The sequence below is a fragment of the Panicum virgatum genome, chromosome 3N (genome assembly GCF_016808335.1).
Source record: "Panicum virgatum strain AP13 chromosome 3N, P.virgatum_v5, whole genome shotgun sequence".
Lineage (NCBI taxonomy): Eukaryota > Viridiplantae > Streptophyta > Magnoliopsida > Poales > Poaceae > Panicum > Panicum virgatum.
In genome coordinates this window covers 27,758,832-27,830,264 of record NC_053147.1, presented here as the reverse complement: position 1 = coordinate 27,830,264, position 71,433 = coordinate 27,758,832, and the positions used below count along the sequence as shown (strand labels likewise).

The window sequence follows — 71,433 nt, the reverse complement described above, 5'->3', positions numbered from 1 at the left end:
CTTCGAGGGGATGAAACGGTGGGGCATTGAGCCTGAACTGAAGCATTACTCCTGTATGGCTGACACGCTTGGTAGAGCTGGGCGTGTTATTGAGGCTGTGAAGTTGATAGAGGAAATGCCTTTTGAGCCTGACGAGGCAATGCTTGGAGGTGTATTAGCAGCCTGTCGTGTGCATGGAGAAATGGAGGCTGCTGAACGGGTTTCAAAGAGATTGATGGACATGTCTCCTGGGAAGAGTGGCTACTATATGAGCTTGGCAAACATATATTCAGATGTAGGAAGGTATAGTGATGCAGAGAGAATAAGAGGCTTCATGAAAGAAGTTAAAGTCAACAAGCTTCCTGGATATAGTTCAGTTGAATTGGATGTTGATAGATTTCATATAACGAGCAACGCAGTTAGAACTAGAAGTACTTGAAGCAGATTCTACTCTCTGGTGCCCTGCCCACAAATGAATAGAGGTGCTTAGCAGACACAGAGTGAATGAGATGTATTGGTGTCAGTTACTGTGTTGTGCTATCGAAATGTAAGGCAGCCACTTCTTGAACTGATATGGACAACTTGATAAAAATAAAGGATGATGATAATAAATCGAAATCATGCAATTTTCTCAATCTCTTTAAGAAAGGAAGAAAGAGACAGTCCATTATGTGTGGCTGGGGGTTAAAACATCTTTTGAAACTGACACATGATGATACCCAAGTTTGTTGACACATAAGCAGAAATGTTTGGTTAAGCTTGGTCCGGTATTCACAAGAAGTAGATGGGCAATATGGTCGTGGGTTTATTTGCTAATAATTTCCTCTCCGTTACTAGTGTTCCTCGTTCTATGGAACAGGAGATGGGAAAATGATAGGCTAACGTGGAGCTGTAATGAGGATTTTAGTCTTGATGCAGTGCTAATGGATACTGTGCTGGTTTTCAACTTTGCCGGTGTATAAAGTTGTTGCGTGAGTCTTGAAAACTGCACAGTGCCCTGAGACAATTATTGCTTGAACAGAGAAGTAACTACGACTCAGGCTCATAATGTGTTCAGATCTCTACATGAACTTGTGAGCAAATGGTACGGAACAACCAGACTGTGTACATAATCCGTGCGTTGACATAAATTAGACCCTTTTGTTTGACCACCTAGAAATGGGTTCTTGCCTTCCATTCATATTGGGTGGAAATGGGGGGTGATACTTCAGTTTGAGAAATTTTGATGCTAATTCACACTTTACCTCTTTTTGCACATGCATTCACCCATAATTTTCGTCATTATTTATTTTGGAATGATAATAATTGACATTGTTATTTATGGAAGAAAATAAACAACCCGTGTGTTACCCGGACACGGCTCTCAGGCCACGTATCGCGTGTCCGATACGTGTCGGACACGGATACGGCACGGATACGTATCTGGGAAGTACTACCGGGAAAATATAAAATCGCGAATAAATGGATACGTGGCCGGACACGGGACATTTTTGGGACACGGCCCAGCCCACGAAGCCCTTTAGTCTCATATCCCTATCCCCTGACCTAGCACCCCACGAATTTTTTTTATTTTTAACCTTTTTTAATAATATTTTAATTTCAACCCGTATTGGTTTTTATTTGCATGGAGTAGCCCGTTTGGTCGCGCCACTTGCCCTGGCGCGACAGATAGCCTCTGTCGCTCCAGTGCATGTGGCGCGACAGGGTGGCCACGCTGACGGCACTAGCCAGCGCTGCGCCGCGTCGGCGATGACGTGGCCCTCCCTGTCGCGCCACATGCACTGGCGCGACAAGCCAGTCGCACCATGCGGGCTGTCGCGACAAGGCCAATGTCCTGGGCCCGCGCTGGCCCCTTCTCCCCCACCCTCCCTTTCTTTCCCTCCTCCTCCCCGACCAGTGCTGCAGGCAGGGCGACGGCGCCGGCCGCCGCCCCCCAAGACCCCCCCCCCCCCCAATTCGGATTTTTGAGGGGGGAAAGTGGGGGGAATCGTTCTTCATCCTTGTCCGAAGGTATTGCCCCCTAATATCTCATCGTTTAACCGTGTGCATTAGTAGTTATTGGTGGTTTTTTTATTAGGGTTATGTTCTTGATATGAGAAACGGTGGTGTTGTTGATAGTTTTCTCATGATTAGGGATTTAGATAATACGTAGATGATACTATGCTCTCGATTTGGACGTGAGGTAGTACGTGTATGCATCGATTAATATGATTTCTAGAATTGAGTAGTGGGGATGTTAATATGAGTTACATGATATTTTATTCCATAGTTTTACGAACGTACATATTATATTTTGAACGCTGGTATATTGTGCTTAATTAGTATATACTTTGTTTTCATAAGTATTTTGTTTTTGTTTCCATAAGTATTTTGTTTATTTCACATGGCAATGGAATTTATGTATCTACTGTACACATGGCAATGAGCGATGCCCGGTACAAGCTGCTTGGTGGTGGACAGTACACATCCGAGTGTGATGAGGATGCCCCAGTCCCTCCTGCCCTTCCAGTTCCATTCTGTCGTTGTGAACCGGGCAATCAGCTGGCAGTAGTGAAGCAATCGAGGTATCCCAAGACGGCCGGTAGAGCATTCTACATATGCAAGTGGAATGATTCATTGAATCCTTGCCGCTGCTTTTTCTTTCAGTGGATCGATGGTCCGGATAAGTTCGATCCTAGAATTCGGCTGTTCCCTTATTATCGGTCAGAGTCGTGGGCGTACAATGAGTTTAGACGATGGGTCCCTCCCCCACCAAATCCACCACCTATGACAGAGGAAGAGAGGCAAGAAGCTGCTATATATCGTGTGAACAATCCTCTCAAATGTCATTGCGGTGTTTGTGCCAAACTTCAAAGGCCTAATATTAGTGTCCCTCCAAAGTTCACTCCCTTTTTTAGATGCTCGCTAAAGACTATAGTAAGTGTCATGTAACGTAGCATTGATTCTTTAATTTTACTGTAATTATGTGGCTAATGTTATGTGTCATGCAGGATGGATGGCCGGCATGTGACTTCAATGAGTATATTTATGGTCCTAGATCTCATTGGCCGACAGAAGAGGAAGTGCGAGAATTTGAGAGTGGGAAGAAGCCATGGCCATGTACAACTACTCCTAGTTTTCGATGCAAGTGTGGTATTCTGCCCACAAAAGGCGTAGTTCCTTCTGAGCTTGGCTACGGATATTACGGTGGCAATAGCTACGGAGAGTATTGGGTTCGTATATTAACCACAAAGTTGAAACTCCTTATGATTCTGTCATTGTGCTAGTACTTGGTACATTAACATTTATGAATGTTTGGCTCTCAATAATTTTTCAGGAGGGAAGGACATGTGATTGGGAGTGGTTCGAAGGCCGGTATGAGCTAATGTTGCAATTGGGCAGAACAAAAGAGCCTTGGAAATATGGAGACACTTTAAATAGAAAACTGAAGATAAGGAAGGATTACCAAGTTACTTTGCCCCTTGAGTCATTTCTGTCAGGGCCTGTACTCCAAGACCTACGGCGTGAGTATGGAAAGAAGGCAGCAGAAAAGGCAACTATTGAGGATTGCATTATTTATTGGAGGAGGAACCGAAGCAAGTACCCACGGCCCCTCACAGATAGGGAGCTTTTGGCAAATTATGAGAAGAAGGAGGAGGAGGAGGAGATGGAGAGGCAGAGGTTAAGGGAGGAAAGAGCAAAGAAAGGTTTTTACTGTTGATTCGAAAGCTAAATACCCAAAGGGTTCATGGGAAGAATATTTTCAGAAATTGGAGGCTAACAAGAGGATGGAAGAAATGGAAAAGATGGAGGATTTAGCTCAGGAGGCTCAGATGGAGGAAATGCAGGCCCTAGTTGCCGATCTGCCACACAAGGTGCCCAACGTTGAGAAGGATGTGTCATCCGCGAGCACGGAGGTTTTGGGTGTTGGAGCTACTCAAATGGATGCAATGAAGGCACTTGTAGGAGACTTACCTTCCCAGGATCACCCGTCTGACAGGAAAGGAAAAGCAGTCAACACACCTATAGTCGATAACCAAGGGAATAGTACAGTGCAGGACAAAGGGAAGAGTGGTTCTGAGCATGACCACATTCCTGATGATGGAGATGATGACGAGTGGTGGGCAATGAATGCAGTGGAAGTAGAGGTCACAGTGTCCCAAATTGAGGCAAGAAAGGGGAAAGCTGTAGTCCAAGATGATGGAGATGATGATGATGATGGTTGGGGAGAGCTTTTGATTAAAGACGACTCTGATTAGCTTGTTTATTTATTGTTGTATGGAATCTATATATGATCGGCTTCAGTTATCTGTACCTCTCTTACTCAGCTTAAGAAGATCGAGATACCAAATTCAGATATGCCTGCCTCTGCTATAATAACGTTCCTTGATTGCCTAGAGGAGCTTGTGTACCTGGACATATCAGGTTATGAAACATCCACGATCTCCAGCGTTGTGTTAGTGAAAGAGCTTCACGTCTCAAGGTGTTTCTTTGGAACTCCATGTTTGAGCTCGGTGAGTTTGTAGACTGCTCGAACTGTGGGGAGCACAACATTAACCCTGGAGAGCCCTGTAAGTGCATGATGGAGAACAAGGTGATGGACTGGTTGGCTGGACCGGGATAGGCTTCCTGAACCAAGGGCGTCTGTGGTTTTTTGTTGTTAAATTATGACGTTTCTCTGTTTGTAAAATTTCAACCCTTGTTATATTTGGTGTTTGAGCCATGTAACAGCAAATCCAGCACCTTGGAACTTTAAACTGCACTGCCATTAGTGCCTTATCTGAGGTGAAAAGGGTCGATCGATGTCCATGATTTTCTTCAGTTATGCATTAGAGTAACAGTTCTTTTTTATGTTAACTTGTGCCAATTGTTAATGGATCTGGTATTCTGGTGCACAAATGAATCGAGTTTCTGCCCCTGACAGCAGAGTTACCCGTTTAACCGTGTCGTGCAATGGCTACCAGTTCCTGAACACGGTTTCGTGGCGCGCACGGGTGAGCACCATGGATTTCTCGTTAGACTGCTCCCTCTAGTTATTTTTACATATCACATTAGGTTTGTCTCAAATCAGATTTGTTAAACTTTGATTAAATTTATAGAAACTATAGCAACATTTATACTATCAAATATATATGCATTATTAAAACATATATCATGATGGATTCAATGAAACAAATTTGAAACAGGCAGCAGGTAGCAAGTGCCTTGTCACGCCAGTATGGGTGGCGCGACAGAACAGCCGTGCCGCGCCAACGACTGCCCAAGACCAGAAAGGGCTGCAAATCGCGCACGAACCCACTCCCAACGGCGCGACAGAGTAGGCTTGTCGCGCCAGTGTTGTTGGCGTGACAGAGCCACACTGCCGCGCCATGGAGTGTCAAAGTCCAGAAAGGACTGCATTTTTGACTTGGTGGCATGGCAAATTCCTTTGGTCGCGCCATTCCCATTGGCACGACAGAGAAGGATTGTCGCGCCATCCTTGTTGGCACAGCAGACCCTTTCTGCCGCGCCATGTTTTCCCACAGCCCAGAAAGGGCTGCATTTCGCCTGCGGTGGTGCGAGGGCACAGTTTTGTCGCGCCACCCGGAATGGCGCGACAAGCACAGAATTCAGCCACCTAACTACCTTGGTGCTCTGCCTTGCTGCTCCCTCTCGCTGCTGCTTGCTTCTGCTGCTGCTCGCCGCTGCTTGCTTCTCCTGCTACTGCATGCTTGCTTCTGCTGCTTGCTTCTGCTGCTGCTCAATGCTATTCTTGCTACATGGAATTCATTATGAAAGGGTCGGTGGGGCGCCGTTGCAAGCTACAATGTATTATTACAAGCATCTTGTCCATCACAACCTAAAGTGGTCCATGACAAACACAAAGAGTTCATGACAAGCACAAATAGGTTCTAGGTAGTATTTTTACAATACATCTAGGAACAAAGTGTCGGTGCTCCTTCATCTACGGCGCCGTCCACGCTCGGCAGGGCTGAAAGGGTCTGTGGGGCGCCGTTGCCTTCTAGGAGCTGTTGGGAGCACGTTCGCGCTACCAACGTCGGTGTGGTCACGAGAACGCCTTTGTCGGCGATGCGGAGGAGAGTCTGGGGGTGCATCCTGAGGTGCATGCACAAAAATATATAATATGGAGGCATGTTGAAGACCAAAAATGTGTACAAAATCACATTTTCTTTATAATGATGCAGTATCAGCTCTAAGTTAAAACATTTCAATTACACATGCTTACCTGGCTCGATTCGCCCTGAGTCTGCGTTCCTGGGGGAGCATCAAATAACTGAGACATCCTGAGTACCTGAAAGGTTGGGTCTTCATCTTCTGAGTTGTCGTTGTTTTCTCCTTCGGTCAAAGCAAATGCTAGAGGGACTAGTTGCCTATCAGGGTCCACGGCAACGGCCATCATTAGTGCCCCCTTATATTTACCCGTCAGGAATATGGCGTCCACGAGAATCACAGGTCGGCAATGCTGGAATGCTTCAGCACATTGGGAAAAACACCAGAACACCCTTTGTAAAACATGCTTGTACACTCCGTTATGAGGGAGCATCATGTTTCCCGTGTACGTGAACCATCTTATGCCTGGATTGAAGAGGGACATGCCCGTCAACACCCTGGGCACCCTGGAATATGACTTTAACCAATCTCCCCACAACAGAGCTATAGCATGTTGCTTTGCACACCACGCTTTGGAGTACTTCACCCGGTAAGAACTTAAAGCGAAAATAGACTCCATAAGCGATGGAACTAAGGTGTCACTGTCCTTCCGAACAATACCAAGGATCCGATGAGCAAGGTAACGTGCAGTGCACTATGCATGAACTTGCTTCGGCTTCGACGATGCACATGTGTGAGGCTGTCTTACATTGGTGATCTTCCACTGACCAGTGCCACTAACAATACGTGCCCAAACACCCCAAAGGCATCCCTGCTTGCATAGCACATCGTAGCGTACCCTCTTGTCTGAATGAACCATATAAAATGGTCGGTGGTGACGCACTGCATAATCAGCCAAGAAAAACTGCAACTCTGGAAGGGAATTGAACTTCATGCCCTTTCGAATCTCCGGACAGTCACTATCAATTACACACTCACTTTCAAAAATATTTAGTCACAAATGGCTCTATCGATCCTGCTAAGGTCCTTAGCATTTGATACCGCAGGGACTTCAACGTGGGCTAGCTTCAACATGCGCAACTCCTCGGCGGTATAAATAAATCGTTGATCATCATCAATTGCATTGGCTCCATCGCCGGCATCATTTTCCTGCTCTACTTGGGCCTCTACACCATTACCCTCCCGTTCTTCTACCCCGGTGTCTTCATCATCGTCGTCCTCATCACTACTATCGTATTCACTGTCCTCCGAACCTAAAGAAATATCATCATGATCTGCAGCATCCGTGTCATCTTGTGCCTCGAAGCTATCTGGCCCCAAATGATCGGAAGCGACTGCCATATCGTAATCTGAAGCACAAGTGGGATTTGGGATATCTTCTACAAAGGTTGACTCTTGAGTCATATTCTCAATAGGAAATGGAATTTCATCTACTCTCCCAACTGTTATTCTAATCTTGTTCTATGGGTTATTTCACCAACCACCTCCAAACAAATCACATTTGCACGAGCTACTATATCCTTGTACTTTCTCCAATGCATCTCAGATTCCAATGTCATCAAAACATAATGTGCTATAACTTTACCACAATCAAATCTACCCCTCAGAGATATTTCATCAATTCCACATGAATGTTTTGAAACTACCCGGTCTACCAAATCCTTTAACAATGGAGGACTATCGAACAGTTCGATATCCTCTACCATATTCTCAAACTCTCTATTTTCCTTAATCATGCCACCATGAAAAACCCGAACTAATTCGTCCATCTACAAAAAAAAAGAAATCGGAGTACCTTCATCACTTATACAAAGAAATCAACTACAAAAACAATTCTTCACGGTGCCTAATATCCATGAGTGAAACCCATATTAACATCCCCACTACTCAATCCTAGAAATCATATTAATCGATGCATGCACGTACTACCTCATGTCCAAATCGAGAGCAGAGTCATCCACATACAAGCACAAAATCACTCCTTCAGCCCCACCATAGCGATAGTACACACATTTATCAGTTTCGTTCACAACAAAGCCAGCAGATGTCAAAGTTTTGTCGAACTTTTCATGCCACTACTTAGGCGCTTGCTTGAGACCATATAAAAATTTCAGCAACTTACAAACCATTCCTTCTTGACCCTTTGATACAAACTCATCTGGCTGATCCATATAGATCTCCTCTTCCAACTCTCCATTTAGGAAAGCCGTTTTAACGTCCATCTAATGAACGAGAAGACCATAAGAGGCTGCCAAGGAAAGTAACACTCGAATTGTGATCAATCGGGCAACTGGTGAATAAGTGTCAAAGAAATCTTCTCCTCACTACTACAAAAATGTTGATTTGTCCCGGTTGGGAAACCCCTGTTGTCCCGGTTTCCCAACCGGGAACGCCAGTCCGGGACAAAAGGGGGTGCCCTTTTGTCCCGGGTCTGGCAACCGGGACAAAAGAGGACCTTTTGTCCCGGTTGGTAACACCAACCGGGACAAAAGGGTGCGCCAGCCACGTGGGCGCTGGCAGCACCTTTTGTCCCGGTTGGTGTTACCAACCGGGACAAAAGGTCCCTTCTTTTCATGTTTTCCTTTTCTCAATTCTTTTTCTATTTCAATTATACTTTTGCATTTCAATTAAACTTATGTATTGGAATTCAGTGTGTATGATCTCCACTAATATATACATATATATATAGTTACTTATATAATATTTGTCCTAGATAGTTTTCATATATAAATTAATTCACTTGTATATATATATATGTATACACATATCTATACATGTGAATTCCTTTACATATGAAAATGTCTAGGACCAATATTATATAAATATATATATACACATATATATATTATTGGAGTGCTTATATATATAATACATACATACTCTATCATATTTGCATAGGTATATTCGTTCTTAATTACATAGTAGAATTCGCCTTTTGGAAATTTAATACATACATACATACTCATAAATAGAAATTTAATACATAGACACACATATATATTTACATAGGTATATTCGTTCTTAATTACATATATACGCGTATATTGTCATATTTGCTGTGATTGTCAATATTAGATATTCCATCATAGTAGAATTCGCCTTTTGGATCGAGGACTTGCTCAACAATAAATTCGGAGAATTGTTCTTGAATCGTCATAATCTTTTCCTCTGGTATGAGTTTATCGCGCATCTCCCCGACCTATGGAAAAATGGGATAATTAATTTGGACTAATTAAAATACGAGTTCAAATATTAACAAGTTTTTTACTTACTTCCTCCTCCCAATCTGTCCATCCCTTTGGAGGACCTACCAGACCATGGATGTTCTCGCATACATAGTATGCGCACAATACAGTGCCTGGTTTCTGCCTCATACACTTTAAGAGAGAAGAAATTATCAGGTATTTACATGAATATATAATAAAACTAATGAATCGTGCAACGAATCATCCAAGTGCGTACCGGAAAATCTGCCTTGATCTTCAATTCTTTGTCAAATTTGCCTGGATGATTTTTAGCGAATTCTTTCCAAACCCTGTGCATGATTAGAGCAATTATAGTCAAGTAACAAAGTGATTCAAATTATCGGTCATCGACGGAGTAGTGGTAGAATTACTTTTTCATCATGTTAAGAAGATTTTCGTATTGTTCTGGAGGTCTCCTCAATGAGTCCATAACCACGAGTAGGCTCTTCTCGGGAATTATGACAATTAGGACAAAGTGTTCACTACAAGATTATATGGAGGTAGTTCTTGGTAGTTAAGGTTTAAACAATTCGATTACAGAATAGAAAGAGTTAGACGGAAGGAATCACTCACGCAAAGTTGTAAGGAAACAATATCATTTGCTTGTTGTGATGAACGCTTATGTACTTGAACAAGTTTTGGAATATTTCATCGGAATTGTCACGTAGAAGCCTCCAATTACAAGTAATTGGGTCGATGAAGCCGAGGTGAGAGTATACGTTTCTTCTGCAAGTATGTATCTCCATTCTACATGATACCGAATAAATCAAGAGATCAGTATGTTGAGATCATGCAAAACAATACGTAAGGAGAGTAAAATACTTACAGAACCCACAAGCCGACCATAGAGATGTCGAGGGCCTCCTGATGGAATAGTTGGTAAATTTCTTCCCAGTTTATCCATATAATGGCCTCCCCCCGTAAGAAATCGTCATCTTTAATCTTTGCGCCCTGCATGAAGATGCAATCGGCCATCGCACGCATGTAGTGCTGGTGCAGCTTATACATTTGCGTTGCAAGCACAGACACTACTTCGGGGGATACAAGAGTTTTGCCGATCTCAAACGTCCATTTGACGACCACATCGGCCTTTGGAATATCTTCTCCCCTTGCAATCTGAGCCGCCGTCAGGTTTGATTCTTTCAAAAATGTAACAAAGTCTTGTTCTTGCATCGTCTGTCCCACTACGAGAGGCCCTATTGATTGTTTCTTTTGGGCTCCAAGCTGTGGAACGTCGGACGACGACGACTTTGATTGTCTCTTCTTTTTCTCAGTAGTTTTGATAATTGTGCGTTCGTAGTCTGAAGGGGGGTCTCTCGGAATGAATTTTCTCTTATTTGCTTCGCACATTCCCTTAAAAAATTTCAAATCTATCGGATTTATCACTTTCTCGGGCTCCGGCTTCGGCTTGAAGTGCTCTTTAACTATTTCTTGAGTTATCCGATCGCATTCTTCAAGGCTCATGTCCCAGGGTTTAATAGGAGCCTCCTTGGTTTTCTTCTCCTTTACCTTCTTCTTTGGAGGCTCCTTAGCCAGTGCAGCTACCATCTTTGCCGGCGGCCGTTTCTGCTTCTTTGCCGGCGGCGGAGGGGGTGACCATGGAGGCGACGGTGATGCTTGAGTGTTCATCGGCGCATGAGATGATGGTGATGGAGAATGTGCCGGTGAACCTTGTCGAGACAGTGCTGCCCTTGGGGAGTTTTGTGGAGATGCCGGTCTTGGAGAGGGATGCTGAGATGCCAGTCTTGGTGTTTGATCATCCGACTTTAGGACATTATAGCGCTTATCCCATAGAATGTAGCCATGAATGGCTTCTGCTAGTGTCCTCTCCCCATCGCCTCCAGGAATATCAAGCTCGAGCGTCTCCCAACCCTGGCACACCTGCTCCATGCCAACTTGTGTGTATCCAGGCGGAATTTGCTGCCCGTGGTACACGTCGCCTGGTTGGGTTGGCATGGCGGTACCGTACGCAACAGTGAACATTAAGTTCTTAACAGCAGTCTGCAGGTCACAAGGTGTCCGCTGGGTGATCTCATCCACTGGAAATCGCTGCGGGGCCGACGCTTCAACTGCAGCCTGGATCCCCGTTGGCTCGGTGACGGCGACGTCTGTGGAAGCGCAGCTGCTTTTCCGCTGAGACAGGTGATCGGCTGCGACATTAGGCTCTAGAGGCACCGTTTGAGCTTGCTGTTGCTGGCTCATTGCTACGGCCTCTTGGCGTTGAACCTCTTCCTCCAGTCTTTGATCGTGTGACATGAGCCGTTCCTCTAGCCTTCGCAAGTGCTCCCGCTCATCATTCTTTCTTTTTTGCCGGCTTCTATATGAATCAATGTAATCCCTGAACCCATACTTCCACGGAACCACGCCTTTGCCTCTTGTGCGGCCCGGATGCTCTGGATTCCCAAGGGCGTAAGTCAGCTCGTCCCTCTCTCTATCCGGCTGGAATGTTCCCTCGGCCGCTACTTGTATAGCCTCCTGTAGTCTCTGGGCTGCTCGCTGGATGTTTGGCCCATAGATGCAGTCACTAGTCAATGGGTCCAAGCTTCCCCCATGACCATAAAACCAGGTTCTTGACCTTTTAGGCCAGTTCATGGTCGCAGGTTGGATGCCTCTGTCAAGCAGATCCTGCTCCATCTTCTCCCATTTGGGTACTGCAAGCTTGTAGCCTTCTTGGCCTAGAGTGTGATGGTACACTTTCTTCGAGGCGTTGTCTTTGGCCTTCTGCACCTTCTGAAGCCCAAGCTCTGAAGACTTGTATTCCACAAATGCATCCCAGTGACCCCTGAGCTTTTCGAGCTCGCCGGTAAATACGGGTGTGGTCCCGGTCTTGATATATTTCTTCGTCAAAATTTTCTTGAATGATCGCAGCTGTTCGGCCATCTTACTCAGGGTCCAGCGCTTGTATATCTCTTCGGATTCAGCTGGAACCGTGAAGTTTTTCTTAAGCTCCCGCTAGCACCATTTTTTTTCTCTTTCGGGTACCGCATCCCATTCCTCGCTTGGATTGGAAGCTTTCCAGAGCCTGAAGCTAATCGGGATGTGGTCCCTGACAATACATCCGGATTGTCTTATGAATTTTTTGGCGGCAGCTTCTGGAGCGATCGGTTCGCCATCTGGACCAACTTTCGTTATAATGAACCGCCCTTCCAGTTTTTTTGTTGGGCCTCGCTTCGTCTTTTTCTGCTGCGACGATGATCCAGACGGCTATAAAAAAACATTCATAGTATTCATATAGATTCAGATGAAAATATGATTGTCACTACAAATAAGTATAGTTGTGATATGTACATTAGCACTTTGTTCAGCAGCAGCGTCATCCTGAGTAGATGGTGCCTCAATTCCATCACCGGACATATTCAAATATATGTCGGTATTGCTGCCATCATCAGCTTGTTCAGCGACATCTCCTTGATCTTCGCCAATCATATTCAACAGGAACTATTCGTCTTCCGCGTCTGTGTGTCGCAGGTCCATCGTAACTAAAATATAAATACAAATAAAACCCTTAAAAAATTCTCTAAATAATTCACATCAATATTGACTAAGTAATTCCAAGTATGTCACTAAGAAATTCAATAAAATATTCACTAAGTAATTCCCATATTATGACTATACTGAATAGATCTAGTCACAAGGATTCCAAAAAGTCCTTATTTGCCCCGATCGAGAAGGAGACTATGTTTGGATCGGACTTCGTTTAGCTGGACGTTTCTTTGGATCGTCGTATGTTTAGATAGACGAGTAGGGGATGGGACGACAACATTTACATGGACGAGGATTGGATCGCCCTACGTTTAGATGGACGAGGATCAAATCGGCGTACGTTTAGCTGGACGAGGATTGGATCGGCTTACGTACACACATACACACATATACATACACACATATACATACACATTCATATATTTACAAATTAAATATAATTTCACTATACATTAACTCATTAAACAAATTAACACCTAATTTACATCAAATTGAATACCATAATTTACAATTTAAGAAATTCACACAAAAAAATTAACACATTAAACAAATTAAATTTATTAAAATTCATTATCAACTAATTTCATAATACATCAAATTAAATACCCTAATTTACCATTTACAAATTAACACATTAAACAAATTTCATATCCTCAAATTTGTAAATTAACACATTAAACAAATTAACACCTAATTTACATCAAATTATGGTTTTAATTTGCACAAAATTCACTAAAATTTGGTCATAAATCACTAAAATTTGAGCCTAATTCACAAAAATGTAGGGTTTGCGGGCGGGGTGCCGGCGGCCCACAGCCGGCGTGCTCACATACGGCAGCGAGGTCGTGGCGGCGCACAGGCGCGGCGACGGCTGGGCTCGGCGGCGGCACACAGGCGAGGCAGAGTTCGGGGACGAGGAGGCCGCGCAGCGCGTCGATCCTCTAGGCACAGCACTCGGGGAGGCGATCCTCTGGGCGGGGAAGTCCTCCGGGCGGCGCTCGGGGAGGACGGCGGCGGCGCACTGGGCGGAGGACGGCGCTCGGGGAGGACGACGGCGGCGCACTGGGCAGGGATGTCCTCCGGGCGATGGTCGGGGCCACGACGCGGTGGCGGTCTCGGGGTCGCGGAGCGGCGGCGCGGAGCTCACGGGGCGCGGGGCAGAGCTCTCGGTCGGGGCGGCGCGGAGCTCGGGACGACGGCGGTGAGGAGGATCGACGGGGCAGAAGGCTAAGTGTTGGAAAAGGGGGCGAGGGGAAGAAATATATGGGGGACCTTTTGTCCCGGGTGGAGCCACGACCCGGGACAAAAGGCCCTTTTGTCCCGGGTGGTGGCTTCACCCGGGACAAAAGGGGGAGCCTTTTGTCCCGGGGGAAGCCACCACCCGGGACAAAAGGGCCTTTTGTCCCGGATCGTGGCTCCACCCGGGACAAAAGGTATTTTTGGGCGGGCCGGGAAAATTCCCAGCCCACGGCCCACCTTTAGTCCCGGGTGGATCTACCACCCGGGACAAAAGGTGCCCGTTTTCCCTCATTCCCGCCAAATCTTATGTTTGTTTTTGTTTCTTTTTACTTCTCTTTTAAAATAGGCTTTCATTTGTTAATTCAGTTAATAAATTTTGATTCAAAAATTATGGAACAAAAATGCTTATCTCTATATAAACTTGATACACGCAACAAAAATATTTAATTTTCATTCAAGTGATTGGGTCAATGAAATATCTAATTTTTTTGAAATCATATTTGTTATTTTGACCATGCAAAAGTATATTAGGTGAATTTTTTTCAAACTGTTGCTTTTCGACAGAAAGTGGATTCTATCACGATATTAACGTTTAAAAAGTGAATTTTAGATAAAATTAAGCAATTTCATGATATTAATGAGTAGTGTGTGAGTTTGAGAGATAGTGTGTGTTAGTGAGATTGTGTGTGTTAGTGAGAGAGTATAGTGTGTTAATGTGAATGTAATCTCATGAAATAAATAAAATTAGTTGAGTAATCCATTATTGAATGAAAATTATAATTGAGTCTGGTAATTAAGTGAAAAATATATAAAAAAAATATATATAACACATAAAGTATAATTGTACAGTACATATATAATAAAAGTATTCGAATTGCGATTATGTTTTTATACAATAATATAAAATGATTCAAGTACATGAAGGATTAGCGGTAACAGACTTTCTCTTCACAAATGTCCCTTGATTATGATCACGGCGGAAGTATGGAACATCATCATTGGCTAGCAGGATGCATGGATCAGTATTTACTTCGAAAGGTGGAATGGCAACAAAATTATTATATTCTTCTGACAAGTCTGTCTTGTCCTCCACTCCAACGATGTTTCTCTTTCCTGATAGAACTATGTGTCGCTTAGGCTCATCCTTTTCCTTGTTTATCTCCTTCTTTGGCTTGCTGGACATGTCCTTAATGTAGAAAACCTGAGCGGCATCCTGGGCTAGGACAAATGGCTCGTCTCTATAACCAAGATTGTTGAGATCAACTATTGTCATCCCATACTCATCTTTTGTTACCCCTCCTCCAGATAGCTTAATCCATTGGCAACGAAATAGAGGCACCTTGAAATTGGGACCGTAATCCAGCTCCCATATCTCTTCAATGTAGCCGTAATCTGTGTCTTTTTTTCCATTATTGTCCGTGGCATCCATATGAACACCGCTGTTTTGGTTGGTACTCTTTTTATCTTGGGCTTTCGTATAAAATGTGTTTCCATTTATCTCGTACCCTTGGTATGTTAAGATATTCCAAAATGGTCCCCTAGCCAATAAGAACAGTTGTTCACTTATATCCATGTTATGCATTAGATGCTTCCGCAACCAGCTGCAGAAAGTGTTCATGTGCTCACGTGTAATCCATGCCTCAGACTTTTCCGGGAAATTAGAGAGCAGAATTTTCTTGTGTTCCTCGATATATGGGTCAACCAAGGATGATTGTTGAAGAATCGTATAATGCGCTTTCTTGAATGAGAAATCATCTGTGCAGACATAAGATTTCTTTCCTAATGTACCCTTTCCAGTTAGTCTCCCCTCATATTGCGATTCAGGGACTCCAATCGGTTTAAGGTCATCAATAAAGTCAACACAAAAGTCAATGACCTCCTCAGTTCCATAGGCACTAGCGATGCTTCCTTCTGGACGAGCTCTATTACGAACACATTTCTTGAGTACCCCCATGAACCTTTCGAATGGGAACATGTTGTGTAGAAATACTGGTCCGAGGATATCAATCTCTTTGACAAGGTGCACTAGAAGATGTGTCATGATGTTGAAGAAAGATGGTGGAAATATCAGCTCAAAGCCAACAAGACATTGCACCACATCGTTTTGCAGCTTTATCAAATTCTCCGGGTCAATTATCTTCTGAGAAACTGCGTTGAGGAAGGCACATATCTTCACGATGGTTAACCGGACGTAATCAGGCAGAATCCCCCACAGCACAACCGGAAGAATTTCGGTCATAAGCACATGGCAGTCATGGGACTTGAGATTTGTAAATTTCTTCTCTGCCAAATTTAAGATTCCTTTTATATTGGATGAGTATCCAGATGGAACCTTTATACTGCTCAAGCAGTCAAACATGGTTTCTTTCTCTTCCTTGCTAAGAGTATAGCTGGCAGGACTTAAGTATTGTCGTCCATTATCTTGCTGTTGTGGATGTAATGCATCTCGTTCTTCCATACGTTGCAATTCTTGACGTGCTTCTACTGTATCTTTTGTCTTTCCGTACACTCCCAAGAATGCTATCAGGTTGACGCAAAAATTCTTCGTGAGGTGCATCACATCAATTGCATGACGAGCATCTAAGACTTCCCAATATGGTAGCTCCCAAAATATAGATTTCTTCTTCCACATGGGCGCCATTCCGTTTTCGTTCGGAACAGGTTGGCTACTAGATCCCTTTCCAAAAATAACTTCTAGATCTTTTACCATGTTGAAGACGTCTTTACCACTATGGTGCATCGGTTTTGTTCGGTGGTCCGCTTGGCTTTTGAAACGCTTGCCCTTCTTTCGTACCGCATGCCTGATGGGAAGAAACCGACGATGACCCATGTATACAACCTTCTTACAGTGAGTCAACCTTATATTATCGGTATCATCTAAACAGTGTGTGCATGCTTTGTATCCCTTGTTCGAATGTCCTGACAAGTTACTAAGAGCAGGCCAGTCATTGATCGTTACGAACAGCAATGCTCGTAGGTTGAAGTTTTCCTGTTTGTATTCATCCCACATCCGTACACCTTCATCGCCCCAGAGCAATAAGAGTTCTTCGACCAATGGTCTTAGGTACACATCAATGTCATTTCCGGGCTGCTTTGGACCCGGGATAAGCACTGGCATCATGATGAACTTTCGTTTCATGCAGAGCCATGGTGGAAGATTGTACAGACAAAGAGTCACAGGCCAAGTGCTATGACCACTGCTCATCTCACCAAAAGGATTCATGCCATCCGTACTCAAACCGAACCTTATGTTTCGCGCATCCAAATCAAATTCAGGGTACGTTCTATCTATTTTTCTCCACTGCGACCCATCAGCGGGGTGTCTCAACATCGAGTCTTTCTTGCGTTCCTCTTTGTGCCATCGCATCAACTTAGCATTATCTTTATTTCTAAACAGACGCTTCAAACGTGGTATTATAGGCGAATACCACATGACCTTCGCAGGAACTCTCTTCCGGGGAGGCTCCCCCTTGACATCTCCAGGATCATCTTTTCTAATCTTGTAACGCAATGCACTGCATATGGGACATGCATCCAAATTCTCGTACTCGCCTCGGTAGAGGATGCAGTCTTTGGGGCATGCATGTATCTTTTGCACTTCCAGTCCTAAAGGGCAAACAAGTTGTTTGGCTTCATACGTTGTGGCAGGCAATTCATTGTCCTTAGGAAGTATTTTTTTAACAAGTTTGAGTAATTCACCAAATCCCTTGTCGGATACACCATTTGTCACCTTCCATTGCAGCAACTCCAAGGTGGTGCCAAGTTTCTTAAATCCATTTTGACAATCTGGGTACAACAACTTATGGTGGTCCTCTAACAACTTCTGGAACTTCAACCTCTCCATTTCACTCTCACAGTCTGCCTGCACATTGTGCAATGCCTGCCCCAGATCGTCACTGGGATCATTTTCTGCTACATCTACTTCGGGCTCTTCCATGGGAATATCATCATCGAATGCACCGATTCCAGCATTCCCGGGAAAGTGGTCGTCAAAATCTTCTTCTTCATTGTCTTCCATGGTAACCCCCTGTTCTCCGTGCTTCGTCCAACAAACATACTTCTCCATGAAACCATTTGCGAAAATGTCGCTGTGTAGGATTCTTGAAGATGAGTAATCCTTGTTATTGTTGCAATGAACACACGGGCAGCACATAAAACCATTCTGCTTGTTTGCCTCAGCCACAGACAAAAAATAATGCAGGCCATCAATGAATTCTTTCGAACGTCGGTCAGCATTGTACATCCATTGCCGGTCCATCTGCATTTTAAATAAATCGATTTGAATTCTTTACACGTATCGAATAAATAAAATATATCAAACCTAAATTAAACTAAATGTAACATAACATGAATAATTAAAAGATATGCAATATCCATCATACATCTTGATTAATTAAAAGGAGTACTTAATCCATTACAGAACTTAACAAAGGAGTACTATACATGAAATTTAAAAATTCGGTCAACAACACATAGGTTTTCAACCGTCCTTACGTTGGAACGCAGAATGCTCTAACGGATTTCTTGCTGGCGCAGAAGAAGATGGCGGAGCTGAAACCTCCGAGTTTGGTGGTGACGAACCGTAACGCCGCAATAAATCCTCAAGATCAAACGGAGGTTCCTCGCCCCTAGCCATGCATTCTCTATATTCTTTTTCCAAACAACGGAGCGCTGCCCTATGAAAAGCACTAGGTTTTTTGGACCGACGACCTACTCGAGCTGTGCCCTTCTCTCCAGAAGGACAACGATCACCCCCACCGGCGCCACTCTCTCCAGCTGCTGAAGCCATATTTTACTGAAAAATACCTTTATTTTCCACAAAATTATAAATTCTTACCATTACAATGCAAAAATTATTTACTATTACAATTACAATGATCAGATTAATAACTCTTGCAAATAACAATGAAATCATATAAAAAAGACGAAATGTATCATTAATCCTCAAGAAATCTCTAATTAATTGAAAGAATTCTCTATAACTTCTAATTACTTTGACACCCTTCAGTTCCAGGAGTACACTCTTTTCAATATCCAGAAACCCTCTAGAAGAAAAATAAACCTTTATTTCTGAAAATGTATATGTCAGTAACCTCAACCTTGCGGTGATGACAGTGCCTTTTGGGGGGACACGGTGCGGTACAATGATGTCACCAATCGGCCAATCGCAGCACCAACATTTACGATTAATAGGCACAGCACTTGGCACAGGCAGCATGCTCATTGATATGCTCTCAGTACAATAACAGCCATGCTGACTGCGTCAAATGCTGTCTTCTTATCAATCGGAAGTGCTGGTGATGCGACCAACCGATTTGCGACGTGCTTATAGCGCATCGTGTATTCCCGAAAGGTAGTGCCATCACCGTTGGATGGAGATTAACGACGTATACTTGTTTCGAAATAAAGATTTTTTTAGCTTCTAGATGGTTTCAATGTGAGCCTGAATAAATACATCACTAGAGTATCAGAATAATCCATTCATAATACAAAAAATTCTAATATACTCATTTCATTAATTCATTCATGAATACAAAAATCAACTATCCACAATATGGTCATGTATACAAGTACATCACATGAAGTGTCTACACTCATTCTAAAAATTTCTACAATCCACATACTCATCTAAATCTAAAAGAAAATCACACCTACATATGCAATCTAGCTAAATGTCCAAGAAATGAGCTAGCTACACATTTTCTCTATTTCTAAAGCATGAAATGAGCTATACAAGCCAAGGAAGAAGAGGAAAACAAGCCCCAAACCTTTAGCGCCGATGGATGGACGGGGAATCAAAGATCTTCACAAATGTTGTGAAGAAATGAGCAAGAACTCCTCTCTCCCGAGCCGAGAACAGCAAGAAACAAGTGAGCTGAATGGCTCGGGTGGGGGGAGAGGGAAGGGGATAAGGGGGGCCAAGGCCTTTTGTCCCGGTTGGATATGCCAACCGGGACAAAATGGGGGCCTTTTGTCCCGGTTGGTGGTTCCAACCGGGACAAAAGGGTACGTGGGCCTTTTGTCCCGGTTTGATCCACCAACCGGGACAAAAGGGCCCCCTTTTGTCCCGGTTGGTGTCTCCAACCGGGACAAAAGGCCCCTGTCCCCCCCACCCCCCCCCCCCCCCCGCTGGCCCGGCTAGCCGTTGGACCCGGGACAAAAGCCACCTATTGTCCCGGGCCCAAAGGATGCCGGGACAAATGGCCTGGAACAAAGGCCTATTCTGTAGTAGTGCCCTTTTTGGGTATAACTCTTGGCCACAAGCCTAGCCTTGTACTTTTCAATAGTACCATCTGGCCTAAGCTTTTTCTTGAACATGCACTTGCATCCAACCGGTTTACTTCCATAAGGACGTTCAACAACCTCCCAGGTTCCATTAGACATAATAGAATCCATCTCACTCCTCGCTGCTTCCTTCCAATAGTCAGCATCAGGAGATGAATATGCCTCTTTAATGGTTCTGGGTGTATCATCCATGAGGTATACAATGAAATCATCACCAAAAGACTTTACAGTCCTTTGTCTCGTGCTCTTTCTAGGAGCATCATTGTTATCCTCAGGATTTTCCACAAGTGTAGGTTCATTGTGTTCTATCGGCTCAGCAATCCTCGATAAACTCTTGTCTAGATGAACTTGTTCCATCTCTCATGGGAAAAATGTTTTCAAAAAATATAGCATCTCTAAACTTCATTATTGTACCAACATGCATGTCAGGTACTCTAGATTTCACTATTAAAAATCTATACCTAACGCTTTGAATAGCATAACCTAGAAAGACACAATCCACAGTTTTAGGTCCAACCTAACGTTTCTTGGTTATTGGCACACTCATTTTTGCCAAACAACCCATGTACGTAAGTATGAAAGTGTTGGTCTTTTCTTCTCCCATTCCTCGAATGGTGTTATCTCTTTATTCTTTGTAGGAATACGGTTTAGGACATGACATGCAGTCAATATAGCATCACCCCACCATTCTTTGGAAAGTCCCGTTGTATCTAACATGGTGTTAACCAAATCAGTTAGAGTGCGGTTCTTTCTTTCAGCAATCCCATTTGACTGAGGTGAATAGGGAGGCGTCCTCATAAATAATACCATGTTCCTCGCAGAATGAAGTGAATAAATTTGAGAAGTACTCGCCACCACGATCTGACCTAACTCTTTTGATCTTTCTCTCAAGTTGGTTTTCTACTTCAGCTTTATAGATTTTAAAGTAGTGTAAAGCTTCATCTTTTGACTTCAACAAATAGATGTAACAAAATTTAGTGCAGTCATCGATTAAAGTCACGAAATATCTTTTACCACCTTTTGTCAACACACCATTCATTTCGCACAAATCGGAATGAATTAATTCTAAAGGTGCGAAGCTCCTCGCCTCCGCGGTCTTATGAGGCTTGCGAGTTTGTTTTGATTCAACACATACATGGAACTTAGAATTTTTTATAAAAGTAAATTTTGGAATTAAACTCAAATTAGCTAAGCGCATCATACAACCAAAATTAATGTGACAAAGTCTCGAATGCCAAACATTTGATTCATCAACGTTAATAACATTGTACGCAACTTTATTACAAACATCTGACAAAGAAAGATGGAACAAGGCTCTGCTTTCATAACCTTTTCCAATGAAAGTACCAAACTTAGACAAGATACATTTATTGGACTCAAAGACTATACTTAAAACCATCTCTACACAGTAGAGAGCCGTTGACTAGATTCTTCTTGATGGTGGGGACATGCTGCACGTTTTTCAGCTGCACGGTCTTCCCCGAAGTAAACTTCAGATTTACCGTACCAACACTAAGAACACGCGCATGACATCCGTTCCTCATCAGCAAGGAGGAAATCCCTCCGACCTTGTAAGAAGAAAACAAAGAAGCATCAGCACAAATATGAATATTAGCACCAGTGTCAACCCACCACTCGGGTGAAAAAAATTGAAAGAACTGTAGGTAATGAATTACCGTACCCCGATGTTCCTTCAGGCTCGCTAGTTACCATGTTGGCGAAATTCTTGCCTTTGCGGTTTTGACACTTTGCAGCAAAGCGTTCCGTACTAGCGCACACATAGCAAGCTCCCTTCTTGTTCTTCTTCTTGAAAGTGGTTGTCTGCTTAGCCTTTGGTTGGTTCAGCGGTGGCTTTTTTTTATTCTTGTGGGAGTTGTTCTTCTGAACAAGATTAGCACTTGAAGCACCAACAACTTCTTTTCCACGTATGTCCTTTGCTCTCGCCTTCTCCTCAACATCAAGACTCCAAATGAGTCCATCTATGGTGAACTCCTATCTCTTGTGTTTCAGTGAAGTAGTAAAGTCCCTCCAAGAATATAGCAGCTTAGAGATAATACCTCCGGCCACAAACTTATCAGGTAATACACATGGAGACTCTTTGCTATAATTTTTGAGATCTTTTGCCAGAGTATGTATTTCATGAGCTTGTTCCACCACAGAACGGTCTTCGACCATCCTATAGTCAAGGAACTGCTCCATCACATATAACTCATTGCCGGCATCAGACACTCCATATTGAGCCTCAAGAGCATCCCACAACGCTTTGCCAGTTGGCAGCCGGATATAAGAATCCACCAGGTTTTCAGCGAGAACACTAATGATGCAGCATTGAAATAGGGTATCAGCCTCATCGAACGCACTCCCTTTCTCTGGAGTGAACTGTTCAGGCTTACCCTCTTTTACATGCATCACTCTCAGCACTTTCAACCATAGTATAAGCCGCTCATGCAACGTTTGTAATTGGAACCATCAAAAGATGGTGGTTTGATTGTTGTAGTAAAGCTAGATACCGAAAGCCTATTAGCAAAATCAGGGTTTTGGACTGTTAGAAATCTAGGCAATTTTTAGTATATTTTAATTTCAAAATTAACAATGTAATTAAATAATATTTCCATGACTATGGTGAGTGAAACTAAGCATGTGCAAGTGTTCAAGATTAACACTAAATTGAACAAAATGAAACATATGAGTTTCATATTGTACCCTAAGACGGGATCAGTACCGGAGGCACCGGTTGCGTCATTACCAGCTGGAATAGACATTCTATTCGACTGGCCTTGCTTGATATAGCCGAACGACGTCAATGCAGGAAGATGTTCGCAGTGCAGTCTCACGAACCACGAACGATCACCAGGAAGTAGACGAAGTAGTCGTTCTGGTTGCCGGGATGTAGATGAAGTAGTCGTTCACGCCTCCAGGAAGTAGCTGAGATAGTCGTTCAGGGAGCGAGCAGTCACGTCAAGACTGATGAGGACATCGCCACGCTGGACATACACGAACCGGCCTCATCTCCAAGTTACAAGTCGACTCCAACTCGGTTTTCACGTTCATCTCGGATTCAGCCAACACCCCTGCACGGTTTCGGCGATATCTCCCTCATACGGAGTCGGAATGAGGTGAGCTTAGATGTGTTGGAATTGTGACGACGAGACACTTCTTTTGGTTCTGGTCCCAGCTCCATAAGCCTCGTGGATCATTCTGTGTGACCACGGGAAGGTGCTGTGACACCTGTTTTGGGCCTTTTTCAGGCTTTGTGTCGTGTCGGGCCTTAAGCCCAAGTTGTGGGTGCCCCCTTGGTCGCCCCCAACCCTAGGATGCCCCCTTCTCCTTTAAACTCAGTAACCATCGCCATTTAGACTTGGGTTTTGTTTAGTTCTTGTATTTTCCTTCGAGAAACAGAGATTGATTTGTTGTAATTGTGGCAACAAGTCCTTTTACAGTGATCCAGCACCCTCGTTCTTGATCTCCTCCACTGTGTCGATTAGTCCTTTTGAATCGAGTTCTCGAATCCCTCTTTGATTTGCTTCATTCATATTTGCAATATCATATTGCGTGTTGACATCTTCTTACTTGTGTTCTTCGATTTGCTTGCAGGAAAAGCCTTCTCGGCGAGGTCAATCAAATTGTGCTTGGTTGATAACCAATGGAGCAGTGGTGTAACGGTTGCTTGACTTCGAATTGTGCTGATTAGAAGCCGGATCGCCAACGTCACACACTCGACCAATCGAATTTACCTCTACCTCTCGGAAGATCGGGCCTACTCTTCATCAAAGACGCTCCCCAAAAACCTGATTGTCTGCTATCCTGTGTAGGACCTTCAGCAAGCAGAGGTTCCGGAGACCTGCTCTCGCTAGAACTGTGCGCGCAGTGCTAGCGATAGAGATGGTAGAAAACAGCTGAGGGAGCAGGGAGAGATCTACTAAGCAGGAGTACCTGAAGCAAGTGCTTGTGGTGTAAGGATGAGTGGAGGAGGGGCTGGTTTATGTAGGCGTGGAGGTGCCTCAAATTCAACGAACCTGGACGCTGTAATTGGCTTTGATGAGCGGCAGTTACTGGTGAATCACTACCATCAGTTACTAGTAACGGTCAAGGCCATGATTCTCCAGTCATCACTATCAACGTTTATTGTCTCTGATTTATTGCATTTAATTGCAAAACGTTCTCATCTCAGCACGTCACGTCCGGCCGGCCGCGCCACGCACCGCCCGTCTGGCCTCGGCCTCGGCTCGGCGAGGCGGGCGAGCGCGCGCGTGTGGTTCACCGACCTCCTCTTACCGGCTTCATAAGTTGTGTACACAGGGTCAACCTTTTAAGTCGGTTGAGATCCTCCTCAAATCTTGATATGGAATTAAGCAATTGATTCCCTAACATTTAATGTGGGCTTTGAATTCTTTTAATTGTACCTATAATTCCAACAGATTATCATCATCATCATCTCCGAATAGATAATTTTATGGCAAGCATCTGTAATATGTGGAAAAAAAATTATGGTTCAGTTTGTGCGAATAAAATTCTTAGTATATCAAACTTGGCTACCAAATTTACCAATTCTAAAATATGTACCTTTTAACAAGTCGAACTAGGTTGATATAATTTTGGTGTTCAAAATATTAAGCTAATGACTCCATAGTCCATCCAAAGACCAGACAGCACACTTATTAATAGCCTAGTTCATATATACTTTCAGTTTTGCCCAGCAATGACGGTGACTAGCACCAACAAAGTGCTGACCTAATAAACAAACATCTTCAGGTCATATTCGAGTCTACGCCATTATTCAGGGGTATATTCTAAAAATAGCTCTTAAAAATTCCGTAGGTTTTGAACCACAACTCGTAAAATAGTATGCATGCTTAACGTATGGCCGACTCCACCTGTTCCAGTAGCAAGATGACACGCTCAGTTATTGCCCAATCTTTGCAGGAAATAGCTTATTCCTTGACCCCGACGACTGACCCGAGCCGAGCCAAGAGCTAAGACCGACTCCTAGAGAGTCAAAGTCAACCATGCTTCTGAGCTTCTTTCTGATCGCTCCTCGCCGTGCCTGCTCGACTGCCGTGAAACTTCCATCTCCAAAATCAGCGGCCACACCGGCGCAACTCGCGAGGCCACAGCTCTTGTCCCCTGCCTGGCTGCCTCGCCTCGCCGCTAGCCTTTAAAGCCCAGCCGCTCGCCCGCCTGCCGCGTCTCACGCCGTGCGACCCCAAGTCCCAACCACCTCCACCGCTCGCGTCGTGTCCTACCTCGTGCAACGCCGCGCGCGCACTTGCCCGGCCGCGCGCCCCAGAGGAGAGCGCACCACCTGTGCGGCAACAGCGATGGCCAATGCCCCTCTCGCCGAGACGCTGCCGCAGGCGGGGGCGGCGGGCGGGCGCAAGGTGGTGAACGAGGTGTCCGGCTGGCTGCGTGTGCTGGACGACGGCACCGTCGACCGCACGTGGACCGGCCCGCCCGAGGCACTCCCGCTGATGCAGCCCGTGCCGCCATACGCCGCGCCCCGCGACGGGCACACGCTCCACGACCTGCCCGGGGAGCCTGGCTTCCGGGTCTACCTCCCCGAGGCCGGCGGCGGGCGCCTGCCGGTCATCGTGCACCTCCACGGCGGCGGGTTCTGCGTCTCCCACCCGTCCTGGCTCATGTACCACCACTTCTACTCGCGCCTCTCGTGCACCGTCCCCGCGGTTGTTGTCTCCGTCGAGCTCCCGCTCGCGCCCGAGCACCGCCTGCCCGCGCACGTCGAGACGGGCGTCGCCGCGCTCCGCCGGCTCCGCTCCATCGCGCTGGCCGAGAACGGCGGCGCGCTCGATGACCCGGCAGCCAAGCTCCTCCGTGAGGCCGCCGACGTCTCCCGTGTGTTCCTCATCGGGGACAGCTCCGGCGCCAACCTCGTCCACTTCGTCGCCGCGCGAGTGAGCCAGCACGGCGCGGGCACCTGGGCGCCCCTCCGCGTCGCCGGCGGCATCCCGATCCATCCGGGGTTCGTGCGCGCAACGAGGAGCCGGTCGGAGCTGGAGGTGAGGTCGGACTCCGTGTTCTTCACGCTGGACATGCTGGACATGCTGGACAAGTTCAACGCCATGGCGCTGCCGGTCGGCGCCACCAAGGAGCACCCGTTCACGTGTCCCATGGGGCCGCAGGCGCCGCCCCTCGAGTCCGTGCCGCTCCCGCCGATGCTGGTGGCCGTCGGCGAGAACGACCTCGTCCGCGACAGGAACCTCGAGTACTGCGACGCGCTGCGCGCCGCCGGCATGGATGTGGAGGTGCTGCTCAGCCGCGGCATGAGCCACGCATTCTACCTCAATAAGTTCGCCGTCGACATGGACCCCAGCACAGGGGAGCGGACCCAGGAGCTGATCGACGCCATCACGAGCTTCGTCGCCCGCAACTGAACGCTGAAGCGCGAGAATATGTTTGTGCATGCTTGTGGATGTGCGCAATTGAGGTCAACGTATACGTGTCATGGTCATGTCTCCCCTGTACCAGTAACATTTTGCTTGAGATTGAGTCTGCTCGTGCATTTTTATTGATGTCAAAAGTTCAAATAAGCAACCATAGGTTCAATGATCTCTTGTTCTTTAAGAGCCAGCTAATTTTCTGCCGTTCATACGGGGAAGCACCAGAGATCAACCTTCTGCCGTTCTTTTTTGAAAACTTTTAACAGCGCAATTTTCCTTTTTGGCTTCAGCGTCTCTCCCGAGTCCCGTGCCCTATTTCAAAAGCAAAACACAATCACATTCCTTATTTATGTACTACTATTACCAAACTTATATAAAAATATGTAGCAAATTTATACAAAAGTGATGTAATAAGAATATATAATAAGTTACCCGCAAAAAATATGTAATAAATTATGCAAAAACATACTCCCCCGTCCCACAAAGTCTGTTCGTTTAGCCTTTAAATTTTGTCTCATAAAGACTGTTTGTTTATATTGTAGTAAATTCCATCTAATTAAAACAATATCAAATACCAAAAAAATTGCATAGGGAAGGACATGAAGTTAATCAAATATTTAAATAGATGTTAGCTTTTCTGATTCCAATGCATTTACATTTGCATCTTCAATCACAACTATTATAGTTAATTAGAGATAACATGGTCTTTTTCTAATACTAGTAATATGTCTGAGATTTTCTAAACAAACAGTCTTTGTAGGACGGAGGAAGTACATAACAATTTTATGTGATGAATATTTTATAAATAAATGTATATAAAAACTACAAAAAAAGGCCTTTGAAACTAACAAGTTTTAATACAGATAATTTTGAAACCCTAGGAGAAATTGTAAGAGAAATTTAGTGACGCATTTTGGAAAAAAAATAACTGTAGTCATTTTGAATGAAAAGTCGACAAGAAAACATTCTGTAACAAAGAATATGGAGATAAATTTTGGAAATAAAATTTCAAGGGAAAAATCAAGGAAACAAGAAATGGAACAAAGTAAAGTAAATTAGAGAAGATATTTAAGTAAGGAAAAATAGTTTTTTTGAATTATGCATATAAAAAGGTGAACGAAAAAATTGTGCACATCACTTTTGCCTAAAAGTCAAATAAAAATAAAGAAAAATGAAAAAACATGGCCATGCCGCACTGCTGCCCCACCTTGCGCGCCATTGAGGTTGAGGGAGTCGCACACTGGTGCGCTATCATGCGAGGAGACCAGCCGAAACAGGTTGCTGCGGCGTGCTCAGCCCGACTCCGGCATGCTCCCCAACTACTTACCGGCATGGCTGCTAGATTTAGAGAGAAGAGGAAGGGGAAAACGGAAGGGGAAAGGAAGGATAAAATTGGAGTCAGGAAAGCGAGAAATGAATTATACATAGAAAGGAATGGGCATTGTGTAGGCAGCTGTCATGGGATCCGCTCATGTGCACCGAAGCGCGTCGACCTCTTGAGCGCTATGCAAAATCAACCATAAAACCAGTTTCAAGTGGCAGGAGAAGATGTTGATTGGATCATTATCATCATCTCCGAGTAGAGAATTTTGTGGCAAACATCCCTAATATGTGAACGAATCTTTGATTGGAGCAGTTGGCTTGCCATCTCGGATCAAAGACAAGTGGGAGCTAAGAGATGCGATATTAGATGACGACGAGCCATGTTTTGCGTCATCCGGAAAACAAATAAGGTCATGGTGCATTATTGCCAAATACCAAGGTACAATCCTAAAATAGGACCATTGAATTGAATATGCATGTCCAATGAGATTTATGTACGGGGAATCTATAATTTGGTAACGCTTGTACAGAAATGAAAATGACTGCCAGTACTCTGGTCCACGCTCGCTCGGTCAGGTCTGGAACCACTCTTCATATTCTATTTGAAAAGATGCTTCCCAACGTTTCGTTATTATTTGATAACTAATGTTCAATCATAGATTAATTAGTCTTAAAAGACTCACCTCATTCTAATCAGTTAAACTGTGTAATTAGTTATTTTTTCATCTGCATTTAATTCTCCATGTATGTGTCCGAAAATTTGATGTGACGGATACTGTGCAAACTTTTTTGGAAACTAAAGGCTGCCTTAGTTTTCAAAAAAAATTCTACAGTATCCATCACATCAAATCCTCGGACACATGCATGAAGCATTAAAAGCAGTTGAAAATAATAACTAATTATACAGTTTGACTGATTAGGACAAGACAATCTTTTAAGTCTAATTAATCTATGATTGCATATTAATTATCAAATAACAACGAAATATGCTACGGTATCTAAACCCAAACTTTTTCACCAGCTAAACAAATTTCATTTTGATCGAGTTGCGCCAAAGCTCAGTGTCATGTGGCAGGGAGCAAGATGACACGCTCAGCTATTGCCCAATCTTTGCCAGGAAATAGCTCATTCCTTGACCCCCGACGACTGACCCGAGCTGAGACCCGAGAGCCCGAGACTAGCTAAGCTACCAACCAAAGTTTTAGTCCTCGTCGGTCGGTCAGGAGCCCCGGTTCATACTCCCAAGGCAATTGCGTCCCCATGTGAACCGAAGTTGCCGCAAGACGACGGGCGGAGCTCCGTGTCACCACCAGCAGATTCGGTCGGTCGGGTTCCCTCCCTTGACACAGGTTTTCCTATTCCTAGCCTTGTACCTGCCCCCGTCGTCTCGCGGCTCGGCCGCTCCGCCGTCGCGATCGGGAGATCATCTGCTCGGAATCGACCCGCCAAGCGCTGTGAAGCTTCCGTTCCATCAGGTCGCTCCCGGGCCACACAAGTCGCACGCAACCGCCAGTCTCTCCGGTCTCCCGCGAGCTCGCGCGCTGCCTATAAAGCCCGGCGGCTCCCGGCGTCGCTCTGTGCAAACCAATCATCTCCACCGCGACAGCGTCGTCTCGTTCTCGCACAACGCCCCGGCGCACTCGGCCTGCCCCGTCAGTGCACGCCGCACCACCTGCAGCAGCAGCGATGGCCCCTGCCAATGTCGACCAGCAGCAGAAGCAGGAGGTGCGGGCGCCGGCGGGCGGCCGCAAGGTGGTGGACGAGGTGTCCGGCTGGCTGCGCGTGCTGGACGACGGCAGCGTCGACCGCACGTGGACCGGCCCGCCCGAGGCGCTCCCGCTGATGCAGCCCGTGGCGCCGTACGCCGAGCCCCGCGACGGGCACACGCTGCACGACCTCCCCGGGGAGCCCAACCTGCGCGTGTACCTCCCCGAGGTGGCGGGGCCGGGCGGCGCGCGCCTGCCCGTCATCCTGAACCTCCACGGCGGCGGCTTCTGCATCTCCCACCCGTCCTGGCTCATGTACCACCAGGGGTGGAGCCAGGAATCCATTTTTTTCATTGTTGGAGGGGGCTAACCATATAAATTTCTATAAAATTTTAATCAAAATTTAAATTTGTAGTGTAAATTTGGTGCTCATGGGGGCCAGGCCCCTGCCCGCCCCCCTCTCTCCGCCCCTGTGTACCACCACTTCTACGCGCGCCTCGCGTGCGCCGTCCCCGCCGTGGTGGTCGCCGTCGAGCTCCCGCTCGCGCCCGAGCGCCGCCTGCCCGCGCACATCGACACGGGCGTCGCCGCGCTCCGCCGGCTCCGCGCGATCGCGCTGTCCGAGGACGGCGGCGGCCCGGCGCCGGCTGCCGCGCTCCTCCGCGGGGCCGCCGACGTGTCCCGGGTGTTCCTCATCGGGGACAGCTCAGGCGGCAACCTCGTCCACCTCGTGGCCGCCCAGGTGGGGCAGGACGACGCTAGCCAGTGGGCGCCCCTCCGCGTGGCCGGCGGCATCCCGATCCACCCGGGGTTCGTGCGGGCCGCGCGGAGCCGGTCGGAGCTGGAGAAGAAGCCGGACTCGGTGTTCTTCACGCTGGACATGCTGGACAAGTTCCTGGCATACGCGCTGCCGGAGGGCGCGACCAAGGACCACCCGTTCTCGTGCCCCATGGGCCCGCTGGCGCCGCCGCTGGCGTCCGTGCCGCTGCCGCCGATGCTGGTGTCCGTGGCCGAGGACGACCTCATCCGCGACACCAACCTCGAGTACTGCGACGCGCTGCGCGCCGCCGGCAAGGAGGTGGAGGTGCTGGTCAACCGCGGCATGAGCCACTCCTTCCACCTCAACAAGTACGCCGTCGACATGGACCCCACCACCGGGGAGCGGGCGCGGGAGCTCATCGACGCCATCAGGAGCTTCATCTCCCGCCACTGAAAAGCGCAAGGACAGGGCTAGCTACACCACGCACGTGCCTGCAGTGCCCATCTACTTGTCAAGTTCGTTTCATTCCGCATCTCAGGTCGACCTATGCACACGTGTCCATGTTACGCCCAGACGTACGAAGCGTTGCTATGATTTGGCTTGAATTTGTCCGTACTATAAATATTCTATCTGTCAATGAGTCTACTTCAATAGTGATATATAGCCATTTCAAATTATAAGTTATTTTGGTATTTATAGATGAATAATTTTTATTATGCACCTGATATACATTGACACACCTCGAGTCCTCAACAGTGGCATACACTGTGCCTCCCGCTGTTAGTAGCGATGCACTACCTGTAGAAATTGTTTGATTTTGGACGGCGGATAGGTTGGGTGCAAGAGGCTGGCAATATAACCCAACATGTTCGCTTTGCTGCAAGTGTTCACAGATAGGAAATCACATTTTCACCAAATGCAGATCAACCAGGCGTATTTGTGCCGTTTTATCGTTTTGGCTTGAGGAGCCTTCACTGTGCTTGTTTGCTTGTCAAATTAGAAAGAACAACTCAGTCCACGAGTGGTTGTTAGAAATAGCGGGAACAAGAGGAGTTCCGCGTAAGAGGTTAAAATCTCTTGTCATTCTAGTAAATTGGGAGGTTTGGATAGCGCGCAATGCCTGCATTTTCAACCATACAAAAGCGCCTTCGTTTGTGGTGACCACAAAGATTAAGGGGAGGTTTCGGGCTTCGGCTTGGATTTTGGTGGGGTGAAGCACCTAGCGTGCCTAATTAGTAGAGCTTGAGTTTTTTTAGAGAGATGGAGGGTTGGCTCTCTCTTTCTCTCTAAACTTTTTTTTTTCAATTTTGTGGCCACTAGGCTTTACTCTCTCCTTACTAATATAACATGCAACTCTTCTACCAATTCAGTTTAAAAAAGAAAGATATTCCTCGCAAAAAAAGGAAGACATGTCTGCATGATGTTCGTCCAAAATAAATGTTGGTTTGTGAGGCACATGAGATTATTTGTTCTGACTTGTGAGAACATCCCGATTCTTGTCAAAAAACCATCAGCAACGGACAACCCTGTTTTTTTCGAATGGCGGCTCCAACGGAAGACCACGGCACGGTTAGCTTATTGTGTCGTGTCAACCTCGCGGCCAGACAAGGCACTAACGTGCTGACTGCTGAGTCGTGCCGGGCATCATAGACACGACGCCCCGGCGTGCCCGTGCCGGCGTGATGCTAATGCGCGGCGGCAGCGACGGCGCCGGGGCGTCACTGTGATGGCGTCAGCGTGTCATACAGGAAGGCCGCGGCCCGTGGTGGCAGCGCGCGTGCGGGAGGCTGGCGGTGGCAACGGTGACGTCGCAGGATGCGGCGAGCCCGGGAACAGAGAGGCCAAAGGGGAGAAGGGGTCGCCGGACTAGCGCGGCCGCACTGGCGGCACGGTGGTGGCAGCGTGGTGAATCATGAGAGACGACCGAGAGTTGGCGGTGGCAAGGAAAAGAGGCTTATTAGACGAGGGAACATGTTTAACGGGTCGGGAGTTAAACAGGCCGTGCTCATGCCAGAGCCTGAGATGCCGCTCCAAGCGACATGACGTATCAGGCTGTGCCGGCCCAAGTAGATCCTGGACCGAATGCTATCGTGCTTGGACTGTGCTTTACTACTTTAGTGGGCGTGTCTCGAGCTGATCGTTAGGCACGGACTATTTAGCCATCTATACTGGACGGCCAGTCTCAAGGGCCGGGCTCTAGGCCCATGCAGCAGGGTGACTGCCTAGGGTCCAAGGAACGAGGGATCCGATAGCCCACAGATGAAGCATGCCTGTCACTGTCAGCTTGTCAGAATACCAATCTTCGCATGTTTTGCTTTTGGAGCCGGCCGTAACATCGGAAACATGGAGCCGACGTAGTGCGTCTTCTGCCTTCGGAGACCATTGCGTGTAATGTAGTAGGCGTAGGCGTCGATTAAACCCGAGCAGCTGAAAGTAAATTGGTAAATCAGCAGTATTGCGTGCTGCATGCGTCCAGGTGCTCTACCTCCTCGCGTTCGACCTATTTTGCTTTCGGTACTTGAGCAGATAGATGCCCACCGTATCCCTCGCCATCTTCATCTTGAATTAAGTAAGTTATTTTATTAATTATTTATTTAGCATATTATATCTTTAATTTTAAATTAATTTTATTTTACCGTGATATGTTTCTCTACAAAAATATATGTTATCAATACAATTATCTATTTTCTATTTACCATATTATATGTTCCGCTCGCCTGCACCCGTGGCTCTTATCTTGGGAGCTCATGTCAGAGAAAATTGGGATTCTGTCCTTACGAGGAGTGGACTTTGCCAGAATGCCACTCCGCAATTGGGTTTCGCATGTTTGCCCTTCTACATCATGCCAACACGTTGAGAATGCCACTAAGATTTTTTCTTCCACCTCTGCCCCTCCCTTGTCTCTCTTGACTCCTGAAGGACCCAACGGAGTCTGTCTTCTCCGTTCGCCGGAACAGATCGCGCTAGGAGCTCGGGAGCCCCAAGCCCTGGTCACCGCCGCCGCCAGTCGTGCTCGACGTCGCCGGCCCGCGCCCGCCCCAGCCCCTGCTCCACGCCGCTGGCTAGCGCCCGCCCCCAGCCGTGCTGCACGCCGCACGCCAGCGCCTGCCCCTGCCCCTGCCCTGCTCCATGTCCGCACCAGGCTCGCCCCAGGCTCGCAACAGTTCTACCGCCGTTGCCATGGTGGCCAGGACGAAGACGAGCAGCGCCAGCGCCGTGCTCGCTACCACCCGCCACGCCACCTGGAACGCGATGCAGCAACAGGGGGCCTCCGGGTCTAGCTTCACGTACCGCCACACTCCACTCCGCTGGGCCTCGTCGTCTGCGTCGTCACCGTCGTCGCTGCCCGATGAGCGCCCCGACAACACCCTCGGCACCTGCCGGCGGCGGCCGGGCTTCTTGTTGCCGGCGGGGAAGGAGCTGTTGGAGTCGCGGGAGGAGGAGTATCGGGACAGGGTGAGGCGGGAGGCCTCCTCGTGGTCGTGGCCGTGGCCGTCGCGGGAGTGGCGGGCGTCGTCGGCATCGTGGTGCAGGTTGGGGAACGGGGAGAGGATGAGCGCCAGGGACTCGGACGCCGGGTGGCTGAGCGTGTGCGACGCCCCTAGACCTGCTCCACACCGCCTCCCAGCGCCCGCCCCCAGCAGGCCGCCTCCTCGACCGTGCCCTCGCTGGGCCTGCGCGTCGGCCGGCCGGAGTGGGCGCGCAGTGCAGTGCGGGGTGGGGAGTGTGGGGATGGAGCGCGGGGATGGGGGTGGGGAGCATGACGGGGGCGAGCCGGGCGGGGGCCGAGCGCCGAGCAGGCTGGGGCGGCGTTGAGCAGTGCCACTCGCGCGATCCACGGAATGAGATCCTCGGCAGTCGAGCAAACTGACTGCACCCGGCAGTCACCCCATCGCACCGTTGGTTGGGATCCGACGATAGCAAGCTCCCACGCACATGAGCTCTCCTCACGACTGGGCTGGGCCGTGGCCCAACAAGAGCGCAGACAGCTGCTCGCATTAGGCTGCATCATCGCCGCTCCCCTGCCGAGCGTCTCGCCATTGCCGTCTCGAGCGGCGGGCGGCGGCGTCCTGGGACAGCAGCGCTCTTCCCCTTACTGCAGATCGACACAACGTCTCCACCTTAGTCCTCCGCGAAGCCGCGGCTCTTCCTCGGCTCCTCCTCACTCACCCCCGCACGACTGCAGCATGCGCGGTGAGGATGTGCCCCTCAACCACGGACGAGAGAAGCCCCAAGCGCATGAGCACTAGTTAACCGGCCGCCGCACCATTACGCCGGCAGCCCAGTTAACCGGCAACCAGGATCTCGCGAGCCCCGCGCAACCTCCGCCGCCGCCGAGGAAGGCGGGCAGTGGTCGCTAGGAGGTGGAGGGCAACGAGGAGGAGCGCGCGGGGTGGCTCGAGCGGAGGAGCGGCACGCGTCGGGGCGAGCTCAGCTCGCGGCCGCTAGTTCGAGCGGAGGAGCGGTGCGCGCGACGTCCGGCTCGAGGTGGCGAGGCGAGCTTCGGCAGAGGAGTGAGCCAGTGAGGTCGCGGCAGGGAGCAAAGCACGGCCAACTCGAGCTGAGGGGCGGCGCGGCGAGTGGAGCTCGGCCCGCGGCGGCCGGCTCGGGCAGAGGAGGGATGAGCGGCGGGTGTTGCATGGCCCGCGGCGGCCGGCAAGTGCGGAGGAAGGGCGCGGCGGGGCTAGCTCGGCCTGCGGCGGTCGGTTTGGGCGGAACAGCAGCACGGCGGTGGACGAGCAGAGCGCACGGCGGCGTTGCTTGGCGTGAGGAAGGAGACGAGGTGTACAAGGATGAGGTGTTTGTGGTCTTGTTGGGCCACGGCCCAGCATGAGGAGAGGTCAAATGCGTGCGAGCTGGCTATCAGTCGGATCCCTGGCAACGGTGCCGATGGGGGTGACTGCCGGAAGCAGTCAGTTTGGCCGACTGCAGAGGATCTCGTTCCCGATCCATTCGGTCTAACGGAGAAGACGACTCTGTTCGGTCGTTCAGCTCTCGAAAGAGATAAGGGAGGGGCAGAAGTGGAAGAAAAAATTCGAATGGCATCCTCAACGTGTTGGCACGGTGTAGAAGGTCAAGCGGGCGAAACCCAATTGCGAGATGCATTCTGGCGAAGTCGACCCCTCTTACCTTACTCGTAAGCAAGCTATAAAATCACGGGCTAAGACATTTAGCGGAAGCTCTTCCAAAAAAACTAAGAGAGCTATAGCGAAAACTATAGCGAAGCTATCTATTTAGCGGTTTTCAAAAAAATATGCATAATGTGGCCAATAATATCAGTAATGCAACCAATTTCAACAAATTTTTCATAGCCATACGTCCATAATACATATAAAATTAGAAGTATTATTGGTCTAACATTCTAAGATAGACTCAACACGTCTCTTGACTGTCTAACTGTGCCCGTGATGCTTTGTCTATGGTCCACCCTAGTTATACTGATTCTTTATTTCTTTTGGCTACATCTTTAGCGGAAGTAGCGGACATTTATTATCACTAAATCCTATAAAAAACCAATATAGCGGACATAGCGGACAAATATTGTATAGCGTAGCGGGAGACCTCTTAAAAAACTAATATTAGCGGGCTATTTTGTACCTTGCTCGTAAGGTAGAATACCAATTTTCTCCGACACGCATGGGACCGGGGCGAATACTCGGCCAATTTACACCTGCTCGGCGCGCGGGCCGCACTTCCGAAAACCTTTCCCACGGTGCTAGGAACCTTGTGGCCTGCTCTGGAGGAGCACGGACCCCGAGCCCAGCCCACCCGTGCCCTGCAGTCGCCCAAGAAGCGAAGCGAACAATTGAGCCCAGCCTTGTGCTGCATCATCGGTCAATGCTGTCGTACTGCGATGATTAGCATCTGCTTTTAATCTTCTGTCCCTTCCGTCGTCCTGACAGTGTCACTAATGTCGGCACGCGTGGAGCTCCAAGCGCTGCCCTTCCTTCTAATCACTGTACGCGTGTGTTCCTGCTGCTTAGATTGGACACGGGCAACTAAAAGCTACCATTTCTCTGTTTCAAAAAAAAAAAAGCTACCATTCTTTCCTTTTCGCAGGGTCACGTTGAGTCCAAGTCGACAGAACGGCAGATCTTTCCACAGCAAGTCAGCAACGCTAGCTTATTTATTCCAACGGTTTGTTGTGTTGGCATCAGGCCGCTCAAGAAGCTATCTTCCAGTTCTGTACGAAATCGACAAAAGGATCGACCACCCCTGTTGGTGCCTCAGCTCAAACTGTCGTTTCACTGAAGGGTTCGCAGCCTTGACGCGACCTGCAGAGCCATCGGTTCATCAACGTGTGCTCGTCCTTCCCGGTGCGTGCGTGGTTTGATCGTTCCGTGTCAGCTCACTGGTGTGCGTTGTTAGTTCAGAACAGTGATCGCGCCTGCCCCTTCCTATCCTTCTCCGCGTCGGGTCTGTTTAAGTGTTTAGGAAGATCTAGCTAGTATCCCCAGGCCCCAGCTCTATGGACCCCAAAAGTTGCCGGTCCATCGCATCTTGCGCATGGAAGTGTTCAGTAGGCACGGGCACCACAGCCGTGCGTAGGGATGGTACCACAGCCCAGCCGTGCGCTGTTGGGCTGTACTGCGTCTGGATCACAAAGCCTCAGCTGGTGGAGTGGAACAGCACCGGCCGGATCGGAGGTCCTGCACTACCAGCCTGCCAGCCTTCCCGGCGAGTCCCGTGACACGGCGCCCCACTCCGCGCGGATGCAGACGGCAGCTAGCGGCCGCCGGTCCCCATCCGGCGACGTACATTTTGCTCCGTTTTCCCGGCGCCGTTGATGGCGCCGTCGCGTTACGGTCCGGCGCCGCCGGCCGGTTTTACCCTCTTCCTCTGGCATTCACTGCCCCGGCAGGCGGCGGGGGAGGTGTTCCCGTCCCGGGCCTCCCGGGTGGTGGGACCCAATGCCATGGCTGTAAAATACCACATCTCTACGACTCTACTCCGTACTTAATATATAGTAGTAGGATAGCAGAGGCTGGTTTGTTCAACATGTGGTTCCACACTTCCTAGTTCCTACTCCACAGTCCACAAACCCGAGACCCGACACCTCACGTAGTGAGTGAGCATGGCAAGCAGCGAGCTCCCTGCAGGCACGGCCATGGCGTCCACGGCGGTGGTGGGTGGGAACGGAGGAGATGGTGGAGAGCAGAAGAAGAAGAGGAAGGGAGGCTTTAAGACCATGCCATTCATACTCGGTGAGTAGGCCAGCAGCATGTAACATCGTCTGCCGCCGGAGGATTTTGAGCAACGATAGATTCTGCAGCTACGTTCTTGGCGCCTCGCTCGCCGCCGACGGTCTAATGGCTCCTCCCCGTCGTTGCAGGGAACGACGTCTGCGACCGGTTCGCCACGGCCGGCTTCGGCGCCAACCTGATCACGTATCTCACGCAGCAGCTGCACCTGCCGCTGGTGGACGCCTCCAACCTGCTCAACAACTTCGGCGGCACCTCCAGCCTCACGCCCATCCTCGGCGCGATCGCCGCCGACTCCTTCGCCGGCCGCTTCTGGACCATCATCGCCGGCTCCGTCTTCTACCAGCTCGGCATGCTCGGCCTCGTCGTGTCCGCGATCCTCCCTTCGCTGCGCCCGCCGCCGTGCCCCGCCGCCCCCGGCGGGCCCGCGTGCCGGCGCGCCGCCGGGTGGCAGCTCGGCGTGCTCTACCTCTCCCTGCTGTGCACGTCCGTCGGCTCCGGCGGGCTCCGGCCCTGCGTCGTGGCGTTCGGCACCGACCAGTTCGACCAGCCGCCGGAGCAGCAGCAGCAGCACCCGCACAAGAAGGGCAGCGGCGCCGCCGAGGCGGTGGCGGAGCGGAAGCGGCGCTACTTCAACCTCTACTTCTTCACCATGGGGGTCGCCGCGCTGCTGGCGGTCACGGTGGTGGTGTACATCCAGGACAACGTCGGGTGGGGGTGGGGGTTCGCCGGTTCGGGATCCCGGCCGTCGCCATGTTCGTCTCCATCGTGGTGTTCCTGGTCGGTTACCCGCTGTACGTCCGGCTCAAGCCCGGGGGCAGCCCGTTCACGCGGCTCGCGCAGGTCGCCGCCGCCGCGTTCAGGAAGCGGAACGTCGCCGCGCCGGAGGACGCCGGCAAGCTGTACCAGGACAGGGAGCTCGACGCGCTCATCTCCACCAACGGCAGGCTGCTGCACACCGACCAGCTCGCGTCAGTCCGTTTCTTACTTTCTTTGATGGATTTGTCGTGGTGCTCCGTATGTTTGGCTTCTCCGTATGTTTCGCGTATTCTCTGCATCCCCTCGGCATAGCATCCACGTGATGGGTTCTCTGCATTGACAGTTGACACCTGCTTGCCTGCATGGTACTAGACGTGTCGGGAACTCTTTTGGTGGTTACATTGTCACTGTACAAAAAGGAAAATACAACAGCAAATTTAAAGATTTTTTTTCCTTTTTTTGCATTTTCTGTGTACTCTAACTTCGCCATGCTCACCGCTCAGCACTAGTTTTTTTAAGCTGTCAAGCACTCATCAGTAACTGTTCCTATGTGTGAAATCAGGGTCTTGGACAGGGCAGCGATAGTGACGCCGGGCGACATCTCGGCCTCCGGGCAGCCGGACCTCTGGCGCCTGTCGACGGTGCACCGTGTGGAGGAGCTCAAGTCCATCGTCCGCATGCTGCCCATCTGGTCGGCCGGCATCCTGCTCGCCACCGCCGGCTCGCACAACGGCTCCTTCACCATCATGCAGGCGCGCAGCATGGACCGCCACGTCACCCGGCGCTTCGAGATCCCGGCGGCGACCATGTCCATCTTCGGGACCGCGGCCATGCTCATCAGCCTGGCGCTCTACGACCGCGCGTTCGTGCCCCTGGCGCGGCGCGTCACGGGCCTGCCGTCCGGGATCACCTACTTCCAGCGCATGGGCATCGGGCTGGCCATCTCCATCCTCGCCGTCGGCGCGGCCGCGCTCGTCGAGGCCAAGCGCCGCCGCGCCGCGGCCGCCCACGGGCTCCTGGACGACCCGGACGCCACCGTCCCGGTCAGCGTCTTCTGGCTGGTGCCGCAGTTCGCCATCCACGGTGTGGCCGGCGCCTTCTCGTCGGTGGGGCACATGGAGTTCCTGTACGACCAAGCGCCCGAGAGCATGCGCAGCACCGCCGCGGCGCTCTTCTGGCTCGCCAGCTCCATCGGCCACTACCTGGGCACGGCGCTCGTCACGGCGGTGCAGCGCGCCACGCGGGGCCGCGGGGACTGGCTCCAGGACAACATCAACCGGGGCAGGATCGACAGCTACTACTGGCTCGTCACCTGCCTCATGGTGCTCAACCTCGGCTACTACATCGTCTGCTTCCATTTCTACACCATGAAGCCACTGGAGATGGCAGACGATTGTGACAAGGAGTATGAGCTCTCCTCTATCAATAAAGATAGCGCCGGTGCCGGAGGTTTGGTGTGACGTTGACTTGCAATCAATGCAACTAATTGGGGTATATATATATATATATATATATATATATATATATAAAATTCTGATTAGACAGCTGTTTGGCTAAAGGATTATACAAGTTGTAAAGAAAATGGTGTTGATGATCCATCATATCCAAGTGTCAAGTGTGGCTAAAGGATTACATCAGCATCAAAGCTTCTAGAGATTTGCAACGCGAGTAAGTGACGAAGACCTTTGGCCCAAAATAAGCCCACAGCAGAGATAGGCCTACTATCTCTCATCCAACTGAATGGCAACAAGCAGATGTAATGCCCATAGCAGGTGACAGTAAATGGCAGCAAGCCTTGGACCATAGTCATGACTCATGACTTCATGAGAGAATGTCCCTATTCACCTACAGGGTCCTGCAAAACGGTGAATATGCCCAGAGGCGGAGCAGGTAAACCCCAATAACTTTGACGGCTGGCTTCACTCTGAATATGCCACAGTGAATATGGCTCCCTCTATCCATTTTTGATAGTTATATTTCAAAAACTCAAATGTTTTAAAATAATAGCTATATTTGCTATTGTCATGGGTTGTGGCAATAAATAGCACTAGAAACGAGGAGTTCCCAGTTAAAACATTGGAGGACCAACAAAAAAAGTCTATGTTGCATTTATTAGATTGATAAGCACACTTAGTGCCCTTGGTCATTGTGTCATATGGAAATATATCAATCAAAACTGAATGGAGTATCACGGTATCATGCACCATGATGGGAGATTCGACACGCACTACTGGAAAACACACCCAATCGGTCCATCCAAATATACCGGTAGCAAGAAGATCTTCTTACTACTAGTATTTTTAGAGGGTGGATGGAAGTCTACAATAAGCTTTAGTACTGGATGAAAACATCACCCGGTACTAAAAGGTTGCTCTATAGGTTACTTTAAAAGAAAAGTATTTTCTCCTCAATCATAACTGGTGTGTAGGTGAGATGGTAAGGGAGGAACGCGGGAGGCAAGAGGCCAGCCACCACATGCGCGCGATTTTGCGTGAAAATCCGCGTGACTTGTGACTTGCGGAATTTAATATATGTTTTACACAAAATGCTTTGGTACTGGGTGGAACCTTCACCCTATATCAAAAACCCTTTATTAATACTGGGTGTTTTAACCATGACGAAGACCGAGACTTTTAGTCTTGACTTCGCAATACTAGTTGCAAAACTATTCCAGATGGCCCATTCTACTCGTTACTAATAGCCTTTTTTTCTAGTAGTGATGGTTAGAAAGCATGGAATGGTTGAATCTTGAGATCTGTCTGGGCAAACATTGAGCCAAGAAAAGAGGTTTGAAGGGTTATGCAGACAATGATGTTGTGTTTTCCAGGCACCTAGTATCAACTCCTTGGGGGGGTGGGGGTGGGGGGGGGGGGGTCTGCTGCTAGGCCTGCCAGTGGGGCGGGTCTATTTGGGTTTTTCGGGTCGGGTACTGAGATGGGTCTTATTGGTATGGGTGGGAACGGGTTTCAGTGGCTATCAGGCTGGGGCAGGTTGGGTCTTCACTAGGTGCGGGTTGGGGGTGGGTGACCGGCATACTTTTTGTAGAATCTTGGCATGAGATTTTACCAGTATCATCTAGAGGGAGAAATTAAGCCATTCCAATGGGTAAGACCTCAAAATGTACAAGTTAGATCCGGAAGGCTTGAACCCATATCCAAAGTAAAGGCATCCTGGGCCATGATAAGAGCACAAATGTCCACCCCATCCAAGAATGATCTATGGTCAGAGAGGATCGTGTCGGTGCAACGGAGGGCCGAAATCCCTCCAGAGCTAGGCCGTCCGGCCTAGTTTAGGTCGCCCGGCCCAAGGAACGTCGGTTTGACGAACGACCTTTTGCACCGACCTCCAGGGAGCATCAGGAGCGTCGAATCGAAGGTGGTGGAAGATGGCGTGACTCCTAGGCCGGCCGGCCTAGGGGAGGCCGGCCGGCCTGACTTTGTCATGCCACGTGTCCAGCCTTCGCGTGGAAGTTACGACGCCGACCTCCTTGCGTAAAGTGTAGGCGACTTCAGAATAACCGCCTTGGAAGCACTATAAAAGGGAGCCTCCACCCCTCATTCTACACACACCATTTGGAGAAGAGAAGAGCTCAAGCAAGATGTAGTCCCACTTAGTAGAATAGGGAGAGTGTGAGGTGAGAGTCTTGGCGAAAGCCAAAGTAAAGGAGCGGTGTCGAGTTCTCTCGGTCTTACTCCTCTTTTGTAAGCCACCTCAGAGGAATGAAGCATCTTCGGAGTGAAGTTCCTCGTCTCTCGTTGGTATCTCGCTAGTCTTCCTCTTTACTTCAGTTACTTGTTTACTTTCTGTCTTTGATCTGGGGGATCCTTAGTCTGCGTAAGTAGCAAGTTCTACTTATTTGAGAGTGCTTTCTGTCTTGCCGGTAGGCAAGAGTACGTAACTAGATAGTGTTAGGCGTCGTGCCTAGACTTGGTTAGTTACCTCGGGTTGTGTTCCACCCCATGGCACCGCAGTGGTAGGCGGCAGATGGTGACAGCCATGCCCGTCCTTTGTAGTCCACCACGTTCGGGTGCTTTCATAGCAATAGTTGCCGAAGGAACGCTGGGATCCCTTCTCACCCCAATCTGAGCCCCTCTCTTAGGCCGCCGAAGCAGATCAAGATAGTTTAGTTGCAAGTCTTCTGGGTAATGAGTTGGCTAACCGACGTTAGACCCTCTGCCCACTTACCTCTCTTCCCCTGGTGGGTCCGGTTGAACTAGTTCTAGGTCTGGTCGCGCTTTATCGTTCCCCGTGGATTCGATACCCTGGAATACTCCAAGGTGAAAGCTACATCGGTCTATATGCGCTTGCGGAGTAATTTGTTTAGGCTAAGGAGTGCCAACAAGCTTTCTGGCGCCGTTGCCGGGGAACGGTAGCAACACTAGTCTAGAATTCATTCAGCTGTACACCTTTCCGCCCCATCCACATGGAGTTCTACTCCTAGTTATCCGGCAGTTCCATCCTGCGAGTATTTGGAAAGGTCACCATCTTACCACCCCCCTTATCTGATGGTTACGAGACCAGTCCCAGTCTCGCAGCCCTGGTTCGCGCATAGTCCTTCTCTATGAGAAAGGACTAGTATCGGTATCCTCACCTGCTAGAATTCAACCATACCCGGTGCAGACCAAAACACCTTACGGTGAAGCTCTCCCCATTCACTCTGATGGGCGAGGCGAAAATTTGGTACGACCATACGGCAGGGAGAGTCGAAAAAGATTGGATCAAGTTGATGGATGAAAGTTTGCTTACCTGCTACCAAAGTGTTCACACTTGGAACAGCGTGGGAAGATCTTCGCTAATGGCAAAATCCGGGACACCTCATCGTATTCCGGAAGATGCTGAAGCAACATTTCGTTGGTTTTTGGAGCCACTCTTCCATCCAAACCAACTGACCACTCCATCAGCTGCATCCTCTCACCTCCACCACACATAGTGGAAAATTACAGAACCAATCAAGTCCACAGATCATGAGCCACTCATTGATGATATGCCAATGCCCATCATGACCTCAGCCATGTTTCTAACATGTCGAAGGAGCATAAGTGCATATGCTCAAGATCTGAGGCATTCATTCCAGATGTTACATCACAGATTGAAGGTCTTACTGTGATCACTAGCAAGGAATGGATAGAGGGAGCGGAATTCAATTCCTGAAAACTCCTCTGCACTATTGGGGACGCTGCACCACAAGAGAACTTCTACGATCCGAAGGAACTCGTGTCCTTCTCCCGTAAGCACTCGAAGTGTATCGATGACCAGATGATGGAGAGTAAGAAGATTAACCCTGTTATGTCCCTGAAGATGGGGCATAACAAGATCTTATGGGATTTCCACATCTTTGATATCCCTGAAAGTGATAAGTTCTCTTGATCGATCAGCCAATAGGGCCACTTGTCAACTCCAATGGATCCCGAGCTACTCTTCATAGCTTGAGGTTGACAAAGAGAAGATCCCAGTCAGTCTAGTCTATTCAGGCAATACAATTGCAAAAGACTAGACCGAAGAAAGACCCAATAGAGAAGGCAATGAGCATCTCTGAAGAAGATGCCATTCAAATCACCTATGAAACAGATCCGGGCGGCTACCTCAAGCTCAACGAAGAAGAAAAACCGCAACATCTTCTTCTTGAGCTGAAACCGCTGCCTCTAGGATGAAGAACGCCTTCCTCCAACAACAACAGTAGCATGCCAGTCTTCATCAGTGACAAGCTGACAGAGAGTGAGACTCGGCGAAATAAGAAGATGTTGCGGTCCTAGAGACAGTACCGGTCCATCATCGGGTATTCTCTCCAGGACTAGAAAGGGGATCAGCCCCGACTTGTGCATCCGTCGCATTTTTATGGAACCGGACCATAAGTCATCCTGAGAGCACCAGTGATGGCTGAAAAATGTGATGAGGAAGGTAGTGAACCAAGAGGTATTGTGACTACTGCACGTGGGAGTCATCAACCCCGTGTAAGACAGTGTTTTGGTCAGCCTAGTTCAAGTGGTCCCCAAAGAAGGGAGCAATCACCTCTGAGAGTAGAGAGCTCATACCTCAGAGGGAAGTCATCAAGGACATGTATCGATAGTCAACAAGACTATCCGAAATGACCACTATCCTCTCCCCTTCTTTGGCGAGGCACCTGAACGGCTGGCTAAGCACTCATTCTTCCAATACCTTGAAGGATATCCTGGTCCTCACCAAATTCGTATGACCAAGTATGACTACCTTCACCTATCCCTCGGCACATTCGCCTATCGGTGAATGTCGTTGGTCTTTACAACACACCAGCTTTACTTCAGAGGTGTAAGATGGCGACTTCCTCTGACCAAATTGAGAGCATCATGAAGGGATTCATGGATGATTTCTCAGTCTCTGGCAATTGCCAAGAAATACACCTTGACCTTACTTAGGGCAAGTGTCACTTTATGGTCAGAGAAAAGAGTGTCCTCGGACATTGAGTGCCATGAGGCACTCGTTTCTTCACCCATCATACATCCTCCCGATTGAAAATTTCCTTTCGAGGCCACGGGCGTTGCAAATGATTACGCCGTCGGAGTAGTGCCAGATCAATGCAAGGACAAGCAGCATTATGCCAAATCCTATGCAAGTAAGACATTGACCTGATCTCAGTTATGCAACAACGGAGAAGGAACTTCGGGAATTGGTATTTGCCTTAAGTTCAGCTCCTACTTGGTTGGTGCTAAGGTGATAGTATACACGAATCATGATACATTAAAGAACATGTTGACCAAGAAGGAAGTCATGCCATGACTCATCCGTTTGATTCTGCTCCTACAAGAATTCAAAATCAGAGATAAGGAAGGAGCAGAAAATTGTGTGGCTGCTCATCTCTCAAGGATTCAAGTAACCGATTGACTTCTTAAGATATGATACTCTTCTGGAGGTCACTGTATCCAGCCCAGGGTATGAGAATTAAGTGAATTTTATGGAGACTGGATATATATCTCTAGACGAAGATAAGAAGAAGCTACATTCACCTCAGCAAATACCACCCTTGGGAGAACCCCTATCCATTCAAGGTCTGTGCTATTGGTTTACTCCACTGCTGCATCCCGCCTTGTGAGACTCGCAAGATTCTTGAGCATGCCACTCCTTACCATAAGGATGATACTACAAGTATTCCGTATCCATGCTTAGGTTTGGCAGAATGTACAATTCTAGCCAACCAAGTTATGAGACGCTAAAGAATCTGTGCGGTGCCCAAGATGTCAGAAACACGGGAATTTCAATTCCCTGATGCTTAAGCACTAAAGAGCAACCTTCAGTTGGAAGTAATCGACATATGGGGAGTTTACTTCTTGAGTCTTTCCCTATGTCAGAGCAAGTACATCTTGGAGGCCATGGACTATTTGTCCAAATGGATGAAGCACTTCCTGTGTTGCGACCGACTAGAAGAATTCAAAGAAGATGGTTCAGGAAATCACATTTCCTTGCTTCGATTTTCCAAGAGTCATGTCTGGTAGTGAAGGCTCACACTTCACAAGACAAGACCAACAGGAAGTGCCTCAGCGAGTTGAGAGTAAAACCACCGTGCTGCTACTCCATACCACCCCTAGACTAATGGCCAGGCAGAAACATCTCACAAGAAGATCAGAAACATTCTGCGGAAGAGAGTGAATGCCATGGGAAAGGATGGAATAGCATGATACCCGAGGTACTCTGGGCATATCAAACACCTTCAAGACGCCGATAGGACAAACACCGCACCAGCTGATCTATGGCAAAACTTCCCATATACTAGTTGATCTTGAGTTTAGATCCCATGGGGCAATTAAGAGGTGGAAAAAACAAATGGATCTCCAATCAGCCGGGGTTAAAAGGCAAACACAATAGGCTAAATTGGATGAATGGAGGAAGAAGGCCTACCACAGCTCCAAGATCTACAAAGAGCGGATGAAAAGATGACAAGATAAGCGGATCGAGATCAAGCACTTCAAAGTGGGAAATAAGGTATTCTTCTCTATTTCCCGCCTTCATTTGTTCGGTCTGGTAAGCTTAAAAAGTAAGTGGGAAGGGCCTTGTCTAGTGAACCCTCTAGGACAATGACAGGAATATATTCCCCGAGCCCGAACTATCGAAACTCAAAGAAATAGACGTCTATGAGTTTTCCGAGCTAGAGCCCCCTTCTATGGTCATCGCCAGACCTTAAACGTGCCTTACACTAGTCTAGGACAATGGGCGCAAGTTTATTTCTCAAGTTTTATTTTAGTAGCGCCCAGTTATGTTTCAAAAAAAAAGTAACAATAAAATAAAATAAAATGCTTCATGCTTGTGCTTTAGTTGGTTGGTACACATTTGTGTACCAACCAACCCCCCCCCTATTCTAATATTTTCATCAAGTGCGCATGAACATCATGAACAACACTGAGACGAACTCCTTAGCGAAGTTGAGCAAACTTTGATGCAACTCAAAGCCAGCTAGCCTAGACCCGTGCCTAGCCAAAAACATCGATATGACAACTCGTCACGGAGGTTTGCGATCCTATCTTTCTTTTCCTTCCTGAACTTTTGTTCAAATTAGTTCTGAACTAAATTAAATTGAAATTTGAATGAAACTTTTGGAAGAGATGAATTCACAGATGACTTCCAAAGGTGTTTAAGTTTTATTTCTTATGCAAGTACTTGTTACCTTTGGAACTTACATGATTGGATCACTTGAACTTTTGTTTATTGACCCTCATGATATAATGAAAGGCGAGACATGTTCTTTCTAATTCGAAGTCTTAGAGTTTTTTTCCTTTAAAGCTAAAATGAGGCAACTCTCATTTACTTTCAACCATACTAGTCCTATCCGGAGCCATACATGAATAGAATTGAACCCACATAGCTATCTTTTGACATTTTGAGCTTGATCAAACATCGTTGCCTTTTGAGAAATATCATGATCATCAAGTACTTTGGTCATCCACAGTGCACGTTCATCAATAAAGTCCATCAAAAGTGGTTCTCCAGAAGCTCTCCATCCCCCTAAAAAAAGAAAGAGAAAAAGACAAAAGCGAGTGAGCCTACAATCTTACTCGAGCAAAAAAAAAAAAAAGAGGACAAAGGAGAAGGATGGAGAAGCCAAAGTCAAACACCACTCAAAAGGACATATATCCCTCGCACACATATGCACATGACCAAGTTCTAAAGATGACATGATCTCTCAAAGACAATATCTTTGATCTTGCAAAATAAATGAGGAAGATATGGAACTTTATCCCTACCTTGAGCCACACAAAAGCCTTTTTAAATGTAGGAGTGGTTTCCTCTAAAAGACCCTAGTGAGGTTCAAACACAAAATGAGAGAGTAAGAGTGGGTTGAAAGAGATGAGAGCATGCCTTCTGTTTTTGAAAATCTTGCAAAACCTCCAAGTACAGAGAAAAGGAAGTGAATCATGTTCTCCATCGAATTGTTCTGAGGATTGTCAGAACCGGGGCAGCGGGACTGCTTATAGGCATAGAATGTTTTAGAGTAAGGGATAGCTCATGGATGTACCTTACCTCTCTTGTAACTACCCGAATAGGCATAGGACTAGCTGCAATACAAAGGAAACTACCCGATCGTGCTGTAGTAGGACTCTAACTGTACTCAGCTAGGACTTTCCATGTAAACCTGTCCCCCCGGATATATAAGAGTAGGAAGGTACCCCCTCAAAACACATCAACACCTAAGGCAATACAAACCACCACACAGGACGTAGGGTATTACGCAACTCGTGGCCCGAACCTGTCTAAATCTTTGTGTTTCTTGTACCATCGAGTTCCAGAGCCATCGATCCCTACCCACAAACCCTACTACTAAGGACATCCCTGAGCAGGCTTGGCGGTAAACACCGACAGCTGGCGCGCCAGGTAGGGGACTCGGCGAGTTCATCGGCGAGTTCGATGGCCACCTTCGCTTTCAGCACCATGGCGCCTCCTCAAGGCGCCACCTTCGTCTTCGGCTCGTGGGTCTGCGTCGCCAACGGTTCGGGCGGCTTCGACTGCCACCTAACCAACTCACCCATACTGAAGATCATCAGGTCGGAAGACTCCAACAAAGTCGCTGGATCTAACGATCACGACATCAAGTTGCTTCCCGACCTCGCCAAGGAGATCGAGGCAAAACTCGAAGATAACTCGAGTTCTACTCGGACTCAGACTAACCCCAAACCGAAACCTACTCAGTTTGGATCATCTACTCCACGTCGAAAACCACTCCGTCACTGCTAGCCGGGAGGCACCCGTTTTCGACATATACCTAGATCCAGTCGAGTCACCTCAAGACAGCCTGGATTTCATCACCAATGCGCTAGCAAAGATGCAACATAAATCTTACCAAAGCCATACCCTCGCGGAACTACTCGATGACCTTCGGGAAGTTGCCGGCATTGATGACCTTCCATTCCAACACGGTACTCCCCTCGCAACCAAGAAGGAAACTGGGTCCGGAGAGACCGTCCTAGCTGATTATGACTCAGACCTGGAAAGCTTCTCTCCCGAACGTTTGGTTCCAGTGATCATCCAACAACCTGAAGCTAGTCAGCATGATTCAAATGAAGCCTTGGATTAGATTTCAGTAGACAATCTGACCCAAGACGCTCCACAAGATGAAGATGAAGCTACTCGCATAACCCGCATGACAAGAAATCGACGTAAAGAGGAGCGCAGGGTTCATGCGGCCGAACGTGCTCGTCTTCCTTCGCGCAACCTCAACAACAAATTCAAAAATGTCGCGGACCCTGTCTTCAGAACGCCAATCGCCACGATGACAGAAGGAACCCTACGACTCATGCAGATGCCTCAAAACCCGGAGATGGAGTGTGTCATGCACCTTGCCAAGAACGCAGTTGAACAACTCGAGAGACAAAACCCGTTGTCCTCACTCCATGGCACACGGTCGAGGGCCACCGCAACAGTCATACCTCAAGCAAGTTGCACTCCTGGAGGCCATCATCGCCAACAACAGTTGGAGCAGCAAAATCAAAGAAACCAGGAGGATCAGGAAGTTGCAAGTAACCATCGACCCAGGGGTGGCCAACAACCAGCAAACCAAGCTCCTGGGCCTCAGCCAAATCGCAACAACAACAACCGTGGGCACAACAGGTAGGAAGTAGTCGATTCCATAGTGGACGCACGGGACATTATCAACGCAAGACGCAGATCGCAGCTTGCAGACAACTCCGACCGCTTCCAAGCTCTTAGCAGAGTCTTAGACAACGCCGAGTACTCGAAGGATTTCAAGCCCACAAACATCCAAAAGTACGATGGTAAGCAAGATCCTGCCCAATGGTTACGTTTATACTCGACCGCTGTTAGTGTTGCAGGGGGAGACACCAACACCAAGGTCCTCTACTTCCCGATGGCCCTGGAGCCCGCACCCCTCACGTGGCTCAAAAGCTTGGCGCGCGAGTCCATACACTCGTGGGATGACCACAAGAAGGACTTCATCGACAACTTCAAAGGGTCGCTACATTGAGTAGCTACTCGACACGCCCTATCCATGTGCAAGCAGGAGCAAGGCGAGACAATCAGATCCTACGTCAAGCGCTTCTTCGACATAAGAGCCACCATTCCCAACGTCGCCGCCGATGACGTCATCAACTACTTCCAGAGCGGCATCACCGTCCAGTCTCTATACCGTGACTTTGGGCGTAATCGCTCCAAAACGGTAGTGGAGCTACGAGACATGATGCAACACTGGACGGACGAAGAAGAGCAAGAACGCAGTCGCTTCCCACGCCGTAACAACGATAACAACGGGAAGCGCCACAACGACCATGGAGGGCATAGCAACCAGCGGGATCCTGCGCGTAAATGCAAGCCTGATGACACTGTCAGCACTATGGATCGCACCCTATGTGGTAAAAAGGGCGACAAGCCGCAGGACCAGTTCGAAAAGATTCTTCACAACAAGAGATGTGCAATCCACCCCTAGAGCAACCACTCGATGTGAGAGTCTTGATCCTGCGCAAATCCTTCCAGTCGGCACCTGCAGTCGCTCCTAAGAAAGAACAGGACAAAGATGATGAAGACGATAAGAAAGACCATGATGGTTTCCAACAGCAACAAAACATTGTTAACGTCATATTCTGAGGAGATCCCAGCTTCTCCAAGCGAGCCCAGAAGCTCCTGCTCAGAGAGATCCTTTCAGTCGAACCAGCAATTCAGAGGCCACTGAAATACAACGAGGTCCCCATTACCTTCTCCAGGGAAGATCAATGGACCAGCTTCTCTGAACTTGGAAAGTTCCCGCTGGTGCTCGACCCAGTCGTCCAAGGCTCCAAGCTTACTCGAGTGCTCATCGACGGCGGAAGTGGGCTCAACTTGATCTTTGCAAGCACATTGGCAAAAATGGGCCTCAACTACATGAGTTTGCTCATTCCAAGCAAGGCCCCATTCTACGGCATTGTCCCCGGGAACTCCTCTACACTGATTGGCTCGGTTACTCTCCTAGTCACATTTGGTACATAACAGAACTTCCAGACAAAGTACATCAAATTCGAAGTAGCCGACTTCGAATCTTCCTACCATGCTATCTTGAGAAGACCAGCACAAGCCAAGTTCATGGCAGTATCACATTACGTCTACCTGCTCCTCAAAATGCCAGGCAACACAAGAGTACTTTCATTACGTGAAGACCTCCTCAAGTCCTTCGAGTGCAACAAGGAAGTAATAGATCATGCTGCCACAATCTGGGTCCCTAGTTCTGTCAGCGAGATACTTGCTGCTGCCAAGGAACTCTCCCTCAAGGAGTCAATGCCTTCCAAGAAACTAAGCCACCGGAATCCAAGGTATGAGGAAAGCTTAGAAATAAATCTTATGCATTCTTTGAGTTCATGAAACCAGGTTTTGCTCTTTTTCGACCTTATTGATCGGGGCGAGTAAAGTCTGGCTGTGGGGGTGTGTTGGCGGTCGATATCAATGATTTAAGCCACCAACACTCCGCCTGGTTTCATGAAACATAGGTCATTACCATACCATAACTATTATATCTAATGAGTTCCACAAGTTTTGGTGCATATTTGATCTCAGGAACAGCATATCCAAAGTTGACCCAAAACGGACACTGTTTGGACCGGAAGGCCCGAATCCGGCTGACCGGCATAGGAATCTTGGCATGACATTTTACCAGTATCATCTAGAGGGAGAAATCAAGCCATTCCAATGGGTAGGACCTCAAAATGTACAAGTTAGACCCGGAAGGTTTGAACCCATATCCAAAGTAAAGGCATCCTGGGCCATGATCAGAGCACAAATGTCCACCCCATCAAGAAATGATCTATGGTCAGAGAGGATCGTGTCGGTGCAACGGAGGGCCGAAATCCCTCCAAAGCTAGGCCGCCTGGCTTAGTTTAGGCCGCCCGGCTCAAGGAACGTCGGTTTGACGAACGGCCTTTTGCACCGACCTCCAGGGAGCATCAGGAGCATCGAATCGAAGGCGGTGGACAGATGGCATGACTCCTAGGCCGGCCGGCCTAGGGGAGGATGGCCGGCCTGACTATGTCACGCCACGTGTCCAGCCTTCGCGTGGAAGTTACAACGCCGACCTCCTTGCGTAAAGTGTAGGCGACTTCAGAATAACCGCCTTGGAAGCACTCTAAAAGGGAGCCTCCACCCCTCATTCTGCACACACCATTTGGAGAAGAGAAGAGCTCAAGCAAGAAGTAGTCCCACTTAGTAGAATAGGGAGAGTGTGAGGTGAGAGTCTTGGCGAAAGCCAAAGTAAAGGAGCGGTGCCGAGTTCTCTCGGCCTTCCTCCACTTTTGTAAGCCACCTCAGAGGAATGAAGCATCTTCGGAGTGAAGTTCCTCGTCTCTCATCGGTATTTCGCTAGTCTTCCTCTTTACTTCAGTTACTTATTTCTTTGATATGCGGGATCCCTAATCTGCGTAAGTAGCAAGTTCTACTTATTTGAGAGTGCTTCCTGTCTTGCCGGTAGGCAGGAGTACGTAACTTGATAGTGTTAGGAGTGGTTCCTAGACTTGGTTAGTTACCTCGGGTTGTGTTCCACCCCACGGCACCGCAGTGGTAGGTGGTAGGTGGTGACAGCTCTGTTCGTCCTTTGTAGTCCACCATGTTCGGGTGCTTTCATAGCAGTAGTTGCCGAAGGAACGTCGGGCTCCCTTCTCACCCCTGTCTGAGCCCTTCTCTTAGGACGCCGAAGTAGATCAAGATAGTTTAGTTGCAAGTCTTCTGGGTAATGAGTTGGCTAACCGACGTTAGACCCTCTGCCCACTTACCTCTCTTCCCCTAGTGGGTCCGATTGAACTAGTTCTAGGTCTGGTTGCGCTTTATCATTCCCCGTGGATTTGATACCCTAGAATACTCCAAGGTGAAAGCTACATCGGTATCTGTGCGCTTGCAGAGTAATTCATTTAGGCTAAGGAGTGCTAACACCGCCCTTCTCACCGGCCAGCTGCATTGACTACCCTCTGGCGCCGGCCGCCCTCCTCACCGGTCATCCGCACTGTCTGCCCTACCTGCCGGCCCATCTCGCCCCTCCGCACCAGGTGATTGATCTTCTTTTTGCCCCATCGACGCCCCTCCGACCCTCCCCCATCTCTTTCTGCGCATCTCATGCCCTTCCCCTTCTCATCTTCTTTTCTCCTCTAGGTAGGGTTTGAGTTGGTTGTCAACTTCTCCAATGCTAGGCTGCAAGAGGAGTTGATTGATCTTGTGGGTTGCGGCTCACAGAAGAGGTCCAGATCAACGACCACCCTAGGCAGCTCTATTCTTGCCTGTTCCAGCAGTAAGTGTTCTATATTGTTCAGCATTACTAGTCCATTGTGTTAGTAGGTCCTTGTGGATCAGTATGTTCTGTTCAATTGTTTGGTGATTATATAGAGGGTGTGATATGTCTAGTTTATTAAGATTGGGGAAAGCAATTATGCCAATTATGCCAATTGTTCTTGAATATCTGTTTGTACCAAGATTTTCATGAGGTTTCTTTTTACTATTTACAGATGTCTTCTCATCGTTCTGATACCTCAGCAACCAATAAAGACACTGGTAACAATTCCATGCAGTCACCTTCGCCAAATAGGAGGTCACCAGTTTGGGAGTATTATGAGCCAGAATTGATCGAGGAAGATGGTGTCTTAAAGGCAGTTTGCAAGTATTATGGATCAAAGATGACTACAAGAAGAAAGACAGGTACCACTAGCCTTTGGAATCACATTGATGAACATTGTTTAAAAAATCCGTACTGAAGTTAGGAAGAAATTTCTTGCTACCATGAAGAAGCCCCTAGAAGGTCCATTTGTCTTTAATTCTCCAAAAAAGCCGAGAGTTAATGATTACTTGGTGCATTAGAGCAGAGGTTCCTTTTAACAAATTTGATGATGAAAGCTTTGAACCTTGGATCGAGTCCTTACAACCCACATTTAGTTGCATTGGACGGCAAACCATTCATAATGATTGTGTCTCTATGTTCGAGAGGATGAAGAGAGATTTGCATGGTGAACTCCAAATGATTAACTCTCGGATTTGCTTTACCTCTGATCTTTGGACATCAAATCAGAAGCTAGGGTATATTTGTTTGATAGCTCATTATATTGACCCTGATTTTGTTTTGCAAAAAAAGATAATTGCTTTTAAGGATGAAAAGTATCCACATTCTGGTATAGCAATTGAGGAAGCACTCACTAGATGTCTGACGGATTATGGCATAAAAGAAAAAAAAATCACGATAACACTTTTTTTTAAAGAAAAACTGTGGAGGAGTTCTCCGCAGCACTTCAATTAATAAAAGGTTAGGTGTTAGTACAAAAGTCTGAAGTGATACTTACAATGGGGGGAAAGAGAGTGGGGGAAAGCAGCCTATACAAAGACTACTTAAAAGGAAGTTAGCCAATTTCTAACTAGTACTGTTGTATCATGCTTGAAACAATGGAGTTGTAGCTGCATCTGCTCTCTAAACCTCATAGTCCAAAGATGAAAACTTGGCCCGGCACCTTCAAAAATAGTAGCATTACGTAACTTCCATATTTCCCAGGCTGCCACAAGGAAAATCTCCATGAAGAAGCTGTGGGGTGACAAGTTCTTTGCGTGCATAATCCTGGTGTGAATTTCCAAAGAGAGATCCCAAACAATGTTCAGTTTGTACCAACATCTGACCGCAAAAGGGCAAGGAAAAAGAAGATGGGTGATGTCTTCCTCAGCACCAAGCTGACAAAGCACACAGTTGTGCCCCGACTGAAGATTAAAATTTCATCGCTGTAACATTGATCTTGTATTTAGCCGATCCACAAACATGAGCCAAGCAAAGACTTTGATGCGTGGTGTACATTGACTTTTCCAGATCCAAGAAAAGGTATAAGGAGCAGGGATGGACGAAAAAGCCATGGTGTAAACCTTTCTAGAAGAATATATGTCATTACCCCAAATGAAAGACCAGCGATCAAATCTGGCTCATAAACAACGGAGGAGAGCAACTGCTGCATATCAAGTAGCTCATCATAAGCAAACTGTGAAAGAGGGAGGTTAAGCACCGAAACCAAATCTGGTGCATGCCTAATCTCCATGACTGAAGCTGAAGTATTAGACACAGCTTGAAACAAGTTTGGATAGGCATGTGCTAAGAGTACTGGGCACCAGAGATCTTCCCAAAAGAGGACAGTAGAACCATTTCCTAGAGTGCATTGAGCAATGCCTCTATATAACACATTTAGTCTGAGAACATCTTTCCACCAAAAGGAACCAACTTCTCTGGATGCATGAGGCACTTTGCCTTGGTATTAAGTTGACCCAGGGCACATTCTAATAACAAGGCAGCGTGTGATCTATTACAAGAAAGTGGAAAGACTGATATGCTGTTTGGTGGTGAGCATTTACATATTAGATGTTGATGCTCATATACTAAATATTCTAGTTCAAGATGGAATGAGTGTTGTTGGTCATGCCATAGAATTGATAATAGATTTGGTTAGACATGTTAACTCATCAGCATCGCGAATCCAAGCTTTCAATGAAATTGCTAAAAGGGAATGCATTGCTACAAAGACTGGTTTAGTGCTTGATATTCCAAACCGTTCGAACTCTACACATGCTATGATTCTAGAGGCAATTGAGTATAAGATTGTGCTGAAGAGATACACCACATCACAGCAGCAACCCTTTCCAACTGAGCTTGAGTGGAGCAAAACCGAGTCTATTGGTAAGTTTCTTGGAGTTTTTGAAGAAACTACAAGGGCATTCTCGGCTGACAGATTTCCAACATCACATATGTTTCTTGTCAATGTGCTTTACATCCAACAAGCTTTACAAAATCATGCATGGCAAGGTGATCGGGTCATAAAATAATTGGCAGCAGCAATGGATAAGAATTTTGATAAGTATTGGGATGTCAATTACAATATGGTCCTTGTTATTGCTACCATACTTGATCCAAGACACAAATTCGATTTCCTGGACTTCTTCTATGAAAAAGTATGTGAGAATTATACTGACATTGACTTGGGCATAAGTTTGGCTAAAGATTGGCTGGGCAAATACTTCAGAAAGCATGAAGAGGTTATAAGAAGAAATGGTACAAATGCAACACCTCAAGTTGACGTGTCTAACAACATGGCAAGCCATTCACCTATGCTAATTCAAGGCAAGAGAAAAATTCACCAGGAATTTGCTCAGTTTAGGTCTCAGAGAAGAGGGGCTGAAAATTAGAACTTGATGCCTATTTGGAAGAAGAACCCGTGAGAGATGATGAAAATTTTGAAATCTTGACATGGTGGAAGACAAACTCTAATAAGTACCCCATGCTTTTAGCTATGGCATGCGATGTTTTGGCTATTCCACTCAGCACAGTTTCTTCTGAATCTGCATTCACTTTGGGTGGTCGAATTCTTAGTGACAATCGAAGCTCGATGACACCGCACACTCTTGAAGCCCTTGTTTGTTGCAAAGGCTGGTTGTACAAATATCCAACCAATAAAGGTAATTTAAGATTGGCTTTCTAGTTGTCTTTTGTCGGTTCTATAGAAGCATTTCAAGATCTCCATGTTACAATTTCTGGTTGTACAATATTTTACAGATTGGTACATTCTTTTGGCCTGTGCTGTGTTTTATGCAGAGTTATTTACAATTTGTAGATGAGTATTCTCATTGTACCACTTTATTGGATAGGATCTATTAACTAAATTGTTCAGACTTTGTTGCTTTGCTTGTAGTTGTACCAATGTGTGTTTTATAATTTGTTAGTATGATTAGGAAATTACAACAGACAATTTCTCCAGTGTTGCTATGATTAAGCTAATTCGGGTTATGGATCTATTCCACAATTCCATGTACCTAGACATGATTCCATTTTATTTCTTGGTGGTCTACTTTCCTAGGATGTTTTACATGCAGAATGTCATTTTGTTGTTTGTGGTATTCTTTTATTTACTAGCATCCGGAGTTGCCACAAACCTAGCTTTATGCTGCAGTTGTGCTTCTGTTGACATTCTAGATACCTTTATCTGGGGTGTTTCTATTTATATTCTTTATTCTTAGTTTGCAAGTCTATATTATCACTATAGAACTAACTTAACATTATCCTGTGGTTATGTTCCCAACTTTTCTTGCATAGGAACATACAACCTTTGCGATTTGATTCATCTAAAATGTGTACGAAACCTTCGACTGCCTGATGAAGACCTACGGTTTCCTTACACCTGAGTTCTGGAAGGAGACCAGCTTCACCAGGACCCTATTCCAGTAGTTCACTGATCTGCTAGCAATCCCTACCAAGGGTCTTATGCTTGAGGCCCCAGTTGAGACAGTAGAGGCTTAGGATGTTGGAGTAAAGAGTTCTAGTCGCTTTGAGTTGTCTAATGCACTTTCTATATCATAGTTAAGAACTTTGGGAGTCAACTTTGGGTTTTGCTTTGCCTGGACATTGCTATTTTCTATCAAGTTTTGGATCATGGTGCGATGCTACTCCTATAACCTATCGGTGAATGCTACACAATTGTCTCATCATTCATCTTACATTTTGGAGAGCTATTGGTCACGGTTACATTGGTTAATTGGTGGTGGATACTTGAATTGTTGACGCATTTTATTTTAATTGCCTTTGTGCTATGGGTGGTGTTCTGTGTCCTTGATAGGTATTTGGCCACTGTGCCTTTAATTTAGCATAATCTGAGAGCCATCGCTGATGTTTGGCTGGTTATAAATTCTATGGTTGCTTGTTCCCCGCACTTGATCTGGTTGCAGTTTTTTCCAACTTCTGGTCCTGCCGTGCGTCGCTGTACGCCCCGTCTGTGAAACTGCCAGCATCGACGGCAGCCGGAGCCTGCATCAGACCCAGCCGAATGGTAGGCATAACCCATGGGCATCCACCTCTGGTGGTGCGGGTTGGAGTGAGCAATTAAATTAAATCTATGGGTTGGATTGGGTTGGTTAATCATTTTCATTGGCTGTGGGTAGGGGTGGGTTTTAACCCATTAGCAAGGCTATCTGCTGCAAGTCAGGACATTGTGTACACCCTGATGATTTCCCAAGGCTAAAACCAGATTTGTGTCTACTTCACAACTCCTTTTGTGCAAGATGAATGCCCTTGGTGTTATGGTTGGAGTGGTGTGAAGATCTATAACGAACCTGAAGAACAACACAGATGAGGATGTGTTTCCTAATTTCCATGACAACTATTTATTGCATCCTCCTCTACCTACATATGGATAATCCCAACCCACAGATGTGCAGAGCTAATTTGTTGTAGTTTTCTTCTTATGAATTTGAGTTTAGGTGATTAGAGTATATATCTAACATATGTGTCTGTGAGCATATTGAGATCCTACTATACCTTTACTGTACATGGCTCAAGTACTGATGTCATATGAATTGACTAGCTCATTTTGTTTTGTTGAGAAAGGACGGTGACTAAGGCAATGTGACTTTTAACCTTGATCACAATAGAAAAGTTGTGTGCAAGATCACCACTTGATCTTACCTGGTGCCAGGTCATCTAGGCACAAGGTACGAATTGGAAGAATGAGTGCTAAATTATTTTAACCTGTTGCAATGGGCATATGGTGTTGAGTCCATAATATCTTTGTATGGCTACAATTATTTACGAGCTCCTTACTTCCTTGTGGAACGGCAAGGCCAAGAAAATCATGATGTAAAACTTTATATGGGCCTCAATTCAAGGAGTATCATTTGTTTGAAGCAACAAAAATCTTTACATCTATAAAAACATAGGGCTTTCTACACCATTTTGTAATGCCATTATACCAATTATAATGTGCTGCCTTATTAGCAATCCTCAATTCTTGACATAAAACCATTTACTACCTGTGGTTCTGACAAAGAACAAACGGCATAAAGTGGCTTCCTTGTAACAAACAAAACAAAGGTGGGATGGTTAAGATCTGACGAATATGATCCATCGAGAACTTAACTTCACATCATATGCAATCTTATGTTATACTTGATACAAAGGTCATGCTTCAGCAGATTTGATCCGGACCAAGGTCGATTGATAAGCTTCACAACCTTATTGCATCCTCACTTATGCCCTAACTTGAGAGTTAGTTTGTTAAAACTCAACCAAGAAAATGTTCGAAACTTTCCAAGTGTTCCCTGAATTCCTTTATAGTCATCATCTGTAATTAATTTGCTCTATTGTGTCGCATTTCTTCAGGATAGTTTTGTCAAACTATCCTTTTATGACTTGTTTTGGTCATCCAGATTCTGCATTTGCCTTTAGTTGTGCAATACGGGTTGAGAAAATTTTGGGTTAGAATGATCATATGATGTAACTCCTTTATAGGTTGTAGGGTGTGTTTAGATCCCCCCCCCAAATTTTACACCCCGTCACATCAAAGGAAATCTTGTTACTTAGGAGTATTAAATAAAATCTATTTACAAAACTTTTTAGACAGATGAGTTGTAAATCGCGGGACGAATCTAATGAGCCTACTTAATCCATGATTTGCAATAATAACGCTACAGTAACCATCCGCTAATCATAGATTAATATACCCCATTCGATTCGTCTAACGATTTACAACCTATCCATTCAAAAAATTTAATAAACATATTTTATCTAATACTCCTAAATGGTAAGATTCTCTTTCAAAAAACTTTAGGGGAGGAACTAAACACAGCTCTTATGCATCATGGGTTGGTGCATACAGACGGTGGTCACATAATTCTATGCACTAGACACATCATGATCATCCTACATTTTGGAGAAAAGTATTGATGCATGGGTATTCAACTGAATACCCAAAATTTTGGAAAAAAGTTTATATACATAGTGTATAACATGTATATGTATCAAAAAGAGAAATTAACATCATTAAACATTCTTTCCAATCTCATATTGCCTCTTGGGCTCAAATAGCTCACCTCTGAATCTCATTTTGATATTTAATTATGTGCAATAAATTAAATCTATATTTTATTTGTGTTGTCGATTTTTTTTTCATCATTAGAAAATTCTGAATACCCAGACCCCAAATCTAGAGCCCACCCTGCTACCAAATGGTCGAAAGGTGGCTGACGTATAGCACAATTTCAAGGGTAAAAAGAAGAGCTTAAGATTTGGTTGTTGCCATCTAGAAGATCTCTGGCAAGATGACGTGAATGCTACCAAAACGAAGAAGAATCCAATAATTTCTGCTACAGAATGTGGTAGTAGTTGCTTTGAACTTTTGTATCAGTGGCTATATATGTTGATTTCTGCTGTTGTCAAAGGTATCTTCATCAACCTGCCAAAAAAAAAAGGTATCTTCATCAACAATGTCGTCTAGCTTGCTGTTAGGAGCCAACCTCCCAAGCACTACGTTTCTACTAGCTAGAATAATCTTACATTTGATACTTTAAAGTTCTCGGAGAGGAATTTCAACATTTGGGATTGATACCCTACTTCAGGTTATAGTTTGGAAAAGTTCACTGTTTTGAATTATTTTAGGAAAAAATGGGGGCGAGAAGTGATTTTACACTTTCACATGGGATGCGATAGTAGTATCTGGTAGCTGACAAAGCAAGGAATTGATGTGATAGTATCTGCGAGCTCCAGTAATAAAAAGTGAACGGTGATCCAGACACAATACATGTACTATATACAGTATAGTTCAATGGCCTCGATTCTCTTGGCTGCATGATCACGATCATGATCGTCACACTTGCTTGTATCTTCCTGTGACACTAATTCCAGCTCCAAGACACTAATTTCTTTATAACTTTTAATAATGCTTGTGCATGTGCAGGTGATTAACTAACATACGGTGTAGTTAATTGTCTTATATATAATAATCCTCCTTAATTACACTACACCATCCCATTGGCTGCGCCTCCGCCATTTCTCTGGAGAGATGAGAGCTCGTACTCCTTGTCATGGTCGTCGTGTTCATGATCCGCCACCTCCAGCGGCTTCATGGTGTAGAAATGGAAGCAGACGAGGAAGTAGCCGAAATTGAGCAGCATGATGCAGGTGACGAGCCAGTAGTAGTTGTCGATCCTGCCGCGGTTGATGTTGTCCTGCAGCCACTCGCCATGGCCGCGCGTGACGCGCTGCACCACCGTGACGAGCACCGTGCCCATGTAGTTGCCGATGGCGCTGGCGAGCCAGAAGAGCGCGACGGCGCTGCTGCGCATGCTCTCGGGCGCCTGGTCGTACAGGAACTCCATGAGCGCCACCGACGAGAAGGCGTCGCCGATGCCGTGGACGGCGAACTGCGGCACCAGCCAGAACACGCTGAGCGGGACGACGGCGGCCGGGGCGTCCAGGAGCCCGTGCCGGGCGGCGGTGTCGCGGCGCTTGGTCTCCACGAGCGCGGCGGAGGCGACGCTGAGGACGGAGATGGCCAGCCCGACGCCCATGCGCTGGAAGTAGGTGATCCCGGACGGCAGGCCCGTGACGCGGCGCGCCAGGGGCACGAAGACCCGGTCGTAGAACGCCAGGGTCACCAGCATGGCCCCGGTCGAGAAGATGGACAGGGTCGCCGGCGGGAACTGGAAGTGGGGCCCGATGTGGCGCTCCATGGTGCGCGCCTGCATGATGGTGAAGGTGTAGTTGTGCGAGCCGGCGGTGGCGAGCATGATGCCGGCGGACCAGATGGGCAGCAGGCGGACGAGGGACTTGAGCTCCTCCACGCGGTGCACCGTCGACAGCCGCCACAGCTTCGGCTGCCCGGAGTCGGAGACGTCGCCCGGCGTCACTATGGCTGCCCGGTCGAAGAACCTGAGGAATTCACAGAAGAGGTTCATTGCCTCAGTGGTGGCTCCCATCTCAACATCTCAGTGCAAGTGTGAATGTGACATGTTTTAAATCTAAAAAAACAAAATCATACTGATGAGCAGTGAGCATGGAGAAGAATCTAGAGTACAAATAAATGTGAAAAAGCAGGTAAGTTTAAAGCCGTGCACTGCATTCCCTTTTATGAACTGATAACGTAACCACCGCAAAAAGAAAGTAGCCGACAGGTCGATCCCCATTCAGGCACGCAGGCATCAGCTTGAAACACATCACGTGCACGCTATCTTACAGCCCAATTACGGGTTACTAGTGCACATCAAAAGCATACGCGCGGAGCACGGCAGATCAAGGGGAGTGGAGACTGGAGACTTACGTGAGCTGGTTGGTGTGCAGCAGCCTGCCGTTGGTGGAGATGAGCGCGTCGAGCTCCTTGTCCTGGTAGAGCATGCCGGGGTCCTCCGGCACGGCGACGCTCCGCTTCCTGAACGCGGCGGCGACGACCTGCGCGAGCCGCGTGAACGGGCTGCCGCCGGGCTTGAGCAGCACGTAGATCGGGGAGCCGACCAGGAACACCACGATGGAGACGAGCATGCCGAGGGCCGGGATCCCGAAGCCCCAGCCCCAGCCCACGTTCTCCTGGATGTACACCACCACCGTGAACGCCAGCAGCATGGCGAGCCCCATGGTGAAGAAGTAGAGGTTGAAGTAGCGGCGCTTCCGCTCCGCCGCCGCCTTGTCCTGCTGCTCCTGCTCGAACTGGTCGGCGCCGAACGCCACGACGCAGGGGCGGATGCCGCCGGAGCCCAGCGAGGTGCAGAGGAGCGAGAGGTACAGCACCGCGAGCTGCAACCCGGAGGCGCGCTGGCACGGGGTGGCCGGCGGGGAGCACGGCGGCGGGCGCAGCCGAGGGAGGAGCGCGGACACGACGAGGCCGACCATGCCGACCTGGTACATCGCGGAGCCGGCGATGATGGTCCAGAAGCGGCCGGCGAAGGAGTCGGCGGCGAGCGCGCCCAGGATGGGCGTCATCGCGGACGTGCCGCCGAAGTTGGTCAGCGTGTTGGACGCCTCCACCAGCGGCAGGTGCAGCTGCTGCGTCAGGTACGTGATCAGGTTGGCGTTGAAGCCGGCCATGGCGAACCGGTCGCAGACCTCGCTCGCTGCAATGGGCAAGCCATGAATAACGAGACCATCAGAAAAAAAAAATCACCAAGCCAAGAACTACAATTACTCTGTCACAACGTCTATTCTTATCGGTTCACAAACTCATTTCTCATCGAATTTACCATCATTTAGCCAATGTTTAAGATGTGAAAATAGAATTCAGTGAGGGGAAAAAAATGAACAGAGCGCCCACTCCAGGTTACACGAAAACTGAAAGCGAATAAGGAAACAAACAAGACAAACATACTGGCACCGGCGATGCCCATGCCCGGGGTCTAGAATTCCAAGAACAGAACTGAAAGTGAATAAAGAAACAAACAAGACATCGCCGACCAAAATGTAAATAAACATCCGTACGTTTGTCTTGCTTCATTTCTTAACCAGTAATTGTGCGGAACTCACCTAGTATGAGCGGCATGGTCCTGAAGCCTCCCTTCCTCCTCCTCCTACTACCCTGCTCATCTCCATCTGCCTTCCTATCCACTGCTGGCGCTGTGGTCGCCATGGCAGGCAAGCTGCAGAGAGCTGGCAGAGAACAAGCTAGCCCTTTGTACTTTGGGGAGCAGTGAGAGTGAGTGATCGAGGCCGGTGCTGGTGCTCAAGCAGCGCCAAGGCCCTTGCGAAGTTGCGATGGACTGTGACCTTCACATGCCCCTACATGTGATGCGAGGATGGTGCCACATATATATAGACACGCCGAGGCAGCAGGAGACAAGCGTCTCAGCGGCGCCCAAGGGACAAGGGAGACGATGGCGTTTCCTCCATTTTTCTTTTTCCAGGAACCAGGTGCACGATTCGTTGGGTGAGATTTTATATTTCAGACGAGAGGGGGGAACACCCTAGGCTATCAACTTCGTTCGTGGCCCGGTCAGTGTTTGCGCACCCAGCGAGGCCTTTTGTTACCATTTTAAATGGTCATGGGACGATGCTTCTTCCATTGCTGGGGGCTGATCGTCACTATCTCACAATTGTTACTTATTCCAGTAGAAAATAGTTGTTAGTTTGACTTACGTGCATTGTACGTTAAGCCTAGCATGTCAATATCTCGTTTAACACATTTCAAACTTATTTTTGAGAATGATACAAAGGATTTTAAAACTTTGATAGATGCTGCATATATTGCTTATACTCTATATACTATCGGCCCTGGAGAGGGCGTACTCGGAGCAGCCCGCCGCTCCCCGAGCGTTCCTCAGGCGCCACGTGCCCCGGAGAGAGAAGCCTGACACAGCCTGTGGATTTGCCGCGCCCACGTGCCGCAGTCGTAGCGCCTCGGTCCGTCCGCGCCCCGCCGGAGAGAGAGGGGAGAGGGAGGGCCAGCCTGCTGCCGCCGCGAGGAGGGAGGAGGAAGAAGGAGGCCGGTCGCGCGCGCAGGGGAGGGGGAAGGACGCCCGGCGCGGCGAGGAAGTGAGGAGAGGGGTGTGCCGATGGGGAGGGAGGCCGCCCCTGCTCCTCCTCCTCCGAGGACCCACGCCGCTCGAGGCCCGCCGCCGTGCGCGGATTCGGCCGGCGAGGAGGCGAGGCCGGTACTCCCCCCCACCGCCCGAATCTGCTCGTGAGCACCTCAGCCGCCGTCGCCGAAGAGGACTGGCCGCCGGGAGCAGGGGCGGGGTGGTGGCGGGGCCCCGCACCTGCAACGACGGAGTCCCACTCCGGCCGCCGAAGCCATGCCCGCCGCCGTGATGGCTCCACCTCGCTGCTGCTGGGGACGGCCACCGGCGCCGCGAGGAGCCGCTGACGGCACCTTCGCCGGCACGATGTGGGCGGGGAAGACAGCTCGAGGCCGGCCGAAATCCCGCACGCCGTGGCAGGTCCGCTCCGGCTGCCCGGCGTCTCCAATACGGCCTCCCACAAGGCCTCTCCGCTCCGCTCCGGCCGCCGCGCGCGCAGGGGAGATGGCGGCGCCGCGCGGCGAGGCAGGAGGGAGGAGGGGGGCGGAGCTCGAGCAGGCCATGGATCCGCCGTGGCCCCGCGCGGCTTGGGAGGGGGGGTGCTCGCCGCCGGCGGAGGGAGCAGGGAGAGGGCGGCGGAGGGAGTAGAGTGAGGAGGTGGAGGCGGAGAAAATGAGACAGAGACGGCCGGCACGGTCGGTGGAGAGAGAGAGAGAGAGAGAGAGAGAGAGAGAGAGAATGGGGAGGGAGGGGGTGGCGGTGGGGGATAAAGGAGAAAAAAATTGATAAGCGGACCCTATTGCTGGTAGTTGGTATAAAATAGAAGATATAGAGGATCATTAGTGCGGAAAACATGCATATAGAGGATAGAATTTCGATAACTAGGTAGAAATATTTTTTTTGAGGATAAAAATAAAATACCACGAGTGCGGACGGTCTAAACCCGTCACCATAGGACGCGGTACGAGCCGACCTGCGGCACCGCCCTCCAACATACCTTTGTTCCTACATAACCGTCAACATATCAACCATTTTGCTCCACAATTCTAACTGGGCGCGGCGTAGCGCACGGTTTACCTAGTTAGTTATTATCAATCAACGGCTGGACTACTGTCTCCACGACCATATCACTATCTAAGGCCCTGCTAGCTGTTTGCAAGCAACATTATATAATCTAGCTTATAGGTGATGAATGATAAAATCTGGATTATTATAAACTTGAGAGAAATAATCTGAAACAAGTATATTGTTTTCAGCAGCTTATGGGTTATTATAATCTAGGGATGTAGATTATATATATAATCTGGTGAATAAGCTGGAGTGTTTGTTTCCTTGTGAGATTATTTTTCAGATTTTAAGCAAACAAACAGGGCCTAAAATAATAATTATTTGTGTCTAGAGGGAGTACTAAAAAAAGTTAAGAGAGTCCCTTAGAGCTTTTATGTTGATCCTGAGAAGAATCTTAGACATTCAAGTTCAAAAAAAAATCTTAGAAATTCTCAAAAAGGAACAAATGAAACATTAGACAGTCAAATTTTAATAATCATACATAATAAGTACTGTTACTAGTGGTAATTTCGTAAAATGCCGGCCAGCAGCTGTGGATTCTAATAACCACTGGCACTATATGGCCATGGTATCTTATCCAGCTTTGTTTTATTACTATCATCTGCATTGTTTTTTTATAATAACTATCATCTGCATTTGGAACTGTAAAAAAGTTAAACCAAAGTATCTTTAATACATGCTTCTAGATTAACCACCTCCATCATTACAAGAACAATTAAAATAAAATACCTTTGTCACCTACTTCTTGTTTCCAACACCCGCACAGTGCGGGAAGCCTACGGCACTGGGTACACACCTCTGTCACCTACTTCTTGTTTCCAACACCCTGACATATATTAACCCAAATTAAGAACAATAAAGACTTTGCATATACCATTATTAAAAGCCAAACTAGAAAACTTTAAATACTTGCTTCTAAATGATCCACATATATAAAGCATCATAACAAAATTAACTTAAATGACACCGTCAAATATTGTTGGACATGCTTTTTACTTAAACACTGATTTGATTGCTTACTCGTCGATGGTGTGGTATAGTGCAGAGACCAAACTAAAAGTAGAAGAATTTTTTATGGGTCATTGGGAGGTACCAGTTCTTCTATTGTGTGGTGGCAGCATGTATATGGTGAATATCATGAATACGAAGAGAAACCAAGTAAAAAAAACTTCACAAAAGATTCAGAATCAGTAGAAAAATAAGTAATAAACACATGCAAAAGGTATCGTGGTAGTTGATTGCATCGAATTAGAAACAGAGCTTCCAGAATGCTCTCAATACGCTAGTATAAAATGCTTGCCTAACAGTGCCTTTTTCCAAACCATCTTTGATGGGAGTTGGACCATACTAAGGTTCTGTCATGTACATCGCAAAGCAAAAATAGGTCAGAAATTAAAATCAGCACCGAGCCATCAGGAGCCCAGGACAAGCCAATCGAGCTCGGCCGGCCCTGTGTAAGGATCACCGGGGTGTCCGACCCTAGAGGGGGAGGGGGTGAATAGGGTCGCTAATCGCTTTTTAACCTAGGGCTCAATCTACTTGCAAACGATAAACCTAACACGTCCTACACATGCTAGTTATGACTAAGGTTTATCTATGCAACTCTCTACTTACCCCTAAAAACTTGCAACCTATAGCCAATCCTAATCAAATTAACTAGGAAAGTAAAGGCACACAAGAAAGAGTAAATGCGGAAACGTAATAAGGTAAGTAAAGAGACAAGTGCAAGAGGGATGCAAACTCCCGAGTAGACACGGTCATGTAACGTGGTTCGGCACAAACGCCTACGTCCACGGGACACCGAGGCTCTTCCGATCACCGTCTTGCACTACGCCACCAAGGCGATGCCGGCAAGCAAAGGCAAGTGCGCACAAGACACCGAGTCTAGAGCACCGCCACCGTCTCTCTCGGTCACCCGGCCGAAATCCACTACGGAGCTTCTCCACCAAGGAGGGGGCCTCCTCTTCCCCCGCACAAAGTGTCGTTGCCACTCCACACCAAGACGGAGGGTCACACGACGGATCACAAGTTGCTTGCCGCAGCAAGACTTCTCTCAAGGGAGCTTTCGCAAGAACTAATCCCTAAACAAGCACTAAGCACTCTCACAAGTGTGCTTAAGCCTATATGATGTACAATGAAGCTCTATGGTGGTTGGAGATGTTCTTGGGTGTGTTTGGGATGTTCAGCAACTCCAGCACGCTTCAAATGGCCGGGGTGAGGCGTATATATAGGCCACCAAGTCTTGTAGCCGTTGCTCCAACGGTCAGCTGAAAATCTGCTACCACCGGAAGAACCGATGCCTCTTGGTGGGGTAGCGTCGGTTCATCCGGTCACTCACAACATGAAGTAGCCGTTGAAGTCCTGACAGCTGACGCAGAGACCACCGGTTGAACCGATGCAATGCACCGATGCCTCACCGGTTCAACCGGTGCTGAAAGAATCTTCTCCTAGATGCTGACGTCATTACACCGGTGGTATGCACCGATGCACCATCGGTTGAACCGGTGCTGAAGAAACTTCTTCTGGGCACTTGACATCGTCTCTGGTACAAAGGACGGCCATTGCACCGATGCCCTATTTTGGACCGTCGGTTCAACCGGTGCCTATAGGCTGACTTGGCTTCGATTCCCTTCTGCACCAAAGTATCAAGGCGTCGGTTCTTCCGACTACCATCGGATGCTCCGATGCCCTGGCGTCGGTTCTTCCCGTAGGGGCAGTCCATCGGGCCTTGCTACGCCTATATTCTCTTTCTCTTTGTCATCACTTGAACCTAAAAGCCTGAGAATGATCATCTTAACAATCATATTAGTCCAAGTGTTGTGTTGTCATTCGATCACCAAAATCACTCGAAATGGCATCAATGGTGCCATGTTCGTTACACCCTGGCCTGAGCATATAACAGAACTGCTGGGTTCCAAGTTCCCTAGCTACCTTCCATCATGGAAGTTCCATGTCGGGGAGGCCACCAGCGCCGGCCCGAATGGAACTCCCCCGCTAGGTGCTAGCTACGCGCAGGCCAACCCGTCCATGTCGTCCGTTCCGTCTCCACGTCGGCCGTATAGCCGACGGGCGACGGCGCCTGCCCATTCCCATTTCCGGGCGCGTGGGCGTGGCTGAGCTGAAATGCCCGAAAACGCCGGAGGGTCTCGTCGCCGAGGCGAAGGCTAGAAGCGGGTTACAGTGACCGGCACCGAACCGGAACGCATCCATCAGCCGCGCGCACCTGGGAAACGAAGCCAATTGGACGTTCGCCGGTGGGGATGCGCGGCGGCGACGCTGCCATCTGCGCGGAGGCAGTGTGTGACGGAACCGCCAAATTAAAACTCTAATTAAGCGTAATGGCCGTCATTTGAACACATCAGGCTCATTGGCTTAATGGCTTAATTTGGCGATCCTTTCGCAACCCACGTCCCGATCGAAACATCACCGATAGTCCCACGCGAAGGTGGGCGCAGATGGTACAAGCACGACACATAATTGAATATACAACAAATATACATAGAACTTGACCTTAAGTTTTACAAACCGAGTTTGAATAAATACATAATTCACAAACCTTTCAATACTGAAATCCTGGTTCGTCTAAAGGAACGGGGCCTACAGCTACCAAAAGTGAGCCCTAGAGAGATCCCTAACTAAACGTCCGGCTCCACGACCACCCATCCCTCTGCATCCCGGCGGATGAACTTGGCGCAGCAGGGACAGAAGTCTACGTCTGCGTGCCCTGAAATAATGTTGGCAACAAACCCTGAGTATTCTAATACTCAGCAAGGCTTACCCGACCAGTGGGTATAACTTAGCCCACATAGCTAGACATGCAAGGCTTTTGGCTGGTGGTTATTTTGCGGAAAAAGCAACTAAAGTAATTCCTTACTTTCATTATTTTAGCTTCAGATTCTATATAAATTAACTCTCATCTCATATTCGCAAAGACCTACTATAGCAAACATGGTGACGCAAGCAAAATAATTCGATGAGCTCAATATTTTATATAAACATACCTAACTCATATTCTATATTTTTGCTACGGTGTGACAAAGAGACCAAGGCCCTCATAACCGCGAGACACGGCGAATCGATCCGATTTAACCTTGCAAGGTGGACCTAACCAACACGGCACGTATTTGCCCCGTCGGACTATACATACCAACCATTCCCCTCCCCGCCTCGAACTACAGGAACCAGCCCAACGACATATGGTCAGCCGAGCTCAACGTGAGACCACCAAAAGTAAACACATGTATCCCAATTCTCCGCGACTACTCGACTCGCCCCAGGAGTTGGGTGCGGGTTCCTGTACTTTCGAAGCAAGGCAGTACTCGGCTTACCGGTTTCGACTACCTCCTACTCCCGGCATGCGGTTAGTACAGTTCAATCCCCGATCAGCACTGCCACATCCACCGGTCCTTAATCGACACAGACAGGGCTAAGACACCCAGGAACCCTGTCCTGCTGCCATACCTATCCATCATCCCCGCCCGGTCTCACATTTCCATGTTCATTTCGAAACCAAGCTCATATACTGAATTATATAAAGATATTAACGTATCTCGCGAGTAACCGGAAATTACTCGACTCCTAACATCCTACATCTCGCGAGTGCAGGAGACCACTCGTCTTCTACCGGTAACATTAAGCTTAGCACAACTATCGTCCTATACATGCTAGTATAACTTCGGGAATCCTATGAATCATGCAACTAGGGTTCCAAACAATTCCTGAACTTAATGCACAAGTAGTAGAAACATACATAGGTGTCTTAATTTAAAATACTAGGATGTGCACCGGGGCTTGCCTTGCGCCTGCTGCTCAACACTGGGGCCAGACGGGCCTTGGGCCGGGTGCTCACACCTCTCCTCTTGGGCTTGCGTCGTTTGCTCTTGTGGTGCCGCGATCACCTCAAAGACGGCTCCCTCAGATGCGGATGCTACACGTATGCATATGAATTAAATGAGTGCAGCCCAAGAATGTAACTAGTTTACTTTAACTGAAACACCCTGCGGACTGTCCGCGCCCGAGTGGCGGACTGTCCGCCGCACTATCCTACCAACCCAGCAGAGGCAACAACGTCTCTGGAACTTTTTCCCATTTTACCTGCGGACTGTCCGGCCACCCCTAGCGGACCGTCCGCAGTTCAAGTACTCAACCCACCAGAGACGAAAACGTCTCTGGACAATTTCCTAGACTCTACTGCGGACTGTCCGCGCCCTAGTAGCGGACCGTCCGCAGTTCACCCCTGCGGACCTCCAGAGACGACATCGTCTCTGGAACAAATTTGAGCCTCAATGGCGGACCGTCCGCTCCCCGATAGCGGACTGTCCGCAGTCAATCTTGCAAAAACAACCAGAGGCAACATCGTCTCTGGACAAAACTAACCTGACCGGCGGACCGTCCGCGCCTCCCAGGCGGACCGTCCGCGATAACTAATTTCTGACCTTCGCCCTAGGCGGCAGCAAGGGCGGCGGCGACGGCGGAGGCCGTGCTCCGGTGCCGGCGACACGCCATGGAAGGGGAAAAAGGCTGGGAAGCATAAGAAACTCACCACGAATCCATTCCCGCGGTCGGTTCGAGTGGAGGGCGACCGGAGAGGCGGATCGGCGGTGGAACTGAGCTTCAACACCTCCAATGGCGTCCGGCGGTGGTGGGAAGGATTTCGGCCGTGAGGAGCCGGTCTGGAGGTTTGGGAAAGTGGAGGAGGGGCTAGGGAAGGTACTCGCGCAAGGAATCGAGTTAGGATGGCCGGAGAAGGGAGATCGAGGGGAGAGGGCGACGTCGAGGCGAGCGGTCTAGAGTCGCTCGGTTCTGGACGAAATGAGGAGGAAGAGAGATCTGACCAGCGGGTCCCACATCCGTCCAGATAAATATCTGGCGATGCCTCGCGGACTGTCCGCCGTCACCTCGCGGACTGTCCGCGTGGTGGTTGTTACAACCCTACCCCCTAAAAGAAATCTCGCCCCGAGATTTAAGGAATAGCTAAAGGGAGAGTTATAAATTGGTGTGTACCTTGATAGACTTGTAGCAATTCCGGACATTTAGTCCGAACAAATTCCTCCGTCTCCCAAGTAGCTTCCCGCTCGGAGTGATTGCTCCATTGCACTTTATAGAATTCACTGGTTTGATTCCGAGTGACCCTGGTTTTGTGATCAACAATTTTGATTGGGTATTCGGGATAGACAAGATCGGGTTCCACTT

General features: G+C 48.0%; 5 protein-coding genes and 1 pseudogene across 5 annotated transcripts in view; 5 read left to right on the top strand and 1 right to left on the bottom strand.

The window, feature by feature from the left end:
• The window catches only part of LOC120665488 (pentatricopeptide repeat-containing protein At4g14170-like), a 1,532-nt gene extending 909 nt beyond the window's left edge, over nucleotides 1–623 (top strand). The window contains exon 1 of the mRNA XM_039945066.1: nucleotides 1–623. This exon is cut by the window's left edge and continues 909 nt beyond it. Within this exon, the coding sequence (XP_039801000.1) occupies nucleotides 1–418 (418 nt within the window). The 3' untranslated portion in view covers nucleotides 419–623.
• Nucleotides 624–24,581: 23,958 nt separating this feature from the next.
• LOC120665487 (probable carboxylesterase 15) lies at nucleotides 24,582–26,885 on the top strand. Its single transcript, XM_039945065.1, has one exon. It carries the CDS (start codon nucleotides 25,640–25,642, stop codon nucleotides 26,708–26,710), a length of 1,071 nt encoding a protein of 356 aa, XP_039800999.1. The 5' UTR covers nucleotides 24,582–25,639; the 3' UTR covers nucleotides 26,711–26,885.
• Nucleotides 26,886–29,602: 2,717 nt separating this feature from the next.
• Nucleotides 29,603–31,185, top strand: LOC120665485 (probable carboxylesterase 17). The gene has a single exon (XM_039945063.1). The coding sequence runs from the start codon at nucleotides 29,726–29,728 to the stop codon at nucleotides 30,113–30,115; it is 390 nt and encodes a 129-aa protein (XP_039800997.1). The 5' UTR covers nucleotides 29,603–29,725; the 3' UTR covers nucleotides 30,116–31,185.
• Nucleotides 29,624–31,221, top strand: LOC120665486 (probable carboxylesterase 17). The gene has a single exon (XM_039945064.1). It carries the CDS (start codon nucleotides 30,626–30,628, stop codon nucleotides 30,956–30,958), a length of 333 nt encoding a protein of 110 aa, XP_039800998.1. The 5' UTR covers nucleotides 29,624–30,625; the 3' UTR covers nucleotides 30,959–31,221.
• Nucleotides 31,222–37,333: 6,112 nt separating this feature from the next.
• Nucleotides 37,334–40,472, top strand: LOC120665484 (annotated as a pseudogene).
• A 19,939-nt stretch (nucleotides 40,473–60,411) lies between these two features.
• On the bottom strand, nucleotides 60,412–63,564 carry LOC120665483 (protein NRT1/ PTR FAMILY 3.1-like). The gene is made up of 3 exons (XM_039945062.1): nucleotides 63,185–63,564; nucleotides 61,992–62,778; nucleotides 60,412–61,603 (listed from the first exon to the last, which is right to left on the bottom strand). Exons 1-3 carry the CDS (start codon nucleotides 63,285–63,287, stop codon nucleotides 60,691–60,693), a joined length of 1,803 nt encoding a protein of 600 aa, XP_039800996.1. The 5' UTR covers nucleotides 63,288–63,564; the 3' UTR covers nucleotides 60,412–60,690.
• Between the last annotated feature and the right edge of the window lie 7,869 nt (nucleotides 63,565–71,433).

Excerpts from the sequence above, each read along its gene's own strand:
- LOC120665486 (XM_039945064.1), top strand. The coding sequence starts at position 30,626 with ATGCTGGACAAGTTCCTGGCATACGCGCTGCCGGAGGGCGCGACCAAG.
- LOC120665483 (XM_039945062.1), bottom strand. The coding sequence starts at position 63,287 with ATGGCGACCACAGCGCCAGCAGTGGATAGGAAGGCAGATGGAGATGAG. Across the intron at positions 62,779-63,184 it reads GACCATGCCGCTCATACTAG|CGAGCGAGGTCTGCGACCGG; the intron begins GTGAGTTCCGCA and ends TGCCCATTGCAG. Across the intron at positions 61,604-61,991 it reads CTGCACACCAACCAGCTCAC|GTTCTTCGACCGGGCAGCCA; the intron begins GTAAGTCTCCAG and ends TGAATTCCTCAG.
- LOC120665487 (XM_039945065.1), top strand. The coding sequence starts at position 25,640 with ATGGCCAATGCCCCTCTCGCCGAGACGCTGCCGCAGGCGGGGGCGGCG.
- LOC120665485 (XM_039945063.1), top strand. The coding sequence starts at position 29,726 with ATGGCCCCTGCCAATGTCGACCAGCAGCAGAAGCAGGAGGTGCGGGCG.